At 38.5% G+C, this 51483-nt stretch overlaps 2 protein-coding genes across 3 annotated transcripts; one reads left to right on the forward strand and one right to left on the reverse strand.

Annotated features, from left to right (window-relative positions):
• Positions 1-24667: 24667 nt before the first annotated feature.
• mtfp1 (mitochondrial fission process 1) lies at positions 24668-36416 on the reverse strand. The gene is made up of 4 exons (XM_061926868.2): positions 36046-36416; positions 31350-31477; positions 30741-30973; positions 24668-25441 (listed from the first exon to the last, which is right to left on the reverse strand). Exons 1-4 carry the CDS (start codon positions 36137-36139, stop codon positions 25375-25377), a joined length of 522 nt encoding a protein of 173 aa, XP_061782852.1. The 5' UTR covers positions 36140-36416; the 3' UTR covers positions 24668-25374.
• Positions 36417-38176: 1760 nt separating this feature from the next.
• Positions 38177-46919, forward strand: lman2la (lectin, mannose-binding 2-like a). 2 transcript variants are annotated; one of them, XM_061926987.2, is made up of 9 exons: positions 38177-38425; positions 38569-38687; positions 41928-42045; positions 43209-43291; positions 43419-43451; positions 43577-43738; positions 43867-43981; positions 45669-45791; positions 45863-46919. In XM_061926987.2, the coding sequence occupies exons 1-9, from the start codon at positions 38218-38220 to the stop codon at positions 46003-46005; spliced, it is 1104 nt and encodes a 367-aa protein (XP_061782971.1). In that variant the 5' UTR covers positions 38177-38217; the 3' UTR covers positions 46006-46919. The 2 variants fall into 2 exon arrangements, with proteins under 2 accessions (XP_061782971.1, XP_061782972.1); XM_061926988.2 differs by lacking the exon at positions 43419-43451.
• The last annotated feature ends 4564 nt before the right edge of the window (positions 46920-51483 follow it).

A 51483-nucleotide genomic window follows, 5' to 3' on the forward strand; every position in this document is an offset into this window, starting at 1 on the left:
CCTGAGGGATCGAAGGTCACGGGCTTAGCTGCTTATGTGCAGTGATTTCTCCAGATTCTCTGAACCCTTTGATGATATTACGGACCGTAGATGGTGAAATCCCTAAATTCCTTGCAATAGCTGGTTGAGAAAGGTTTTTCTAAAATTGTTCAACAATTTTCTCACGCATTTGTTAACAAAGTGGTGACCCTCGCCCCATCCTTGTTTGTGAATGACTGAGCATTTCATGGAATCTACTTTTATACCCAATCATGGCACCCACCTGTTCCCAATTTGCCTGTTCACCTGTGGGATGTTCCAAATAAGTGTTTGATGAGCATTCCTCAACTTTATCAGTATTTATTGCCACCTTTCCCAACTTCTTTGCTGGCATAAAATTCTAAAGTGAATGATTATTTGCAAAAAAAAAAACGTTTATCAGTTTGAACATCAAATATGTTGTCTTTGTAGCATATTTAACTGAATATGGGTTGAAAATGATTTGCAAATCATTGTATTCCATTTATATTTACATCTAACACAATTTCCCAACTCATATGGAAACGGGGTTTGTATAAATATCATTATCATTAAAGATCTTTAATCAGTCTGTTGTGGCCAGTGCCCTGTACTTTGCAGTGGTTTGTTGGGGGAGCAGCACCAGCAAAAAGGGACTTAAACCGGATTGACAAACTGATCCGGAAAGCCGGCCAAACTATTGGCACGCAGTTGGAGGCGTCTGTGTAAGTGAGGGACAGGAGGACACTGGACAAACTGCTGGCCATCGTGGACAATCCTTCCCACCCACTCCACCAGACAATTGAGGGACAGCGGAGTTCTAAAATAAAATCCGCTTAGTGAGAAGAATTATCTTATCAGACAGAACATAAGCAAATATCACCCTTATTTGAGATATTTCATCTTAGATTTCAGTTTTTGCAGTGTGAAAGTTCAAATCAAGGCCTTTTAAAGTCCCACTCGAGCATATCAAGCCGCTTGTATGGCACATTTCCACCTGCCCGGCGCGAGCCAGCGACATTGTGCGGGGAGATTACCACAAGATAGTGTGCACTAAGTGACCGGCCTGCCTTTTCCACTCGGCTGCACCCACTGATGCCACCTGAAGAGAATCCACTCGGTAGCCTCGGAGCGGCTCATGCATTATGTATCGCTGAAGGTCTGCTCCGTTTTCATGTTTCTCTAATTCGCGGCACAAAAGAGAGAGCGCAGCGTAAAAGAGTCAAAAATGGTGATAAAGAACTGTCATGTTGCTGTTTCGCTGACATCGCTCAGCCCCGCTCTGTGATTGGCAAAATTAATTTAATAAGTGGTCTGTTGTCAGCGCTCTGATCCCTTTATTTGTAGCCTAAATATTGTATCTGGGCTCATTTAGAGGAACAGTCGGGCAATTTTACCCGTCTCAAGTGTCGAGAAGTCGATCAAATCAACATGAAAGCCCGAGCCAGCAGACGTCTCTTTGCTCTTTGTCTTCCTCAGACGCGTATTTATTAGCTGACGCCATCCTGACCTCCTTTCCTACGTCGCCTTGCTACGTTTCCTTTGTGCTGTGTAGCAGGATAGTCTTTTTTTTTTTTTTTTTCTCTCCCTCCTCCCTCTTCCTCCTCCTGAGCTTAAAGTCATTCATGGAAATCAATCCAAAGGTATAGCCTTGGACTCTCAAAACGTAGCCTTGTGCTGACCTCAATAAATCCACCCGGCGAGCGTTAAACATTTCAGTTAGTGCCCTTAACGTGGCCTTTCCACAAACACTCAAAGTCGGGGGGTGAGGGGGGGCTTATTGTGTGCGCTTGTCTACTTGTTTGTATCCGTCTGAAGAGAGCGGTGTGCTCACCACCATTGCTGCGTAATACCATTACTATTTATTGGCCATAACTAATGATCGTATCTGTTCTTTTGAAGGGGGGGGGATGCCCTTTCACTTCACGTTAAAGATAATTTTCCAATGAGAGATGGAGATTTATTTACTCTTTTTTTTTAGATTATTGTAGGTTATAAAAGTTTTTTTTTTTTTTTAATAATACATTTTTTTTAACACAATTTTATTGAACTGACATGCTGTGTCAGGGGCGCCTGTGACCTCAGGGAACATGTTTTTTTTTGCCATTCCAGAATATGATAGGATAGACCAGGGGTCCCCAAACTACGGCCTGCGTGCCAGATATGGCCGGCCAGCGTCCAAAATCCGGCACGCGGGTAGTCCCAAGTAAAAAAAAAAAATGTTTTGTGTTTATTTGTGGGGTTTTTTATTATCATTTTTTTTATCTGTCATTTCTAGCCCATTCATCAGTCCATTTTCTACTGCTTGTTACTCTCGGGGTCTACTAGCCCCTCAGGCAAATCATAATGTCTAAAAATGCATTTTAAGACATTATTATTTGCCTGAGGGAGTAGGAGACCTCTTTTCCCAACGATAACATATATATATATATATATATATATATATATATATATATATATATATATATATATATATATATATGTGTGTGTGTGTGTGTGTATACATTTGTATGTATATATATATGTGTGTGTGTGTGTGTGTGTGTATATATACATATGTATATACAGTATTTATATATATATGTGTGTGTGTGTGTGTGTGTGTGTGTGTATACATTTGTATGTATATATATATGTGTGTGTGTGTATATATACATATGTATATACAGTATTTATATATATACACGTATACACACATATATATATATAATATATATATATATATGTGTGTACACACATATATAATATATATATATATATATATATATATATATGTGTGTGTGTATGTGTATATATATACAAATGTATACACACACACACATGTATACACATATATACACACACACACATACATACACACACATACCATCCATCCATCCATTTTCTACCGCTTATTCCCTTCGGGGTCGCGGGGGGCGCTGGAGCCTATCATATATATATATATATATATATATATATATATATATCCCGGCCCCGGGATAAATAAAAGTCCCAGGGGTCCCCAAACTTTTTGACTAGGGTTAAAAGATTTAGGCCATATATACATACATACATACATACATACATACATACATATACATATATGTGTGTGTGTGTATATATGTATGTATATATATATATATATATATATATATATATATATATATATACACACATGTCATGGCTGTCTTGAGTTTATATATATATATATATATATATATATATATATATATATATATATATATATACTGTATATATACAGTCATGGTCAAAAGTTTACATACGCTTGTGAAAGACATAATGTCATGGCTGTCTTGAGTTTCCAATAATTTCTACAATTCTTATTTTTTTGTGATAGAGTGATTGGAGCACATACCGGTACTTGTTGGTCACAAAAAACATTCATGAAGTTTGGTTCTTTTATAAATGATAAATGGGTTGTACTTGTATAGCGCTTTTCTACCTTCAAGGTACTCAAAGCGCTTTGACACTACTTCCACATTTACCCATTCACACACACATTCACACACTGATGGAGGGAGCTGCCATGCAAGGCGCTAACCAGCACCCATCAGGAGCAAGGGTGAAGTGTCTTGCTCAGGACACAACGGACATGACTAGGTTGGTACTAGGTGGGGATTGAACCAGGGACCCTCGGGTCGCGCACGGCCATTCTCCCACTGTGCCACGCCGTCCCGTTATGAATTTATTAGGGGTCTACAGAAAATGTGACCAAATCTGTTGGGTCAAAAGTATACATACAGCAATGTTAATATTTGCTTACGTGTCCCTTGATAGGTTTCACTGCAATAAGACGCTTTTGGTAGCCATCCACAAGCTTCTGGCAAGCTTCTGGTTGAATTTTTGACCACTCCTCTTGACAAAATTGTTGCAGTTCAGCTAAATTTGTTGGTTTTCTGACATGGACTTGTTTCTTCAGCATTGTCCACACGTTTAAGTCCGGACTTTGGGAAGGCCATTCTAAAACCTTGATTCTAGCTTGATTTAGCCATTCCTTTCCCACTTTTGACGTGTGTTTGGGGTCATTGTCCTGTTGGAACACCCAACTGCGCCCAAGACCCAACCTCCGGGCTGATGATTTTAGTGTTGCCAATCAACCTATCCCCATATGTATATATAAATTTATATTTATATTTAGCAACGTGGCCCCCAGGTCAAAAAGTTTAGGGACCCCTGGGATAGACTTGAATTTATCCCACAGAAGTGTATGTCACACTTGGCTTCACTGTAACCACGGTGGGACACGAGGAAAGACCTGTGTGTTGTTCCCTTTAATGTTAAGCTTACATTGTTACGCAATTAATAAAAAATATTATTTAATGTCACAGTGGAAAGTGGGGGAGGGGCGCAAAAAATGTTCTTCTTCCTGGGGGGGGGGGGGGGGGGGGGTAACAGAAAATATTTGAGAAGCACTGCTGAAATGTAATCTGATATTTTGTTATAATTTTTGTAACTAAATTTTTTAGTTCTTGTCTTGCGCTCCTATTTTGGTGGCTTTTTCTTTTTTTGGGGTATTTTCCCGCAGCAGTTTCATGTCTTCCTTTGAGCGATATTTCCCGCATCTACTTTGTCTTAGCCATCAAGAATATTTCAGTTGTTTTTATCCTTCCAGTGGGGACATTGTCGATTGTCATGTCATGTTCGGAGGTACATTGTGGGCGCCGTCTTTGCTCCACAGTAAGTCTTTGCTGTCCTCCAGCATTCTGTTTTTGTTTACTTTGTAGCCAGTTCAGTTTTAGTCTCGTTCTGCATAGCCTTCTCTAAGCTTCAATGCCTTTTCTTAGGGGCACTCACCTTTCGTTTATTTTTGGTTCAAGCATTGGACACCTTTTTACCTGCACACTGCCTCCCGCTGTTTCCGACATCTACAAAGCAATTAGCTACCGGCTGCCACCTACTGATATGGAAGAGTATTACACGGTTACTCTGCCGAGCTCTAGACACTCAACAACAACACATCATTTGCAGACTATAATTATTGGTTTGCAAAAAATATTTTTAACCCAAATAGGTGAAATTAGATAATCTCCCACGTCACACCAGACTGTATCTCACGGTACACTAGTGTGAAAAACACTGAGCTAAGCTACGGGAATCGCTACTCGTTCAAAAAATAGCGACGCTTCCGCCAAGCTACTGGGAAATGTAGTTAAGCGAAAATCTAACTTTTCAGTTGAAACTTCCAACGAGGATGTCGCAAATTCCGATTTAACAGGTCAAACTAAACGCAGCAATACACACAGAACAGTATAATCTCGTAACGTAAACGTTATGTAACTCGATAGAAATAATACTGATCGGCCACAAAATATAATGACCTGTTCCTTATCCCGTTTCGGACATTTCCCTGAAAGTTCGATGAAAAGCTGTCCGTAACTTGTTGAGCTCTTTATAGCTATATGTAAGTCATCCACTTGTCTCTGTGAGTGGAGGCGGAGCCACAGGCATCCACACACAGAAGATGAAACTCGTAACATTATACGTAAGGTAACTTTACTCTAAGTATCTGCATTAGCTCCAAAAATAAAGTTAAAGTACCAATGATTGTCACACACACACACTAGGTCTGGCGAAATTATTCTCTGCATTTGACCCATCACCCTTGATCACCCCCTGGGAGGTGAGGGGAGCAGCGGGCAGCAGCAGTGGCCGCGCCCGGGAATCATTTTTGGTGATTTAACCCCCTAATGCTGAGTGCCAAGCAGGGAGGTAATGGGTCCCATTTTTATAGTCTTTGGTATGACTCGGCCGGGGTTTGAACTCACAATCTACTGATCTCAGGGCGGACACTCTAACCACTAATCCACTGAGTAAACCATTAGGCCACTGAGTATTAATTAATTTTAAAATATTATTGTTCCTTATTCCATTTCGGACATTTCCAAAAGGTTTATTGAAAATCCACCCATAACTTTTGGAGTTATGTCGCTAACACAAGTGTCAGGTTCAAACACTGATGACATTTATTAAACAAGACAGGAAGCAAAGAATCAAACAGAGACAGAATTCAATTTGGCTCAATTGAGGAGAAACGTGTCGACCTGTAACCTCTTACAGTGTCACCCACGCTCTGGCGAAAGATTGTATGCCTCCTTTCTTTATTTGGACTTTCTCTGACCACATGTCAACAGCTGCTTCTAAGGGACGAGGTCGTAAACAGCCATCGCCTTTGGTTACAACAGTTCAAAAGAAAAGGTCGTAAACAGTTCACAGAAAAGGTCGTAAACGAGTTCAAAAAGAGGTTCGTAAAACAGTTGAAAAAGGAAGTCACCTGGAGGGGATTCTGGTCCTGCTTCCTCTTCGCTTTTATAGTCCTTGGGTCAGACAATATCTTTCTGTTTGATTATAATACATGAAATAAACAGGAACACCTTCATCTTGCTTCCCCCCTACACAGTGGAGTTTTACGAGCCTTACTCTTGGTAGGTTCCAAAGACAGCTTTTGCTTCTCACCGGGCACTCGAATGTAACACAAAGTTTTTGTGATAACTTAGAAACAATTATTCTAACAAGCAAATGGCGTAATCTCCTGGCAGAGGTAATTAAATAGATTCTGTTTCACAGATTTTAGAGTATTTTTAAACAAATATTTTTTTAAGTACTTCATATTGTGTCAACAAGCTTTCTGTCTAAACTGTTTTTTTTTTTTTTTAATTATAATTATTTTAAACACATTGTCCTCCACTAGGGCAGGGGTCGGCAACCTTTACCAGTCAAAGAGCCATTTTGACCAGTTTCGCAAATTATAGAAAACAACGGGAGCCGCAAAATTTTTCTGAAATTCCAAATGAAATAACACTGCATACAAACTTTTCTTTTTGCTTTGTGCTATGTGTAGACGAGGGGTCTCAGACACGCTGCCCACTCCTTTATATGGGATTTGAAAGCTGGTGCGCCACGCAGGTTTTAAATGGATGGCGCTTGTCAGCGACATGCGCGCCGCGATGGTACAGCTTTTAGCACCCACTACAACCAGCGTGCCTGATCAGCCACACGTTGTATGGTGTTTCCGCTTGCTCACGTAGGTTACAGCAAGGCATACTTTGTCAACAACCACACAGGTTACACTGACGGTGGCGGTATAAAAAAAACTATAACACTCTTACTGATAATGCGCCACACTGTGAACCCACACCAAACAATGACAAACACATTTCAGGAGAACATCTGCACAGTAACACAACATAAACACAACAGGACAAATACCCAGAATCCCATGCAGCCCTAACTCTTCCGGGATACATTATACACCCCCGCTACCAAACCCTGCCCACCTCAACCGACGCACAGAGGGGGGGGGGGGGGGGGGGGGGGGATTTGGTGGTAGCAGGGGTGTATAATGTAGCCCGGAAGAGTGAGGGCTGTATGGGATTCTGGGTGTTTGTTCTGTTGTGTTTATGTTGTGTTACTGTGCAGATGTTCTCCCGAAATGTGTTTGTCATTCTTGTTTGGTTTTGGTTCAAAGTGTGGCGCATTATTAGTAAGAGTGTTAAAGTTGTTTTATATGGTCACCGTCAGTGTAACCTGTGTGGCTGTTGACCAAGTATGCCTTGCTGTCACGTACGTGTGCAAGCAGAAGATGTATATTGTATAACAAGTGTTAGGCTGGCACGCTGTTAATACAGATTGTAGAGAGCCCCAAATGTTGTACCATCATGGCACGCCCTTTTTATAGCTGTAAGGGTGAAAATCGGTGAATATTAATCCCGGGAGTTTTCTGCGAGAGGCACTGAAATCCGGAAGTCTCGCGGGAAAATTGGGGGGTTCAGCAAGTAAGCTGCTGAGCCGCATCAGAGTGATCAAAGAGCCGCATGCGGCTCCGGAGCCGCGGGTTGCCGACCCCTGCACTAGGGCCTACACATGCAACACTTTGACCTCATTCAGTCAGCGTAGCCTCAAGAAAACACATTTTTTTTGCAAACATTTTGTAACCCTGCAGGCATAAGACGTATTTATGAACGATGAACTGCTCTGGAGAGGTTCAGGTTGACATGTACTGTACGGTGTATATGAAATAAAGCAAAAGTGACATTTATTTATTCCTGTTTGTCCTGGGTGAAGGCTTCTTGCTTTTGAATCTGTCTTCAAGGATAACAAACGGTGTTGTGCTGGGATAAAAAATAATAATACAAAAAAAACATGGGAAAGACAAGAAGAATAAGGAGGAAGAGTGTAGGTCTTTGGTCTACTTTTGGCCTTCGCAAGGCGAGCACCAATCATAGAGGGACGTGGCCATCGGAGTGACACATGAACAATAGGTCCATTTTGCAGCCCCCCCCTGTGAACAGACCCATCTATCTCAGGATTAATTCAATTCATCAGCTCTTTTGTCTCCCTGGGCCCCCCAATGCCACCTGATATTGCTTAAAGGGGGACTTGGAAAGTTTTAGTCATTGTAGTGGTTAGTTTATGCTTGTGCACTTCATGTCTGAAAAGGACTAAGAAAAGGTAGACCTTACTAGTAATAGTATAGGAACAGATTTTAAAACATAACTTGGCTCTTGTGGTGTAGATCAGGGTTCCCCAACCTTTTTTCCACCAGGGAAAGACCGGTTTAATGTATGCATTACTTTCATGGACCAGCTTTCTACATGTGGCAGATAAAAACAGCAAAAAAAAATTAGCCTTTGGCTACAATCTGAAAGTTAAGTCGGAGAAAATGCGGTAGTTTATATATGAACTAGATGAGGCAATTCCTCACGGAATTGCATGTGAATGCTCCAATGCTGACAGAATGAAGTATGAATGTAAGAATAGTTTGAATGTTGGAATGTTTTGAATGTTGAAGCATTTTGAATTTCCAGGAAAACCGGAATTTGGTTTGGAACTTGGGAAAGACTTAGTTTGAATGTCCAGGATGAGTGGAATATGTTGAAGGTGGAATATTTTGAATAGGTTGAAAAATGTTGGAATTGTGAAAGAGTGAAAAATGGATAATCCATTTGGAATTGGGACAATGTCCCTAAAAACGCAGAATTCTTGGAAATCCGGGAATTTTTTTTTACAGATTTTGAAAGGGAGCACACAATTCTTGAACAGGCTGAATATTTTGAAGTTGGAACAGTTTGAGTGGGAGTTGTGGAAATGTGAAAAATGTCCCACTCTTTTCAATGGGAATTTCATGGAAATTTGGGCATTTCGGGAAAAGAGGGAATTTTTTGGAAAATGCAAAAAAAAAAATTGAATCTTCGGAATGAGTTGAAATGGTTGGTGTTGGAATTTTTCAAATCGGTCGAGAAATGTTGAAGTAGTAACATCTTTAATAGAGAATTTAAGAAATTCCTGGAATTTCAAATGGGTTGAAAAATGTGGAAGGAGTAGTCGCCAGAAAAAAGGGTCAAAAAAGGGTTTGAAAAAAACTGGAATTCTTGGAAAAAAGATTTACTCGAAAAAATTATAGTTTGAATGTCCAGGATGAGTGGAATATGTTGAAGGTGTAATTGTTTGGATCAGTTGAAAAAAGGTTGGAATTATGAAAGAGTGAAAAATGGATAATTCATTTGGAATTGGGACAATGTCCCTAAAAATGGGGAATTCTTGTAAATCCGGGAATTTTTTTAATTTTTTTTACAGTTTTTGAAAGGGAGCACACAATTCTTGAACAGGCTGAATATTTTGAAGTTGGAACAGTTTGAGTGGGAGCTGTGGAACTTTGAAAAATGTACCATTATTTTAAATGGGAACTTCATGGAAATTTGGGGATTTCAGGAAAAGAGAGAATTTTTGGGAAAATGCAAAAAAAAAAAATGTAATCTTTGGAATCAGTTGAAATGGTTGGTGTTGGAATTTTTCAAATCGGTCGAGAAATGTTGAAGTAGTAACATCTTTAATTGAGAAATTAAGGAATTCCTGGAATTTGAAATGGGTTGAAAAATGTGGAAGGAGTAGTCGCCAGAAAAAAGGGTCAAAAAAGGGTTATAAAAAAACTGGAATTCTTGGGGGGAAAAAAATGTATTGAAAAAAATATAGTTTCGATGTCCAGGATGAGTGTAATATTTTGAAGGTGGAATATTTTGAAAAGGTTGACAAATGTTGGAATTGTGAAAGAGTGAAAAATGGATAATTCATTTGGAATGGGTACAATGTCCCTAAAAACTGAGAATTCTTGGAAATCCGTGAATTTTTTTTTTACAGTTTTTGAAAGGGCGCACGCAATTCTTGAACAGGCTGAATATCTTGAAGTTGGAACAGTTTGAGTGGGAGTTGTGGAAATGTGAAAAATGTCCCATTCTTTTCAATGGGAATTTCATGGAAATTTGGGGATTTCGGGAAAAGAGGGAATTTTTTGGAAAATGCAAAAAAAATGTAATCTTCGGAATGAGTTGAAATGGTTGGTGTTGGAATTTTTCAAATCGGTCGAGAAATGTTGAAGTAGTAACATCTTTAATTGAGAAATTAAGGAATTCCTGGAATTTAAAATGGGTTGAAAAATGTGGAAGGGGTAGTCGCCAGAAAAAAGGGTTTGAAAAAAATTGGAATTCATGGAGAAAAAAAAAATGTACTTGAAAAAAATATAGTTTCAATGTCCAGGGTGAGTGGAATATGTTGAAGGTGTAATGGTTTGAATCGGTTGAAAAATGTGTAAATGGTGGAAGTTTGAAAAATGGCCTATTCATTTGGAATGGAGACAATGTCCCTAAAAACGGAGAATTCTTGGAAATCCGTGAATTATTTTTTTTTACAGTTTTTGAAAGGGAGCAGACAATTCTTGAACAGGCTGAATATTTTGAAGTTGGAACAGTTTGAGTGGGAGTTGTGGAACTTTGAAAAATGTCCCATTCTTTTCAATGGGAATTTCATGGAAATTTGGGGATTTCGGGAAAAGAGGGAATTTTTTGGAAAATGCAAAAAAAAAAAATTTGAATCTTCGAAATGAGTTGAAATGGTTGGTGTTGGAACTTTTCAAATCGGTCGAGAAATGTTTAAGTAGTAACATCTTTAATTGAGAAATTAAAGAATTCCTGGAATTTGAAATGGGTTGAAAAATGTGGAAGGAGTAGTCGCCAGAGAAAAGGGTCAAAAAAGGGTTTGAAAAAAACTGGAATTCTTGGAAAAAAATATTTACTTGAAAAAATTAGTTTGAATGTCCAGGATGAGTGGAATATGTTGAAGGTGTAATTGTTTGGATCGGTTGAAAAATGTTGGAATTATGAAAGAGTGAAAAATGGATAATTCATTTGGAATGGGGACAATGTCCCTAAAAACGGAGAATTCTTGGAAATCCGGGAATTTTTTTATTTTTTTTTACAGTTTTTGAAAGGGAGCACACAATTCTTGAACAGGCTGAATATTTTGAAGTTGGAACAGTTTGAGTGAGAGTTATGGAACTTTGAAAAATGTACCATTCTTTTCAATGAGAACTTCATGGAAATTTGGGGATTTCAGGAAGAGGGAATTTTTGGAAAAATGCAACAACAAAAAAATTTAATCTTCGGAATCAGTTGAAATGGTTGGTGTTGGAATTTTTCAAATCGGTCGAGAAATGTTGAAGTAGTAACATCTTTAATTGAGAAATTAAGGAATTCCTGGAATTTGAAATGGGTTGAAAAATGTGGAAGGAGTAGTCGCCAGAAAAAAGGGTCAAAAAAGGGTTTGAAAAATTCTTGGAAAAAAGATTTATTGAAAAAAATATAGTTTCGATGTCCAGGATGAGTGTAATATGTTGAAGGTGTAATGGTTTGAATAGGTTGAAAAATGTTGGAATTGTGAAAGAGTGAAAAATGGATAATTAATTTGGAATGGGGACAATGTCCCTAAAAACAGAGAATTCTTGGAAATCCGTGAATTTTTTTTTTTTTTTACAGTTTTTGAAAGGGAGCACACAATTCTTGAACAGGCTGAATATTTTGAAGTTGGAACAGTTTGAGTGGGAGTTGTGGAACTTTGCAAAATGTCCCATTCTTTTCAATGGGAATTTCATGGAAATTTGGGGATTTCAGGAAAAGAGGGAATTTTTTTGGAAAATGCAAAAAAAATAAATTTATTCTTCGGAATGAGTTGAAATGGTGTGTCCCACTAGACACACCAATAAGCTGGTTTTTATATGTACAATAAAACTCCTCATAGGAAGTTATATTTGTTATAACTAGGGATGTCCGATAATGGCTTTTTGCCGATATTCAATATTCCGATATTGTCCTACTCTTTAATTACCGATACTGATGTCAACAGATACCGATATCAACCGATATATACAGTCGTGGAATTAACACATTATTATGCCTAATTTGGACAACCAGGTATGGTGAAGATAAGGTACTTTAAAAAAAATTTTATAAAATAAAATAAGTTAAATAAATTAAAAACATTTTCTTGAATAAAAAAAGTAAAACAATATAAAAACAGTTACATTGAAACTAGTAATTAATGAAAATTAGTAAAATTAACTGTTAAAGTTTAGTACTATTAGTGGACCAGCAGCACGCACAATCATGTGTGCTTACGGACTGTATCCCTTGCAGACTGTATTGATATATAATGTAGGAACCAGAATATTAATAACAGAAAGAAACAACCCTTGTGTGAATGAGTGTAAATGGGGGAGGGAGGTTTTTTGGGTTGGTGCACTAATTGTATATGTATCTTGTGTTTTTTATGTTGATTTAATTAAAAAAACGATACCGATAATTTCCAATATTACATTTTAACGCATTTATCGGCCGATATTATCGGACATCTCTAGTTATAACTGTGTGACATGATACAATGCACTTTCATGAACATATCAAATATAAAATGTGACAGATTGCAGCCAAAGGCTGATTTTCATCTGCATCTCATTGCAAAGAAACAAACACTAATTCAGCGTGATAGGGACTTGTATTTTTCATGCACTTATTTTTGCTGTATTTATCTGACACAAGTGGAAAGCCGGTCCCTGAAAATTATGCCTACATTAAACCGGTCTGTGGTGCTAAAAAGGTTGGGGACCACTGCTCTAGGGTCTCCAATACTCCTATAGCGGGTGTCGGCAACCCGCGGCTCTAGAGCTGCATGCGGCTCTTTAGCGCCGCCCTAGTGGCTCTCTGGAGCTTTTTCAAAAATGTATGAAAAATGGAAAAAGATGAGGGGAAAACCTTTTTTTTGTTTTAGTTTGGTTTCTGTTGGAGGACAAACATGACACAAACATGACACAAACCTCCCTAATTGTTATAAAGCACACTGTTTATATTAAACATGCTTCACTGATTCGAGTATTTGGCCAGCGCCGTTTTGTCCTACTAATTTTGGCGGTCCTTGAACTCACCGTAGTTTGTTCACCAACCTTTTTGAAACCAACTTCTTGGGTACTGATTAATGCGAAGGGCTACCAGTTTGATACACACTTAAATTGCCAGAAATAGCCAATTTGCTCAATTTACCTTTAACTCTATGTTATTAATAATTAATGATATGTATCTTTGTGGAAACACTGATCATCTTAATGATTTCTCACAATAAATATATATAGAAACAGATAAATATCAATATGCAACACTTTATTTTTATATTTTCTCTAAGTGCACATTTTTCAAATTTTGTAGAGAATAAATTATGAAAAAAACACTTAATTGAACGGTTTAAAAGAGGAGAAAACACGAAAAAAAAGAAAATTACATTTTGAAACAGTTTATCTTCAATTTCGACTCTTTAAAATTCAACCGAAAAAAGAAGAGAAAAACTAGCTAATTTGAATCTTTTTGAAAAAATTCAAAAAATAATTTATGGAACATCATTAGTAATTTTTCCTGATTAAGATTAATTTTAGAATTTTGATGACATGTTTTAAATAGGTTAAAATCCAATCTGCACTTTGTTAGAATATACAACAAATTGGACCAAGCTATATTTCTAACAAAGACAAATCATATCTTCTAGATTTTCCAGAACAAAAATTTTAAAATAAATTCAAAAGACTTTGAAATAAGATTTAAATTTGATTCTACAGATTTTCTAGATTTGGCAGAATAATTTTTTGAATTTTAATCATAATAAGTTAGAAAAAATATTTCACAAATATTCTTCGTCGAAAAAACAGAAGCTAAAATAAATAATTAAATTAAAATATATTTATTATTCTTTACAATAAAAAAAATACATTTACTTGAACTGATTTAAATTGTCAGGAAAGAAGAGGAAGGAATTTAGAAGGTAAAAAGGTATATGTGTTTAAAAATCCTAAAATAATTTTTAAGGTTGTATTTTTTCTCTAAAATTATCTTTCTGAAAGTTATAAGAAGCAAAGTAAAAAAATAAATGAATTTATTTAAACAAGTGAAGACCAAGTCTTTAAAATATTTTCTTGGATTTTCAAATTCTATTTGAGTTTTGTCTCTCTTAGAATTAAAAATGTCGAGCAAAGCAAGACCAGCTTGCTAGTAAATAAATAAAATTTAAAAAAATAGAGGCAGCTCACTGGTAAGTGCTGCTATTTGAGCTATTTTTTAGAACAGGCCAGCGGGCAACTCATCTGGTCGTTACGGGCGACCTGGTGCCCGCGGGCCCCGCGTTGGTGACCCCTGGTTTACATATATAACTTTCTCCGACTTGTTTTATGCCACTTCTTTTTCTGTCTCATTTTGTCCACCAAACTTTTAACGTTGTGCGTGAATGCACAAAAGGTGAGTTTTGTTGTTATTGACTTGTGTGGAGTGCTAATCAGACATTTGGTCACTGCATGACTGCAAGCTAATCGATGCTAACATGCTATTTAGGCTAGCGATATGTACATATTGCATCATTATGCCTCATTTGTAGCTATATTTGAGGTCATTTAGTTTCCTTTAAGTCCTCTTAATTCAATTTATATCTCATGACACACTATCTGTATGTAATATGGCTTTTAATTTTTTGCGGCTCCAGACAAAATTTGTTTTTTGGGTCCAATATGGCTCTTTCAACATTTTGGGTTGCCGACCCCTGTCCTATAGTATTGATCTTTTTAGTATAGACATGGCTATGCTTGATGTAGGACCCCAAAAGAGTGTAACATGCTTTAAAAGCAATCTACAATGCCACAATATTTGTGGCGAGGGACAACTGTACAGTGAGACATGCTATCTTGGTTGTCAGGTTCCATTTTTTCCTTAGTTTGCATGTTTGTGTCACGAGCCAGTAAGGTCCCTAGTCTAAACTTATTTCTACATCATAGTATGAAGACAATATAACACTTCCATAAACGTGGATGCATATGCAAAAGTGCAATATATCCGTACAGTAATCTATTTATATTTGCACCTTATTGCTCTTTTATCCTGCACTGCAACGAGCTAATGCAACAAAATTTTGTTCTTATCTGTACTGTAAAGTTCACATTTGAATGACAATAAAAAGGAAGTTTTAAGTAATTCATATTTAGCTCAGTAATGACCTTTCCGCATAAATCAGGAGGTGCATGCATTGTGCCAACAAAAAGGTGATTTTTTTTTAATTGCATCAGGCATAGACTTTATGTAGTTGGTAATGAATGCGACAGCCTCTCCAGAAACACAGATAGTAGACAGCGCTCACACATCCCACCATGGACACCAGCAGGACGGCCACCACCACGGCTACTTTCCACACGGACATCCCGCTGTCTCTCACATCTGAATCCCAACACACATAAAAACAAAACTTAAAAAAAAAAAAATGTCTGTAATGAAGAGATTAGACCAGAGGTGTCATAACGTAAGGCCCGCGGGCCGGATCAGGCCCACAAATTAGTTTTATCCGGCCCGCGGGATGAGTTTGCCAAGTATAAAAATGAGTCGAAATTTTTGAATGAAAGAAACTGCTATTCTAAATGTGTCCACTAGATGTCGCAATAGCAATTCTTTGTATCTTTGTTAGAGATGTCCGATAATATCGGACTGCCGATATCGGCCGATAAATGCTTTAAAATGTAATATCGGAAATTATCGGTATCTGTTTCAAAAAGTAAAATGTATGACTTTTTAAAACGCCGCTGTGTACACGGACGTAGGGAGAAGTACAGAGCGCCAATAAACCTTAAAGGTACTGCCTTTGCGCGCCGGCCCAGTCACGTAATATCTACGGCTTTTCACACACACAAGTGAATGCAAAGCATACTTGGTCAATAGCCATACAGGTCACACTGAGGGTAGCCGTATAAACAACTTTAACACTGATACAAATATGCGCCACACTGTGAACCCACACCAAACAAGAATTACATATTTCGGGAGAACATCCGCACCGTAACGCAACAGAACAAATACCCAGAACCCCTTGCAGCACTAACTCTTCCGGGACGCTACAATATACACCCCCCGCTACCCCCTCCCCCCACCCCCAACCCCGCCCACCTCAACCTCCTCATGCTCTCTCCGTGAGAGCATGTCCCAAGTTCCAAGCTGCTGTTTTGAGGCATGTTAAAAAAAAAATAATGCACTTTGTGACTTCAATAATAAATATGGCAGTGCCATGTTGGCATTTTTTTCCCCATAACTTGAGTTGATTTATTTTGGAAAACCTTGTTACATTGTTTAATGCATCCAACAAAATTAGGCATAATAATGTGTTAATTCCATCCATCCATCCATTTTCTACCGCTTATTCACAACTGTATATATCGGTATAAGTCGATATCAGTATCGGTAATTAAGAGTTGGAGAATATCGGATATCGGTGAAAAAGCCATTATCGGACATCTTTGTAGATGATCCTACATATGTTAAAAAAAAGAGAAAAAAAAAAGAACTTGTTAGTGCACTAGTCGAGGAAAATGATCAAACTACATAAGTTACATCCTGTAATTTGATATAATTTTTTTTATCTTGATTGAAAATGAACACCAAGGAGTTGACTGATTAACATTATCACACAATTTATTCAGAACGTATAAATAACGACAAATAGTAGAATGCTATTTACCTACTCAGTGGCCTAGTGGTTAGAGTGTCCGCCCTGAGATCGGTAGGTTGTGAGTTCAAACCCCGGCCGAGTCATACCAAAGGCTATAAAAATGGGACCCATTACCTCCCTGCTTGGCACTCAGCATCAAGGGTTGGAATTGGGGGTTAAATCACCAAAAATGATTCCCGGGCGCGGCCACCGCTGCTGCCCACTGCTCCCCTCACCTCCCAGGGGGTTATCAAGGGTGATGGGTCAAATCCAGAGAATAATTTCGCCACACCTAGTGTGTGTGTGTGTGTGTGTGTGACAATCATTGGTACTTTAACTTTAAACAAAGAAAACAATCAGCAGTTGTCTTTATTTTTAAGTTATCGTGCCGTGATTTTACCATTCTGGCCCACTTGGGAGTAGATTTTTCTCCCCGATATAAAATGAGTTTGACACCCCTGGATTAGAGAACGTCGTCACAAACCTTGCTCCTTGAGAAGCAAGGGTTCTCGTGTAGCCGGCAGGTCCCGGTACATCGAAAGGGTGACCAGGTCAGCCCCAGGTGTGCTCATCGCGGTGTCAGGCATCATCATGTAGTCCTCAAAGGACTTCCTGTAAAGCTCATCAAGCTCTTCATCCTGTTGTGGAGGCTCCTCGTCGAAGCCCCACTGGCCCAGGACGTATGGAGGAATGCCTTCAAAATAGATGCATTAGAAATTCAATACAAAAATCTTACAGTGAGGGTTTCTAAGATCTCATGGAGCTGATAAAAGTTGACCTAAATATTGGAGACAATGATACTCTGACTTTAAAAATAAATGCATTCAAACCGATGACAAAGCATGTATCGCCACTTTGTTGTCAAGAGTAAACAGCCCCTTACATCAGTTACGTGTGTGGCTTTTAAAAAAGACAATGACCAAAAACAAAACATTTTTATGGCTTACCATATTTTTGTAGTCTTATATTATTAACATATGCATTCTTCTTGACAAGCCAAATTTTTTTTGTTCTATTGGCAGATAATTTTGCTTAGTTCAAATAATACCCCTAATTTTTGTATATTTTTTTCTTGTTTTTGAACACTGACTTTTTGCAGTGTAGTCTTATATTAAAATATGCATTTAAAAAAACAAATAGATATGGCAATAGTTTGTTCACCTATAGACAGATTTTTAGATTTTTTCTAAAACATGCTTGAATGGTTTTCCATTTTGACTCATGTCACGTCTATGTCGGTATAGCTCGGTTGGTAGAGTGGGCGAACAAGCAACTTGAGGGTTCCAGGTTCGATCCCCGCTTCTGCCAACCTAGTCCCTGCCGTTGTGTCCTTGGGCAAGACACTTTACCCACCTGCTCCCAGTGCCACCCACACTGGTTTAAAAATGTAACTTAGATATTGGGCTTCACAATGCAAAGCGCTTTGAGTCACTAGAGCACAGGTGTCAAACTCAAGGCCCGGGGGCCACATGTGGCCCGCCTCATCATTTTATTTGGCCCTCAAAAGCCTGGAAATAATATGTAGACTGCAAAAACTGAAATCTAAGTAAGATTAAATATCTCAAATTAGGGTGATATTTGCTTATTTTCTGTCTGATATGATAATTCTTCTCACTAAGCAGATTTTATGTTAGTGTTTTACTTGTTTTAAGGGTTTTGGTCCTAAATGATCTCAGTAAGATATTACAGCTTGTTAGTGAGATTTGATGACCTATATTGAGTAAAACATGCTTGAAACTAGAATATCAAGTGTTGCAAAGCTGTGTCATCAACACTCACAAGTATAAAACTACTTTTTTTAAAGTAATAATTTCTTATTTCAAGCATGTAAAAAAAAAAAAATCATGACTTTGACACAACTGTCTCATATTAAAACAGATGACAGCCAAATGGACTTTGCTGCTTTATTTTCAATGAAACAATAGAAAATACATACTCATATGGTAGTACACTTGTTATTAGTGAGAATATACTTATTTTAAGGTGTTTTTGGGTTCATTGAGGTTAGCTAATTTTACTTGTTTTGGAAAGTCTTGACAAGCCAAATTTTTTTTGTTCTATTGGCAGATAATTTTGCTTAGTTCAAATAATACCCCTAATTTTTGTATATTTTTTTCTTGTTTTTGAACACTGACTTTTTGCAGTGTAGTCATATTAAAATATGCATTTAAAAAAACAAATAGATATGGCAATAGTTTGTTCACCTATAGACAGATTTTTATATTTTTTCTAAAACATGCATGCATGGCTTGAATGGTTTTTCATTTTGACTCATGTCATGTCGATGTCGGTGGGGCGGTATAGCTCGGTTCCAGGTTCGATCCCCGCTTCTGCCAACCTACACTGCAAAAAGTCAGTGTTCAAAAACAATAAAAAAAAATAAAAAAATGAGGGGTATTTTATTTGAACTAAGCAACATTATCTGCCAATAGAACAAGAAAATTTGGCTTGTCAATTTTCCAAAACAAGTAAAATTAGCTAACCTCAATGAACCCAAAAATACCTTAAAATAAGTATATTCTCAATAATAAGTGCACTTTTCTTGGTAGAAAAAAAAAGACATTTTTGCTCAATATGTTGAAAAATATTCTTAAATTAAGTAAATGCTAGTGCCATTATCTTGACATAATGATATGCGCTCGGCATCATGATTTTTTTTTCATGCTTGAAGTAAGAAATTATTACTTTAAAAAAGTAGTTTTATACTAGTGAGTGTTAATGACACAGCTTTGCATCAGTTGATATTCTAGTTTCAAGCATGTTTTACTCAATATAGATCATAGAATCTTAGCAACAAGCTGTAATATCTTACTGACATTTAGGACCAAAACCCTTAAAACAAGTACAACTCTAACATAAAATCTGCTTAGTGAGAAGAATTATCTTATCAGACAGAAAATAAGCAAATATCACCCTTATTTGAGATATTTAATCTTACTTAGATTTCAGTTTTTGCAGTGTAGTCACTGCCGTTGTGTCCTTGGGCAAGACACTTTACCCACCTGCTCCCAGTGCCACCCACACCCACAAAATCGTAACTTAGATATTGAGTTTCACAATGCAAAGCGCTTTGAGTCACTAGAGCACAAGTGTCAAACTCAAGGCCCGGGGGCCAGATGTGGCCCGCCACGTCATTTTATTTGGCCCTCGAAAGCCTGCTGATAATATGTATCAATAAAGTACTGTAATTTTTCTTACTAAATGTATTCTTTCTATTTTGGGAGGAAAAAATATATTTACTCCATGTAATCGCAAATTGTATTAACTTAAATATTGTCTAATTATGCAAAAATATATTATCAAACATTCAAACCATTTTTAAATAGAAATAAATACTAATAATAATGATTTCAAAGCAAGTTATCCATCAAAGTGTGCAATGTAAAAGTAGCAATATATTTCATGGTAAAATTGTGAAATTTGTTGTGGTTTTTACAGCATTTTCCTCTAAGTGAAAAAAACAGTACTTTTTTTTTTTAAACTGTAATAACCTGTGGGGCCATTTTGGCATTTACAGTAATACGCCGAAAATCTACAGTTGTTGATTTACGGTAAAAAAAAAAATTTAAATTAAAAAAAAAAAAAAAAAGAACTGGCAGCTTGGTGCCAAAATGTTACTGTAAAATTGCAGTTTTATTTATTTACAGTAAAAAAAAAAAATTACATTTTACAGTAAAATTCTGGCAACTGAGCTGCTTTTTTTTTTTTTTTTACCATAAAAACAGCAGTACTGTTTTTCCATTTACCGTAAAATACACTACATTTTGAGGTGAAATTAGCGCAACTTACCATATTTTTTTGACATTTTAGTTTAAAAAAAATATACTAATAAAATGCATAAAACAATTGTGTAATATTAGTATTCACTGTTAGACGTGGCCCTCTAGGGCCAAACATAACTTCAATGTGGCCCTCAGTGAAAATGACTGACACCTCTGCACTAGAGAAAAGCGCTATATAAATATACTTCACTTCACTATTATTAACAGATGCAAGTCAATTTAAAGAAAAATATGATTTGTCAAAAAAAAAAAATTCTCTGGACAGAATGTTTTTTTTTCCCCATTTTGACTATATTTTTGTTTTTAAAAGTTAAGATGGAACAAGTGGTTTCCCCTGAGAAAGACAACTTTTTATGCATACTCAATATCTTAAGTCATACTTTTTTTTTTTATTAATCTAAACATTTTAAAAATTGGAGATAAGTGTAATTGTTTCTCTTTAACACAAAAGTGAGCACAATTTTGTTTTAACAATTTTTGGTCTGTAAAAAAAAAAAAAAGGAAAATGTATTGAAACGTCAGTTTTAGTCTTACTTTGTTTGTCAGGCACTAGTTAAAACTTTGCTTTATAGCTTACACACATCTACCCTGTTTTAAATAAATTAATGGAATTTCTGTCAACTCCCAGTGGATAAAAAAAGAAAATAGGCAAAGTAATTTGAAGAATCATCATGTTACACATTTAAACCACTACACTGCAAAAAATGAAATCTAAGTAAGATTAAATATCTCAAATAAGGGTGATATTTGCTTATTTTCTTTCTGATAAGATAATATTTCTCACTAAGCAGATTTTATGTTAGAGTGTTTTACTTGTTTTAAGGGTTTTGGTCCTAAATGATCTCAGTAAGATATTACAGCTTGTTGCTGAGATTTGATGACCTATATTGAGTAAAACATGTTTGAAACTAGAATATCAACTGTTGCAAAGCTGTGTCATCAACACTCACAAGTATAAAACTACTTTTTTAAAGTAATTTCTTACTTCGAGCATGAAAAGAAAAAATCACTTAATTTAAGAATATTTTTCAACATATTGAGCAAAAAGGTCTCATTTTTTTCTACCAAGAAAAGTGCACTTGTTATTAGTGAAAATATACTTATTTTAAAAAGGTATTTTTGGGTTCATTGAGGTTAGCTAATTTTACTTGTTTTGGAAAGTCTTGACAAGCCGAATTTTCTTGTTCTATTGGCAGATCATTTTGCTTAGTTCAAATAAAATACCCCTCATTTTTGTATTTTTTTCCCCTTGTTTTTGAACACTGACTTTTTGCAGTGTGCAACCAAATAAATGGATCAAAACTGAAATCGTACCGTCAGTGTCAAAGCACAATCCCAATATGTACCCAATGTTGTTGTTCTTACCAAACTGGCTCCTCGTAAGTGTCCAAAGTGACAAAAAGACGAACTGAAGAAAAAACATAACTGAGATTTAACCTAGAGCTGTTGTGTGTCCTTCTTGTATATATACTCCCTTTGTTTGACCGTAATCAGTGTCAGCTGTGGTTCATTTAGGAACACCAACACTCCCTTTTCAGTTTGAAACATCCATCCATCCATTTCCTACCGCTTGTCCCTCTCGGAGTCGCGGGGGTGAGGCACACGTACTAACCCCTAGTTTGAAATAATTACAACTAAAATGCAAACTAAAACTAAACATTATCTTATAAAACATGAGCTTCTGCTTTTTTTTTTTAAATATAATAGTTTGTTGTGATTTACTATGACATATTTAGTGATTAGAGCACATACTGCACTTGTTGGTCACAAAAAAACATTCATGAAGTTTGGTTCTTTTATGAATTTATTATGGGTCTACTGAAAATGTGTCCAAATGTGCTGGGTCAAAAGTATACATACAGCAATGTTAATATTTGCTTACATGTCCCTTGGCAAGTTTCAATGCAATAAGGCGCTTTTGGTAGCCATCCACAAGCTTCTGCTTGAATTTTTGACCACTCCTCTTGACAAAATTGGTGCAGTTCAGCTGAATTTGTTGGTTTTCTGACATGGACTTGTTTCTTCAGCATTGTCCACACGTTTAAGTCAGGACTCTGGGAAGGCCATTCTAAAACCTTAATTCTAGCCTGATTTGGGGTCATTGTCCTGTTGGAACACCCAACTGGGCCCAAGACCCAACCTCCTTTTTCATTGTCATCTCCTCCAAACATATTGCTGGGTATTGTGGCCAAACAGCTCAATTTTTGTTTCATCACATGGACAAAGATAAGACTTTCTGGAGGAAAGTTCTGTGGTCAGATGAAACAAAAATTGAGCTGTTTGGCCACAATACCCAGCAATATGTTTGGAGGAGAAAAGGTGAGGCCTTTAATCCCAGGAACACCACACCTAACGTCAAGCATGGTGGTGGTAGTATTATGCTCTGAGCCTGTGTTGCTCCCAATGGAATTGGTACTTTAAATGGGACAATGAAAAAGGATAAATGGGACAATGAAAAAGGAGGATTACCTCCAAATTCTTCAGGACAACCTAAAATCATCAGCCCGGAGGTTGGGTCTTGGGCGCAGTTGGGTGTTCCAACAGGACAATGACCCCAAACACACGTCAAAAGTGGTAAAAGAATGGCTAAATCAGGCTAGAATTAAGGTTTTAGAATTGCCTTCCCAAAGTCCTGACTTAAACGTGTGGACAATGCTGAAGAAACAAGTCCATGTTAGAAAACCAACACATTTAGCTGAACTGCAACAATTTTGTCAAATATTAACATTGATGTATGTATACTTTTGACCCAGCAGATTCGGTCACATTTTCAGTAGACCCACAATAAATTCATAAAAGAACCAAACTTCATGAATGTTTTTTGTGACCAACAAGTATGTGCTCCAATCACTCTATCACAAAAAAATAAGAGTTTTCGAAATTATTGGAAACTCAAGACAGCCATGACATTATGTTCTTCACAAGTGTATGTACACTTTTGACCATGACTGTATGTGTTTATATATGTATATATATATATATATATATATATATATATATATGTGTGTGTGTGTGTGTGTGTGTGTATGTATATACTGTATATATACATATACATACATATGTATGTGTATATATGAAACATATATATATATATATATATATTTTATGTATGTTATTTAAAAACATTTTTTAAAGGAATCAATCAAAATGTGTACTTAAATATTAATGGGTGGAAATTATTCTGAAATATTGGCTATAATTGTATTTATGTTTTGTTGTCATTGTAAACATTCCTTCAGGTAATGCTTTATCCCCATGCTTACACTATCACTACGACATCACCAGCTCATTTTAATAATACAGAAAAAATATACAAATAATAACAAAGTGTTTGTGTTTCTAAAAAGTATAAATAAAATAAGGATAAAAATTAAGAAGTATTAAAAATGTGAATTCAAAATTGAACAATACTACACTACCTGGGGTGTGCACACATATACTTTACATATAACAATGAGCCAAAAAAGTGAATAAAAAATAAAATATGTTCAAAAAGGTATAATTCAGAAAAAGTGAATCCAAATGCTGCTACATTTTCTTTCATTTTTTTATTATTATTATTGAGCATGGACAATTCAATACAATACAATTCATACAGAAAAAAACAGAAAACCTCACATTTTTCTTATTTTAGTGGAACGCGACCCCTCCCATTTACTCATCGGTATTAGCCAAAGAGTATGAAAATAAAACAAAAAAAAGGAAAAATTCAAATATAATAATTATGATGATAATAATAATAGTAGTAGTAATAGATAGAAAATTAGAAGAAAAGGGGGAAAAAAACCTATAAATAAATATATATTTTTTGCAAAAAAAAACGCTCCCAAACGTGAATTGGTTCTCATGGTTCACTTAAAAGAACCATTTAGGAGGCTCCATTTATTCCCAAATGTCACATCTCTTAATTTCTAATTATTTGCTTATCTTATGGAGCTATATGAAAACCTAAAAAAACACCTCCTATGGTGTGATGCAGCACCACTGGAAACTACATTACTACCAAAACCTGCATTATTATGGATGCCGATTAACTGTACCTGAAGGAAAAAAACACAACAAAAGCACATCATTGGACAATTTATTTCACAACATCAAACTTTTTTTTGTCTCCCCAGCATTGTATTAACAATTTATCCCATTCTTAGTCAAAGTTTAATGTTTAGAGAAGATAAAATGTAACCCTTTCCCACACAATATACAAAAAAAATACCGGTATTCCTATCACGTGTAAAATATGAAATGTTGAACTGAATATGAATATGGAGACTCATACAGTATAGACAATGTTAAAACACTCGGTGTGGTGTGCGTACTTTAAAAAGACAGTTGTTTCCCTTGCATAGCTCCTAGTAGTTATTCCCTTTCAAGTGTGCAAACACGGAACTTGTATTTAGACAGTAAATTGTAACGGTGATAAATGGTTCAAAATGGCTAATACCCTTAATGTCGCTACAGCAGAGATGAGACATTTACGATGGCTTATTGCAAAAATATGGTGTTCCAGTGCAAACCGCAGTGGCTCCCATGAGTGAGTGTGTAACAGCTGGGTAGAATCAAAGTGCTTCAGAGAGCGTAATAGTACCCGAAAGTGAACCGCTGTGCTAAACTGGCTCAAAGTGCAGAGCAGCACGATAACAGCGACGTGCATCCCTGCCGTTAAACGTCAAAATAAGTGTTTGTACAGCAATACTCCTCCTGCGTAGTGTTCTCATCATATACAGTACCATACAATCCCTTTTCTTTGAAGGTGGACCTCCATGAGAGCAGCCTAATCCTGCTTGTCGCCGGGACCGTACATCTTGCGGAGGCTGGCGTCCAGCAGGTAGTCCACCGACCTGCCAGGTGCACAGAAGGTAAATACAGTACATAGTACGGTATCTTGCAAAAATGAGTACCGTATTTTTCAGATTATAAGTAGCTCCGGAGTATAAATCGCACCGGCCGAAAATGCATAATAAAGAAGGAAAAAAACATATATAAGTCGCACTACACTGCAAAAAGTGAAATCTAAGTAAGATGAAATATCTCAAATAAGGGTGATATTTGCTTATTTTCTGTCTGATAAGATAATTCTTCTCACTAAGCAGATTTTATGTTAGTGTTTTACTTGTTTTAAGGGTTTTGGTCCTAAATGATCTCAGTAAGATATTACAGCTTGTTGCTGAGATTTGATTACCTATATTGAGTAAAACATGCTTGAAACTAGAATATCAAGTGTTGCAAAGCTGTGTCATCAACACTCACAAGTATAAAACTACTTTTTTAAACTAATAATTTCTTATTTCAAACATGAAAAAAAAATCATGACTTTGACACAATTGTGTCTCATAATCAAAACAGATGACAGCCAAATGGACTTTGCTGTTTTATTTTCAATGAAACAATAGAAAATACGTACTCATATAGTAGTACAGTTAGTTGGCACAGTACAGTAAACTGACAGTTAATTTTTAAACATTTCACATGTGACATTTCTAACAATTTTTAACAGAAAAGGTTCATGCACATTCAGATAAATTCTTCAAAATTACAATTAAAAAAATTTGGGCCGGGGGCCGGGCTGTATATATGCGCACTAATTGACTGAAAGAGCACACACTTGGCGCGATGATGTCATGTTATCGATGGAAAAATGCATTTTTAGACGGCTAGGAGACCCCGAGAGTAATAAGATGTTGCCTTGTTGCCTTTCCATTAAAGGGGAACATTATCACCAGACCTATGTAAGCGTCAATATATACCTTGATGTTGCAGAAAAAAGACCATATAATTTTTTAACCGATGTCCAAACTCTAAATGGGTGAATTTTGGCGAATTAAACGCCTTTCTAATATTCGCTCTCGGAGCGATGACGTCACAACGTGACGTCGCATCGGGAAGCAATCCGCCATTTTCTCAAACACAGAGTCAAATCAGCTCTGTTATTTTCCGTTTTTTCGACTGTTTTCCGTACCTTGGAGACATCATGCCTCGTCGGTGTGTTGTCGGAGGGTGTAACAACACGAACAGGGACGGATTCAAGTTGCACCAGTGGCCCAAAGATGCGAAAGTGGCAAGAAATTGGACGTCTGTTCCGCACACTTTACCGACGAAAGATATGCTACGACAGAGATGGCAAGAATGTGTGGATATCCTGCGACACTCAAAGCAGATGCATTTCCAATGATAAAGTCAAAGAAATCTGCCGCCAGACCCCCATTGAATCCGCCGGAGTGTGTGAGCAATTCAGGGACAAAGGTCCTCGGTAGCACGGCAAGCAATGGCGGCAGTTTGTTCCCGCAGACGAGCGAGCTAAACCCCCTGGATGTCTTGGCTCACACCGTCCCTTATGCCACCGAAGATGATCAAGAGAAGAATATCGACCCTAGCTTCCCTGGCCTGCTGACATGAGGGTATGTCTCCAGAATATATTAATTGATGAAAATTGGGTTGTCTGCACTCTCAAAGTGCATGTTGTTGCCAAATGTATTTCATATGCTGTAAACCTAGTTCATAGTTGTTAGTTTCCTTTAATGCCAAACAAACACATACCAATCGTTGGTTAGAAGGCGATCGCCGAATTCGTCCTCGCTTTCTCCCGTGTCGCTGGCTGTCGTGTCGTTTTCGTCGGTTTCGCTTGCATACGGTTCAAACCGATATGGCTCAATAGTTTCAGTTTCTTCTTCAATTTCGTTTTCGCTACCTGCCTCCACACTACAACCATCCGTTTCAATACATGCGTAATCTGTTGAATCGCTTAAGCCGCTGAAATCCGAGTCTGAATCCGAGCTAATGTCGCTATAGCTTGCTGTTCTTTCCGCCATGTTTGTTTGTGTTGGCATCACTATGTGACGTCACAGGAAAATGGACGGGTGTATATAACGATGGTTAAAATCAGGCACTTTGAAGCTTTTTTTTTAGGGATATTGCGTGATGGGTAAAATTTTGAAAAAAACTTCGAAAAATAAAATAAGCCACTGGGAACTGATTTTTAATGGTTTTAACAATTCTGAAATTGTGATAATGTTCCCCATTATGAACAATAAGTTAGTTTTTAGTATAAGTTTGCTGGTTTCAAGAAATGTAATGCCGAGGGCATATCGTTATGTCAAGATAATGGCACTAGCATTTACTTAATTTAAGAATTATTTTCAACATATTGAGCAAAAACGTCTCTGTTTTTTCTACCAAGAAAAGTGCACTTGTTATTAGTGAGAATATACTTATTTTAAGGTATTTTTGAGTTCATTGAATTTAGCTAATTTTACTTGTTTTGGAAAGTCTTGACAAGCCAAATTTTCTTGTTCTATTGGCAGATAATTTTGCTTAGTTCAAATAAAATACCCCTCATTTTTGTATTTTTTTCCCTTGGTTTTAAACACTGAGTTTTTGCAGTGTAGTCTCCTACGTGAATGAGATATATAATATTATTTGATATTTTACGGTAATGTGTTAATAATTTCACACATAAATCGCTCCAGAGTATAAATCGCACCCCCGGCCAAACTACGAAAAAAACTGTGATTTATAATCCGAAAAATACGGTACACCCCTCAACAGACCATTGAAATGGAATGTAGACATCATTTAGAATAGTCAGTGTGCAGTGTACACTGATTTAACAGCTGGCAGGTCGTGACGGTGCAAGAAGTGAACCACACTAACGTACTTTATCCTCATGCATCCTAAGCTTCTTTCCTTTTTATTGATTACCGTATTTTCCGGACCATAGGGAGCACCGGATTATAAAGCGCACTGCCGATGAATGGTCTATTTTCGATCTTTTTTCATAAATAAGGCGCACCGAATAATAGGGCGCATTAAAGAGTCTTTTTTTCTTCTTCTAAATTTAAAACACTTCCTTGTGCACTGCAAAAAGTCAGTGTTCAAAATCAAGAATAAAAAAAATAAAAAAATTTGAGGTATTTTATTTGAACTGAGCTAAATTATCTGCTATAAGAAAATTCGGCTTGTCAAGACTTTCCAAAACAAGTAAAATAAGCTAACCTCAATGAACCCAAAAATACTTTAAAATAAGTATTTTCTCACTAATAACAAGTGCACTTTTCTTGGGAGAAAAAAAAGAGACCTTTTTGCTTAATATGTTGAAAAATATTCTTAAATTAAGTAAATGCTAGTGGCATTATCTTGACATAATGATATGCGCTCGGCATCATGATTTTTTTTTTCATGCTTGAAGTAAGAAATTATTACTTTAAAAAAGTGGTTTTATACTTGTGAGTGTTGATGACACAGCTTTGCAACAGTTGATATTCTAGTTTCAAGCATGTTTTACTCAATATAGGTCATCAAATCTCAGCAACAAGTTGTAATATCTTACTGAGATCATTTAGGACCAAAACCCTTAAAACAAGTAAAACACTAACATAAAATCTGCTTAGTGAGAAGAATTATCTTATCAGACAGAAATTAAGCAAATATCACCCTTATTTGAGATATTTAATCTTACTTAGATTTCATTTTTTGCAGTGTGGTCTTCATAACATGTAATGGTGGTTCTTTGGTCAAAATGTTGCATAGATGATGTTTTACAGATCATCTTCAAGCCGCTTTCTGACAGTCGCTTCCGGATGCGCCGTTTTGTGGGCGGTCTTATTTACGTGGCTCACCTCCGGCAGCGTCTTCTCCCCCGTCATCTTTGTTGTAGCGGTGTAGCATGCAAGGACGGGAGTGGAAGAAGTGTCAAAAGATGGAGCTAACTGTTTTAATGACATTCAGACTTTACTTCAATCAATAACGGAGCAGCATCTCCTCATCCGGAAACAACAACAACGGTGGAAATGTGTCCCATGAGAAACAGTCTGACCGGAATTCTCTAATAACTGAAGTTCCTTGGGTGAATAATGTAAACTCACTACACCGGTATGTTTTAGCGCTTTGATGGCGAGTTTACTGACAGATATAAGTAAGAACTTTACACTACTTTATATTAGAAATGGCAACAGTGGAGGATGAATGTCCCATAACAAGAAGATAGAGAAAAAGAAGAAGTTTATCGACTACTGTGGGCTACAATGGCGGAGGGGCGCAAATTTTCAGGACTTATGCAGATCCCAAATACACATCAGCAGGTACCAGAAGGTAAGAAAGGTTGGTTTTTCACAATATAGCGAAACAAAACACCAGATAATGTCTGCTACTAGGTGCCAATTTGTGTTCCTTATACACACACCATTATAATACCGTTTGTTGAAGCACAGTACGTCTGACTATGGTAGCCGTAATGGTACAACAATCCATCAAGCGGTGCAGGTTCATAGCTTACCAAAGTCGTACTAAAACATTTTGACAGATTTTTGAGCGCCGTGTGTAATGTTCTATATTTTCAATGGAACATTTAAGGTTTTTGGTGTTGTTTACTGGCGTCATATTGCAGTCTACATGTATCTCTTATGTGTGACTGGCTACTAATGGTCACATTTATCATTACACCATGTACCAAATAAAATAGCTTTGAGGTCGGTAAGCGTAACCAGAATTATTATAATAATCTCAAATCTCTTCACTAGCTTCCTGTTCCACTCAGGATTGAATACAAAGTCTCCCTACTAACCCACCAGTGCCTTCATTGAAATGCCCCCCTCTACCTCAAAGAACTACTCACCCCCAAATCCTCCACACGACACCTCCGCTCCGGACAGGCTAACCTCCTCCAACCTCCGAGGACAAAGCTACAAACAATGGGAGACCGGGCTTTCTGCTCCGCCGCTCTCAGTCTGTGGAACGCTCTCCCTGACCACCTGAGGGCACCACAGACTGTGGATGCTTTTAAAAAAGGCTTAAAAACCCTTCTTTTAAAAAAAAACAACTTTTTTTTAGATGTATGCATAGTAGTTCTAGCTATTTGGCTGTTCTAGTTTTCTTTATTTATTTTTTATTTTTATTTTATTTTTTTAATACACTGTAGCACTTTGAGGTTGATTACTCAATGTAAAGTGTTTTTTTACAAATACAATCTATTATTATAATTATTATTATTCCGTACATTAGGCGCACCAGGTTATAAGGCGCACTGTCGATTTTTGAGAACATTAAAGGATTTAAGCGCGCCTTATAGTCCGAAAAATACGGTAATTAAAATGGTCGTTGAGGGTTGTACTCAATTTTGTGAGGATAATGCAAACAAGGCGCTACCTGTCAATAGGAGTGATGATGAAGGGGACGGTGGAGAGCCCGATGGCCGTGGTGGTCCACTTGCGCACAGGCAGGGGCCACCTGGTGGTGCGGCCCAGCAGGTGCAGCGAGGCGGCGCACACGCGGTTGATGGTGATGCCGGGGATGATCACAGAGGCCAGGGCCTGCCACAGGAACGTGTCCGCCACTGCCGCCACCACGCGGGTCTTCTGGCCCGGGTTGTCCCCGTGCGCCTGGACAAGTGCAGGAGAAATTGATCACAAGTCATACCAAAGACTATAAAAATGGGACCCAATACCTCCCCGCTAGGCACTCAGCATTAAGGGTTGGAATTGGGGGTTAAATCACTAAAATGATTGGCTTTTAATGCCTCACAATCAAACACTTTTATGTTAAAATACTGAACAGATGTTTATTGGGATATGGTAAACATCTGTTCAGTATTTTAACATAAAAGTGTTTGATTGTGAGGCATTAAAAGCCACAAAATGCAACGGGTCCATCAGACCCACAAACGCTGGCTGAGTAACAACAATATGAACATTACACAAGGGTTAAAATGAATACTCTTGTAAATATTACCAGTGCCTAACTTCTTTTTACGCTTACCGCAGCTGCTTTTTTCCCTTTGTCCAGAGCATCAGCAGCCACATAGACCGTGGCCACCGCGTAGCTGCCCCATACCACGCTGGATGGCACCAGCGCACGGAAGGCCTCCCCCACTTCGTTGGCGTAACCTGAGGAGAAGAGGTGGGTGGAGGATGTCACACAATGTCCCCCAATTTACAGCGATGTCACACAGCCTATTAAACCGCACTTGGAGACTATTTATCATCCTCTTAAAGAGGTAATTGCCCAGGCACACATTGGCTGCCGAGCGGCAAGTTGGCCGTTTTAAGGGTCAGTACAAATAAAACTCAATTTGTTCAGTTTACTGAACATGTTTGCTTTAGAGACGTCAATCCGGGGCCGATATTTGTCTTTCTTTTTTTTTTAATGATTTTCAATATTTACCGCAGCTGCGCCCTGTTGTTTACATGACTTAAGACTGTACAAACATAAAAGGCTCCTTCCAAAAAGAAGCACGCTCAGGGAGACAGTTACATTTCCTGGTTACACACTTGCAAGAGTTACATGAATTCCAGGAGGGTGCGTGTCTTGCCAGAACACCGGCTCGAATTTGAGAACAAACCGCAATTTATTTATTTTTGTACTTTTATTAAATCAACATAAAAAATACAACATACAGGGCACCAACCCAAAAAACCTCCCTCCCCCATTTACACTCATTCACACTCATTCGTCTGTCCACAGCTGCTTCAAAGACACTAATCCTCACTAGCATGGCAGAAAATAAAGTTTCTTCCATGTACTGTTATCACTGGAGGACTAGAGGAAAAGGAATGGCGAAGCATGCTCGACAACAGGGTTGCGATATAGACGATATACTGTAAATTAGAGATGTCCGATAATATCGGCCTGCCAATATTATCGGCCGATAAATGCTTTAAAATGGAATATCGGAAATGATCAGTATCGGTTATAACCTCCCGATTTTCCCGGGAGACTCACGAATTTCAGTGCCCCTCCTGAAAATCTCGCGGGGCAACCATTCTCCCAATTTCCACCCGGACAACATTATTGGGGGCGTGCCTTAAAGACACTGCCTTTAGCGTCCATACAAACAGTGTGCCGGCCCAGTCACATAATATATGCGGCTTTTACACACACATAAGTGGATACACTGCATACTTGGTCAACAGCCATACAGGTCATACTGAGGGTGGCCGTATAAACAACCTTAACACTGTTACAAATATGCTCCACATTGTGAACCCACACCAAACAAGAATGACAAACACATTTCGGGAGAACATCCGCACCGTAACACAACATAAACACAACAGAACAAATACCCAGAATCCCTTACAGCACTAACTCTTCCGGCACGCTACAATATACACCCCCGCTACCACCAAACCTCGCCCCCCCCATCTCCCGAATTCGGAGGTGTAAAGGTTGGCAAGTATGCTCTAGCACAGTGGTCCCCAACCACCGGGCCGTGCCCCGGCACCGGTCCGTGGATCAATTGGTACCGGGCCGCACAAGAAATAAAAAAATAAAAATAAACTTTTTTTTTATTTCTATTAAATCAACATAAAAAATACAACATACACTTACAATTAGTGCACCAACCCAAAAAAACTCCCTCCCCCATTTACACACATTCACACAAAAGGGTTGTTTCTTTCTGTTATTAATATTTGTGGTTCCTACATTATATATCAATATATATCAATACAGTCTGCAGGGATACAGTCCGTAAGCACACATGATTGTATTATTTTAAGACAAAAATAATAATAAAATAAAATAAAATAAAAATACCATATCGTATCAATGATCGTGTATCAAGATGTGTATCGAATCGGCTTCTGAGATTTAGATTGTCACTGAGGGCATCAAACCTATGAATGAACACATGTGGAGTTATGTACTTAACAGAAAAAGGTGAAATAACTGAAAACATGTATTATATTCTAGTTTCTTCAAAATAGCCACCCTTTGCTCTGATTACGGTTTTGCACATTCTTGGCATTCTCTCAATGAGCTTCAAGAGATAGTCACCTGAAATGGTTTTCACTTCACAGGTGTCATAGTTTTGATGCCTTCAGTGACAATTTACAATGTAAATAGTCATGAAAATAAAGAAAACGCATTGAAATGAGAAGGTGTGTCCAAACTTGTAGCCTGTACTGTACATCGTTATTGCAGGGGGTTGCAATGTATATCGCAATACAGCTTTTAGGCCATATCACCCTACTACACACACACACACACACACACACACACACACACACACAACGAGCAGGATGACACAAGAAGCTAGCCGCTAAAGCTTCAATTTAAAGAAGGGCGGATCAATCCAGATGCCGATGCTATCGATACCTAATATGGAATTGCTAAATAAACGATACTAAAGTGATTAGATCGATATTTTTCTTCATCTTGTTTGTATTAACACAAAATATGTTTTGGGTGATTTTTGTTATTGTTTACAAACTCAGGGATAAGTCTCCGGATAAAGGAAGGCTTTGAGGGCAAAACCCAAATGATTTAAAAGGGAGCCCTTGTAGTTTTTGGTTTTGTTTAGTTATTGTTCATATTTTGCTGTGTTTGTTGCATTTTTTGTTGCGTTTCGCTTGATTGTACAATATATCGATCAACAGGGGGTGTGACGTTCATATGTTGTCGATATTCAGTGTTTTATCGTTCATAGTCAATATTGTAAATCCCACATTCTTTATTTTCATGTACATTCTGGGTGTCTCATTCAGTAAAAAAAACTTAAAATTCCATTCCGTTTTTTCAGGCGGTCTGTCATAACGTTTTTAGCATTCAATCAGACATTATTATGAGTTTTTGTATTAGTGTTCCTAAAAATAGAGATACCGGCCACCAGACACTTTTTGTTCTCTCAATTTGGCCCCCCGCGAGTCAAAATAATTGCCCAGGCCTGCTTTAGGTACTTGTCGTAAATCATTTTCAGTTCTATAATCTATTGTGAAATTATCGGATTGGTACTCAAAATCGGATTGGATCAAAGGCCAAAAAATTGTTTTCACATAGAAAAAATCAATTCCTGGGTCAAACTGTCGCCGTTATAAAACTTTTAATAAGCTTTTGTTGACGTTTGGTGATTTAAACATTGGCCTGTTTTTATTTTTAACCCTGCTCCTTGTTGTAAAATTACAATGTTACCTTTAACCATCCTAAAAAACAATCTGTTATATATTTTTTTACCACATTTACAGTCATTTGGTCCTATTGTTCAGTCTCACAAGGCTATTGGATCGTACATTTGTTTATAAGTCACGTCTTCTGGCCATGAACTCACACAACCTCTCAAGGTTTCATTGGACCGGATTCATCAGACTCAAGTAATTAAAATGTCTTTTATATATTTTTTGGTTGTTATTACAATGTCCAGAGCATGTATATATGTAGTTATTGTGGAACAGATGCATCAAATTTCATTTAGAGCTTGTTATATAATTGTTGCAATTATACAACACTGGGTGAATGTGGTAGTCAAATAGCTGGCTTGTTGCAGTGGGCTCAAACAGGTTGTATTCCCTCCACTACATCACTGCCTGAAGTATTTTCTCTATACATGGATAGTATACATTCTACAGATGTTTTACAGACGATAGGGACTGTTTTTAGGACTTTCACCACCAATGAAAGTCTTCATGACCAATGTCATGAAAAGAAAAAAAGAGGGGGGAAAAGCGTTTTTTAAGAGTTTTATCTTGTTTCATATTTTTTATATTTGTAATAAATGACTTCGTAAAAAAATAACTAATGTGTGATTATTATTAATAGTGTATACCGTTATGGGGCTAAGTAAGCAATCAACCCTGCAAATGAACCCTTAGTTGTTCAGACAACGTGAGTACAAATACAGAAATTATGCTCCCAGTGTTGCAATATTACAACATTTCTCTAAAAACATACATAAACATTTTTTTTTTAGGTTTATCTATATTTGGGTCTTACAGGGTTAAGAAGATGCTTTCTCAGGATCGGAGCTTTATTTTCAGATCTAATCCGAGTTACATAAACATCAATTTTAATGGTAGGAAGAATTAGGCTTTTGTATGTGGAGAATTCTGGGTAGAACTGGAAATTAAAAAAAAAATGCACCAATCTGCTTAATGAAATATATATTATCATTTGAATGGACCATGTAATTTTCAGGTAACCCTTTGTTATTTTAACCTGTACACACACTACTGATTATGCACTCCAATGCTGTACTGTATGTTGACAGAAAGGAATGTGCTGCCCATGCAAAGTAAACAAATATATATTAAGCACAACAGCTGCACAAATACCCATGAGGATATTAGCTGTGCATGCACTTTGCAGTCTCATCATTATATGACAATGAAAATTGGTAGCACTGAAAAAGATATGGGAGTGATAGTGTAGTGACTTGCTTGTGAGTCACTGCCTCAACTTGCTCAACTACTTCGGTCTGAGTGATCTACTACTACCTGCGCCATTTGGCGTTAAAATACACACAAGGAGGATAAACCGAGAAAATGTAGTGTTTTCCCCATTATGTTGTCAATGCCCTCCACAACACAATGTGACCTTCATGTACACTAAGAATAGCCGTTCAACAGAGTGGTTAGCCGCCGCAAGCTAGCCGTACAGTTAGCAACCTAGGACACGGCTCCAGGGTCACACTGTTATTCTTCACTCATTCGCTAGGTAGGATAACACACACGGTACAAACCTAGGAAGCGGACCCACGTGTCGCGATAGATGTCAACTTCTTGGCTTGCTTTTTCTTCCGTGGGATCCATGCTTGGCTTTCCTGTTGGCGCCATTCACTCCATCGCCGCCGAGTAGTGAGAGTTTAAGAATGCCGACAGCAAGGACGGATCCTGAAGGGGGCGTGGGCTTTCTTACCTGCGTCCAACCCGGCTGAGTGAGTAACACGTCCTGGACGCTAGATGGCAGTACAGTTTTTTTCAGTGACGTAGTTTGTAAGATATATCGATATCTTTTTTAAACAATATATGAATGAAGACAATATCGTGATATCGATATATTTTATTTCACGTTCAAATTACCAAACGCTGCTTATTTGTTGTGTTCCTTGTTCTCCCCCTCGCTCCCCCTCCACGGGCTACTAAACCCCTCCCCTTCCTCCTTCCAAGACGTGCATGCATGGAAAAGAACATCCATGATTGGTTGGTTGCTTACTATGACGAGTCACAATTGGTTAGGGATAGGCCAATCAGAGACAAGATAGGGCGGGTCATCGAACCAGGAAAGAAAATGTTTTGTTTTTTTAAAATCTGAGTTTGATACATTTTGTATTATTTGCACAGCTGCGTTATTTATTTTACGTAGAAATAATATTTTTCTATTTTATTCATGTTATGTAATTCTGTACTACTTAAACAGTTTATTTTCTGTGCTGTTGATATAATACCCATCTTGACTAACTGGGTTAATAAAAGTGCCACTGACTATTTACAGAACAGTTGTCACTCAGAGAGATTATTTTAGATTGTACCTAATGTCATGACTGGTTTTATTGATTATTGACTATTTTATTGATTATGGGACAAGCAGTAGAAAATGGATGGATGGTACTTTTTCGTCACTTATTGTCTTTGGTACACTAATGTGTATATTATAGGCCATTGGTTCTTTGTTTTATTTTTGCAAAAATAGATATCTATTTTTATATTGCTCTTTTTATCTTTGGTATGAACATTATTTTGGATAGGTTGATTGGCAACACTAAATTGGCGGCTAGTGTGAATGTGAGTGTGAATGTTGGCCCTGTGATGAGGTGGCGACTTGTCCAGGGTGTACGCCGCCTTCCGCCCGAATGCAGCTGAGATAGGCTCCAGCACCCCCCGCGACCCTGAAAATGGATGGATGGATTATTATGTAAACTCAAAGTTATTGGTTTTTTTTGTTTTTTGTTGTTGCTATTTTTGTATTACAACATTTTATTATTGATCATGTTGTACTGCATTGTAATCTTTTGTTTTGTGATTGTGTGATGTTTTTGGCCTGGACCCCAGGAAGAATAGTCTCCACTGCGGTGTAGACTAATGGGGATCCTTAATAAACTAAACTAAACTAACAATTCACTTAACTTTTACTGAATATCGCTCAAAAATGAATATCATTATATGTATACTTTCACCAAAAAATATAACGACATATATATCGAGTTTAAGTAAAAATATATTGAGATATACTTTTTCGTCCATATCGCCCAGCCCTACTATTGGCTAAGTTTTTTATTCATAAATGTAAGTTTCTCAATACCCGACCTGTTTTTTGTGCCTTTAAAAAATAATTAGAACTCTACTTTTAAAACACTCTCTACCTCTAACAACCAAAAAACTGTGAAAACTATGATGCTGTGTTCCAAATTTGGATTATTTACAGAACTTGTGTGAGCCTGTGGCTTTACATTTTGTTACATATATATAGTTTGCATTCTATTTTAGTTACTTTATTGGGTTTACAACCCCCTGGCGCTGTTTTGTACTGTTTCTGTACTTGTTTTGTTTATTTTTATTTCTTGATTGTATGTAAATGTTGCATATTAAAAATAAAGGTTTATAAAATAAAAACAATTTAAAATAAAAAAAACGTTTTCAAAACATATATGATGGTAACAACTGAGTTCAAAACTGTGCTTTTTTAAACATTAATCTTGTCTAAATAATTTCTAACATCAGCATAGTTTCATAATAGCGTTTCCCAAAAGCGACACTGTACCTTTAAGAAAAATCACGAGCGTAATTTAAAAAAATAGTACGGCTACGTAATATAATTGACAGCAAAATGGGCCAATAGCAATGCGCCATGCAATAGCGGGAACCAATAGGAAAGCCGTTTACTACGTAACGAGGCGGGTGATGTTTGACCTACTATGGCCGCCGTCAGCCGGAGCAGGCACCGGGGAGACTCTAAAACAATACACATTTTATTTTCTCCTCGAAAGATGACGCCTTTTAAACTCTTTTGGTGTTTTATTTTCTTTGTGTTTACTGTTAGCCACTGTTTTGCCGACGACGACGACGACCACGAAATGGAGGAATTCCTGAAACGGGAGTATTCCCTCACCAAGCCCTACCAAGGTACACCCATAGATCTTTCTCGAACAACCACCATTGTTGTATTTCCAAGCTATTTCATTACTTAAACATTCATTTCTTGTAAGTCCTAGCAAACAGTATGGTTTGAAAATCACTAAGTTGACAGTTAAATTGTACCTTTTCAGGTGTGGGGTCTTTAGGCTCCTCCCACTGGGAGCTCATGGGCGATGCTATGATAACTACTGAACAGGTGCGACTCACACCTGACATGCAGAGCCGGCAGGGGGCAGTATGGAGCCGACTTGTGAGTGTATAAAACATATGATGATGATGGTTAAACCAGTGTTTTTCAACCTTTTTTGAGCCAAGGTGCATTTTTTTCTTTGAAAACAATCCGAAGGCACACCACCAGCAGAAATCATTAAAAAATTAAACTCAGTAGACAATAAAAAGTCATTGTCGCAATTGTTGGATATGAATTTAAACCATAACTAACCATGCATCACTGTAGCTCTTGTCTCAAAGAAGGTGTACTGTCACGACCTGTCACATCACGCCGTTACTTATTTTGAGTTTTTTGGTGTTTTCCCGTGTGTAGTGTTTTAGTTCTTGTCTTGCGCTCCTTTTTTTGGTGGCTTTTCCTGTTTTGTTGGTATTTTCCTGTAGCAGTTTCATGTCTTCCTTTGAGCGCTATTCCCCGCACCTGCTTTGTTATAGCAATCAAGAACATTTAAGTTGTTGCTGCTTTTTTTTTTGTACGGATGTACTTTGTGGACGCCGTCTCTGCTCCACACGCTGTAAGTCTTTGCTGTCGTCCAGCATTCTGTTTTTGTTTACTTTGTAGCCAGTTCAGTTTTAGTTTCGTTCTGCATAACCATCCCTAAGCTTCAATGCCTTTTCTTAGGGACACTCACCTTTTTGTTTATTTTTGGTTTAAGCATTAGACCAGTCTTTTTCAACCTTTTTTGAGCCAAGGCACATTTTTTTGCGTTGAAAAAATGCGGAGGCACACCACCAGCAGACATCATTAAAAAACGAAACTCAGTTGACAGTAAAAAGTCGTTGTCACAATTATTGGGTATGACTTTAAAGCATAACCAAGCATGCATCAATATAGCTCTTGTCTCAAAGTAGGTGTACTGTCACCACCTGTCACGTCACACCCTGACTTACCAGGAGTTTTTGGCTGTTTTCCTGTGTATAGTGTTTTAGTTCTTGTTTTGCGCTCCTATTTTAATGGCTTTTTCTCTTTTTTGGTATTTTCCTATAGCAGTTTCATGTCTTCCTTTGAGCGAAGTTTCCCGCATCTACTTTGTTTTAGCAATCAAGAAGATTTTAGTTGTTTCTATCCTTTGTGGGGACATTGTTGATTGTCATGTCATGTTCGGATGTACTTTGTGGACGCCGTCTTTGCTCCACAGTAAGTCTTTGCTGTCGTCCAGCATTATGTTTTTGTTTACTTTGTAGCCAGTTCAGTTTTAGTTTAGTTCTGCATAGCCTTCCCTAAGCTTCAATGCCTTTTCTTAGGGGCACTCACCTTTTGTTTATTTTTGGTTTAAGCATTAAACACCTTTTTACCTGCATGCTGCCTCCCGCTGTTTCCGACATCTACAAAGCAATTAGCTACCTGCTACCACCTACTGATATGGAAGAGTATTACACAGTTACTCTGCCGAGCTCTAGACAGCACTGACACTCAACAACACATCATTTGCAGACTATAATTACTGGTTTGCAAAAAATATTTTTAACCCAAATAGGTGAAATTAGATAATCTCCCACGGCATACCAGACTGTATCTCACGGCACACTAGTGTGCCGCGGCACAGTGGTTGAAAAACACTGCATCAGACACCTTTTTACCTGCATGTTGTGATCACAACAAACCATCGGCGTTTCACACGACCTGTTCCCGACATCTACAAAGCAATTAGCTATTTGCTGCCACCTACTGATATGGAAGAGAATAACATGATTACTCTGCTGAGCTCTGGACAGCACAGACACTCAACAACGGCACATTATTTGCGGATTATAATTAGTGGTTTGCAAAAAATATTTTTAACCCAAATAGGTGAAACTACATAATCTCCCACGGCACACCAGACTGTATCTCACGGCACACTGGTTGAAAAATACTGGATTAAACTGTAAATAACCATTTGCATTATTGCAATTTAAAGGGGAACATTATCACCAGACCTATGTAAGCGTCAATATATACCTTGATGTTGCAGAAAAAAGACCATATCTTTTTTTAACCGATTTCCGAACTCTAAATGGGTGAATTTTGGCGAATTAAACACCTTTCTAATATTCGCTCTCGGAGCGATGACGTCACAACGTAACGTCGCATCGGGAAGCAATCCGCCATTTTTTCAAACACCGGGTCAAAACAGCTCTGTTATTTTCCGTTTTTTCGACTGTTTTCCGTACCTTGGAGACATCATGCCTCGTCGGTGTGTTGTCGGAGGGTTTAACAACACGAACAGGGACGGATTCAAGTTGCACCAGTGGCCCAAAGATGCGAAAGTGGCAAGAAATTGGACGTTTGTTCCGCACACTTTACCGACGAATGCTATGCTACGACAGAGATGGCAAGAATGTGTGGATATCCTGCGACACTCAAAGCAGATGCATTTCCAACGATAAAGTCCAAGAAATCTGCCGCCAGACCCCCATTGAATCTGCCGGAGTGTGTGAGCAATTCAGGGACAAAGGACCTCGGTAGCACGGCAAGCAATGGCGGCAGTTTGTTCCCCCAGACGAGCGAGCTGAACCCCCCTTAATGTCTTGGCTCACACCGTCCCAAGATGATCAAGAGAAGAATATCGACCCTAGCTTCCCTGGCCTGCTGACATGAGGGTATGTCTACAGAATATATTAATTGATGAAAATTGGGCTGTCTGCACTCTCAAAGTGCATGTTGTTGCCAAATGTATTTCATATGCTGTAAACCTAGTTCATAGTTGTTAGTTTCCTTTAATGCCAAACAAACACATACCAATCGTTGGTTAGAAGGCGATCGCCAAATTCGTCCTCGCTTTCTCCCGTGTCGCTGGCTGTCGTGTCGTTTTCGTCGGTTTCGCTTGCATACGGTTCAAACCGATATGGCTCAATAGCTTCAGTTTCTTCTTCAATTTCGTTTTCGCTACCTGCCTCCACACTACAACCATCCGTTTCAATACATGCGTAATCTGTTGAATCGCTTAAGCCGCTGAAATCCGAGTCTGAATCCGAGCTAATGTTGCTATAGCTTTCTGTTCTTTCCGCCATGTTTGTTTGTGTTGGCTTCACTATGTGACGTCACAGGAAAATGGACGGGTGGTTAAAATCAGGCACTTTGAAGCTTTTTTTAGGGATATTGCGTGATGGGTAGAATTTTGAAAAAAACTTCGAAAAATATAATAAGCCACTGGGAACTGATTTTTAATGGTTTTAACAATTCTGAAATTGTGATAATGTTCTCCTTTAATCATTGTGTGTCAAAACTGAGCGTTATTATGGCAGTTTGAACCCAATATTTTTCTGTTTTGTCTTCAAGCCGTGCCATTTGAGCGACTGGGAGATGCAGGTGCATTTTAAGATTCACGGAAAAGGAAAGAAGAACCTTAATGGAGACGGGCTGGCCATTTGGTACACAAAGGAGCGCATGCAGAAAGGTAAACAGATTAGGGATCCTCAACTGTTTGTACCAGGCCAAGGGCGGGGCTAAACTGGGCCACGAAAAACTTTGATCACCTGCTACTTAAAACATGGTTTTAGCGGTTCCAAGCTCGTGTCTGTTATGTGCGGGCAGAAGTTTGTTGTGCTGTGTTTTAATTTGGTATTCGTCTATTCTTTGTTTTATACACGGGGCCTAGGCTTTTTGTGGCCCCTAAAAGGTTTAGTTTGAGGCCTCATTTCAGTATTTAATATTACTCATGTAACACACTAAGGCAGTGGTTCTTAACCTTGTTGGAGGTACCGAACCCCACCAGTTTCATATGCGCATTCACCGAACCCTTCTTTAGTGAAAAATAAAGTGTTTTTTTTTTTTCAAATTCAAGACAAAGTTACATGTTTTTGGTAACACTTTAGTATGGGGAACATATTCTAAGTAACAAAGACTTAATTTAGAGTTATTGGGTTAGGGTTAGAGGGTTAGGGCCAGGGTTAGAGGGTTTGGGTTTTAATGAGGCCATGCCGAATTAGGCATTAATAAGTACTTAATAATGACTAATTAAGAGCCAATATGTTACTAATTTGCATGTTAATAAACAACTAATTATAGGTGAATATGGTCCCCCTACTAAAGTGTTACCATGTTTTTATACTGGTGCACAAAATGAACCGTGCATGAACATCACCTTGTTCAAACAACAAAACCAACACAGTGCATAAACTCACAACAAATTACACACCTGCAAATCAGTCAGACTTCTGCTGATGCCGTATCCTTAATACGCCGATAGGGAGAAATGTTTATTTACACGATGAGTCGGGTGTGTCTTGACCTCCGCCGAACCCCTGAGCCCGACTCACCGAACCCCTAGGGTTCGATCGAACCCAGATTAAGAACCACTGCGCTAGAGTGTTTACGCCAAGGTCTGTAAATGAAAGTAGATAAGATTACTACAAGGTCTTTCCAACAGAGGTTTGACAAATGGTCTCAAAATTGGCGGGTGGGGTTCACTGTTTTATAGGACATGACTATTGCTTGGACCGGGACTTGGATCATATTAATTACCTTTTAATTGTTCCAGAAACAAACTCCACAGAAATCCCACGACTATTTATTACTACTTTTTTCTTTCATAACGTTGTATCGTCATATCACACACAGGTCCTGTGTTTGGAAATAAGGACAACTTTACAGGATTGGGTGTTTTTGTGGACACGTATCCCAATGAGGAGAAACATCTAGAGGTGAGCCGCAGGAACACTTACATGTTTTTTGGGGAAAAAGGTCATTGTGGGTCTCGTGTTGGTACTTGGGCAGTGTTGTGTAAAGGGGATGTCTTTGTGTTCTTTTGTGCACTCACCTTGGGGACAGGCACAAAAGAAGAGATACACTCCTCGCACACAGGTAAACATCGTCGGAAACATGCGAGTTTAAACTCCTTTATAGGCAGTGTGTTTGGGTCCAGCAAGCCAATCACAATGATTGTATTAGTCATCTAATATATGCGTTTGTCTTTCACCGACCACAAGAGGATCTTTCCTTTTGTTCTCGCCATGGTGGGCAACGGCACCATCAGCTACGACCACGAGCGAGACGGCCGGCCCACAGAGCTGGGGGGCTGCAACGCCATGGTGCGCAACCTGAAGCATGACGCCTTCCTATTCATCCGCTATGTCCGCCGCAGACTGACTGTGAGAAACGTTTCTTTGAAAAGTTGGTTCTAGAAAACAGCATATCACTCCACATAAATGATCTTAGACCATGGGTTTTGTACTAGGTCGGTATAATAATTTGTATTTAAAATCTCTGAATTTATCAGGTGATGATCGACATAGATGGACAACACGAGTGGAGGGACTGCTTGGACATACCTGGCGTGCGGCTACCAAAAGGCTTTTATTTTGGCGCTTCCGCAATCACAGGAGACCTCTCAGGTAGGAACATCTGCCAGACACACATGTCAATCAATTTAAGTAACAAGAAAATAGAAAGCATTGTAGCTTTTAGCAACACAAAAATTCAAATGTTAGATTTTAAATATACCAAAATGAGGTTTGCTGTAGGATGAAACAATTACAGTTATAGTCTGAGTAATAATCACAGTTTCAAGATTATCACAATTATTATGCACTAATTTATTTCACAACAAAACTGGATATAATCACCGTAGGGATTTTGCGTTATTTATTACTGAAATAATTAGATAACCTAACAGTACAAAATAATTGAAAAAAATAACAAAGAGTCTTTCTTTCAATTAAATAAAAGTGCCATCTGCTCTGTAAGCATCCTTCAGTTATGTTCCTGTTTTAGACTTGCTAGATTAATTTACACTGCCTATAGTTTATTCAACACAGACAGGAAGAAGTCATCTCTAATGTTAAATGGTCACTAGGGATGTAACAATATCAACATTTTATATCACGGTTATCGTGACCAATATTATCATGGTTATCATTCTTAGCGCGGTATTTTTGAGTGTGCTCAAAAAGTACAAGAAATGGCTCATTTCGATCCCAACATCTTTTGAAATAATAGTTTGGTGCCAAACAAAACTACTGAAAAACATTCTAATGTCCACAGCTTAGTAAAGCCCACAGAGTCAGTTTTTGCAAGGACAAAAGTCTTGTCGCCTTAACATATGATGCACCCAATCCTAAATTACAGCCTTACCTGTGATCACTAATTGATCAATCAATTAGTGGGTGTGTATAAAAAGAACCCCAGCATGCCAAGCCTTCACGTTAACTGCAACTTGACCTCTGACAACATGCCTAAGATTCACCCTGAGACCAAAGCGTTGATTATTAAGAAGTTGAAGACCAGATCAACTGGTGAGGTGGCTGACACCTTTTAATGTGTCTCAGTGTCAAGTACAAAGAATAAGAAAAAGATTTGAAGAGACTGCAGTTGTTTTTGACAAGCCAAGGTCAGGCAGACCCTGCAAGACAACTGCTCGGGAGGATTGCTTGTTGACTCCTTTTCCACTGCAGCAGAGCTCTACCAGGCCTGCTCACCTCAAGTCCTTGTGTCAACTAGAACAGTTAGTAAAATTTGGTCTTGAAATAGCCTCTATGGTCGAACCAGTGCCCAGAAACCATCATCACCTACTCAGTGGCCTAGTGGTTAGATCAAACCCCGGCCGAGTCATACCTAAGACTATAAAAATGGGACCCATTACCTCCCTGCTTGGTGCTCAGTGCGTTCTGTGCAGGTTGTGCCGAAAATAACGTACCAGCATAATGTTTGTTTATAGTGGTGGACAGAAACACACGGTGTAGTAGAGTCTTTGCAATAAATAGTTGTGACATTTTTAATCATCGTTATTAGTAAAACCGGTTAATCGTTACCTCCCTACTTTGCTGTTGCCAATTTAGAGATAAATATAGAAATGGCAGACAAGTAAATGCAGCATTTTTGAATAGAGCTTTTTGTATTGAATCTCATTAGACTAATTGATTGTAACGGTCCCGGTGGAATTTTGTTATGGAGGTTCAATGGATGAAGTCTATAAAGGCGCAAAGTTAGTGTAATTCACACTTCACACCAGCAGATAGCAGCATTGTACCACACATTTTGTTCAAGTCATTCAATTACTGCAATAATTAACTGATTTCCCAGACAACCATGACATCGTCTCGCTGAAACTCTACCAACTGACGGTGTTGCGAAGTAAACAGGAAGAGGAAGAGACTGAAGACGAGATAACCATACCCAGCGTGGATAACATGGATCTCCTCAGATGTAACACACACACACACACACACACGAGTGTCCTTTATTCACCTCCTTATGGTCTGTCTTCTCTCCTCCAGTGGGTCAGACTGAAGAAGGTATGAGCGGATTGGCCATTTTCTTCACCGTCCTCTTCTCCATACTGGGTTGCATTTTCCTCGTCGTCATCGGCATCTTAGTCTACAGTCACTGGAACGAGAGCCGGCGCAAACGATTCTACTGAGGAGGCGAGTGGGTAAAGGAAAATATGCGAGGGTTGGGAACGCTGCGGTCTATAGACCTTCGCTGCACTGAGACCAATCGAATAACGTGGCTGACAGGGGTGACCTGCACCTTGCCCTGGGTAGACACAGACCATGACTTCTGAGCAGCTACAATCCTAAATATGACTTTTGACTCTTTGTTTCCTGTTTTTTCACAATCTGCTGTATTAGGTAGACTATTTATTATAGCATTTCTAAACAGCCGCAACATTAGGTCCACCTGCACAATCTGACGTTGTAAACATACATAAGAGGCTTTGAGAGGCAACGTGAAACAAGTTCTTATACCGTGTTAAAAATACCAACGTTACTAATGCCTTTATTGTTTTCCAGTAACGGGTAATTTAATTACCTTTTCATCAGTGCAATTTAGCACGTTATTAGTGACACAGGCTAAAGCTCTTTTCTACCTTCATTCTGACTTTAACAGGACAACAGCAGTGCTGAGTTGCAACACCCTATACAGTCGTCCCTCGTTTATCGCAGTTAATTGGTACCAGAATAAACAAATTTTTGCAAAGTAGGATTATTATTATGGATCGAATATTTTCAAAGAGAATTTAAAAAAACTGTTTAAAACCTTTTAAATATGTTTTTTTTTCCTTGTTAGAACCCTCTCAACATGAAATACCATCCACACAGTCACCTTTACACTCGTTTCACCCAATATAGTAGCCTTGAGTGTGTTCTACTGTAGATTACAATACTCACCGGTAGCACGCAGGACATTGCTTTTGTCGTCACCCGGCCACTACAACACGGCCACGACATGGAAATACTTTGTCACATCCTGGGTAATTCCTCGAAGTTAGAACTGGGCTTCCATGTGCTAAACAATTTCCCTTGTGGATCAATAAAGTTTGTCTAAGTCTAAGTCTTAGAGTGTAAGTTGTTTTACAAAAACTTGGTCAACAGCCACAGCTACACTTTGTTGTTACTTGTTAGTAGGGATGTAACGGTTTAAAATATCTCGGTACGATATTATCACAGTAATAACGCCACAGTACGATATTATTGCGGTATATATCCAAAAAAAAAGTTTTATAGTGTGTAAAATAAAGTGGCAGGAATGTTTCGGATAAACACACTTACTGTAATTGAAGACAAAACATAATGCTAAAATGTTCTAATCATATGTTTTTACTACAAACAAGTATTTCTAAGTGCAAATAACTGCAGGAATATTACAAATAATAACTTACAGTTGATTTTAAAGTAACAAAGTCAACATCCAGTGTAAAAAAATAATGTTCAGTTTAGTGCCTTTCAATTTTTACATTATGGGAAGCAGTGTCCTCTACATTGGTAATTTTTTATATCAGTATGGAAAATGTTGTTTCTCAGAAAAGTAAACTAATAATATAAAAACTTTTGATAATGTAAATACTTCCCAAACTGATGTTTGGCTTTGCTGGCTTCAAATATATTTTCTGGGTGACAGTTTGAGGTGGCAACTTGTCCAGGCCTGCCTTCCACCCGAGTTAAAGTACCAATGATTGTCACACACACACTAGGTGTGGCGAAATTATTCTCTGCATTTGACCCGACCCATCACCCTTGATCACCCCCTGGGAGGTGAGGGGAGCAGTGGGCAGCAGCTCGGTGGGAATCATTTTTGGATTTAACCCCCAATTCCAACCCTTGATGCTGAGTGCCAAGCAGGGAGGTAATGGGTCCCATTTTTATAGTCTTTGGTATGACTCGGCCGGGGTTTGAACTCACAACCTACCGATCTCAGGGCGGACACTGTGGAGCTGAATAGGCTTCAGCCCCCCTGCGACATCCGCAGACCAGCAGTTGAAAAAAATTGATTAAATGCGGATGAATTAAGTAGCTTTCTAGTTTACTCTCATTTCCCTCGGGGAACGTTTTTTTTTTTTTTTTTTGTGAGTGTGGAGTTTGCATGTTCTCCCCGTGACTGCGTGGGTTCCCTCTGGGTACTCCGGCTTCCTCCCACCTCCAAAGACATGCACCTGGGGATAAGTTGATTGACAACACTAAATTGGCCCTAGTGTGTGAATGTGAGTGTGAATGTTGTCTGTCTGTCTGTGTTGGCACTGCGATGAGGTGGCGACTTGTCCAGGGTGTACCCCGCCTTCCGCCCGATTGTAGCTGAGATAGGCTCCAGCACCCCCCAGCGCCCCCCGCGACCCCGAAGGGAATAAGCGGTAGAAAATGGATGGATTTAACGCCAGTGCCACGACCAGCTGGCTCTGTGTTGCCTTGGAAACGCTCGAAACGCAGACTATCTTACCTCCGCCAAAGAGGTTATGTTTTGGCTTGGGCTTGTTTGTTAGCAACGTAATTCAACCTGTTATAAACCGCTTTTAATGTCCAAAAAAACATTCTTTTTATCTACGACGAGTACGAGCACACTTCACTTCCTGCTTAGATGCAGTTTGTTTACAGACCTCGCCAACGCTAAAACACCAGAAGAAAACTACACTCACCAACTTTTCAACTGATACCGTCACACATTACCCTATTATTGAGAAGACTTTGAAACCCAAATACCGTTACATCCCTACTTGTTAGCATTCTGTCTTGTTTGCAATGCGTGTCCTGCGTTGTCATCCCACAGCTGTGTCATTGATGTTGAAGATGAAGTGCATCTTGAATTAAGAGTTGATGTCAGTTTTGCCCGGACAGTTGTTTATAGCTGATGGTGAGACTTTGACGAGACTGCTAATGTGGAAATGTGTTAATGTTGAGACATGCGTTAAAGATGGAGTGCATCAAAAAGTTGTTCTGCCAAAGGTTGGTCAATTTGAGAATATTGCAGTAAAAATAGCGCCAAGGTTAGCCACCCTTTGTTAGCATGGTTCACCTTTACCGCAGAAACAGAAGTCCAGCTTGGTGAATATCTATAACGGTGGCCACAATATAATGGGGCGGCATGGCGTAGTGGGTAGAGCAACCGTGCCAGAAACCTGAGGGTTGCAGGTTCGCTCCCCGCCTCTTACCATCCAAAAATTGCTGCCGTTGTGTCCTTGGGCGGGACACTTCACCCTTTGCCCCCGGTGCCACTCACACCGGTGAATTGAATGATAAATGATAGGTGGTGGTCGGAGGGGCCGTTGGCGCAAATTGCAGCCACGCTTCCGTCAGTCTACCCCAGGGCAGCTGTGGCTATGAAAGTAGCTTACCACCACCAGGTGTGAATGAATGATGGGTTCTACATGTAAAGCGACTTTAGGTACTTAGAAAAGCACTATATAAATCCCAGGTATTATTATTATTATTATTATAATACATGAAAATTAGACAAATACTGCACTGTAATACATACATAAAACATAATTTAACACTCGATAAGGCTAAAAAAAAAGGAGAATATGCTTTGAAAGAATTGCTTTTCTTAAAAAGTCAGCGATGTAATGAAGCTGCGATATTTATAGTGCGATGTTGCGAGGGCCGACTGTGTCTCCAGCCTGCATACCGTCTCTCCGTCTTCCACACACTTCCTCATTCTCTACCAGTCACACTCATGCGAGGGCCAAGCAAAGCTAAAAAGTTTGGAGCTCCAAACATTAACACAAATCTGGCGTTTTCTGGAAGGAAGTACAGTTACGATACATACGCATACAACCTCATTAAACACTTTGTTACCGTATTTTCCGCACTATAAGGCGCACCTAAAAACCTCCAATTTCCTCAAAAGCTGACAGTGCGCCTTATAATCCGGTGCGCCTTATATATGGACCAATATTGAGCCACAACAGGTCTCGCAACTACGGTAACTACGCCAACTTCATTATCCCCCGCGCTTCTTCTTCTACGGGGGAAAATGAAGTCGGCGGCTGCTTACCGTAGAAGAAGAAGCGCTTCTTCTTCTACGGGGGAAAATGAAGTTGGCGGCTGCTAACAGTAGTTGCGAGACCTAAACTTTATGTAAAGACCCAAAATTGGTTCCTATTAAGAGACACGCTTACGACGCAGAGTATATACAATCAGCATTAAAGGAAACTAACAACTATGAACTAGGTTTACAGCATATGAAATACATTTGGCAACAACATGCACTTTGAGAGTGCAGACAGCCCAATTTTCATCAATTAATATATTCTGTAGACATACCCTCATGTCAGCAGGCCAGGGAAGCTAGGGTCGATATTCTTCTCTTGATCATCTTCGGTGGCATAAGGGACGGTGTGAGCCAAGACATCCAGGGGGTTTAGCTCGCTCGTCTGCGGGAACAAACTGCCGCCATTGCTTGCCGTGCTACCGAGGTCCTTTGTCCCTGAATTGCTCACACACTCCGGCAGATTCAATGGGGGTCTGGCAGCAGATTTCTTTGACTTTATCGTTGGAAATGCATCTGCTTTGAGTGTCGCAGGATATCCACACATTCTTGCCATCTCTGTCGTAGCATCGCTTTTGTCGGTAAAGTGTGCGGAACAAACGTCCAATTTCTTGCCACTTTCGCATCTTTGGCCCACTGGTGCAACTTGAATCCGTCCCTGTTCGTGTTGTTACACCCTCCGACAACACACCGACGAGGCATGATGTCTCCAAGGTACGGAAAACAGTCGAAAAAACGGAAAATAACAGAGCTGATTTGACTCGGTGTTGGAGAAAATGGCGGATTGCTTCCTGATGTGACGTCACGTTGTGACGTCATCGCTCCGAGAGCGAATAATAGAAAGGCGTTTAATTCGCCAAAATTCACCCATTTAGAGTTCGGAAATCGGTTAAAAAAATATATGGTCTTTTTTCTGCAACATCAAGGTATATATTGACGCTTACATAGGTCTGGTGATAATGTTCCCCTTTAACAGAACACATTTGTTTGACAATTGTCTATATTTTTCACAAGTACAAAGTTTATGTAATAAAACATTTTACCGGCCCGAAGAAAATGATTGCTGTTTACGGCGGTCAATCACCAGGTCTCTTCAACACGTACGCACAGAGAGCGTGTGCACACACACAAAAGCAGTCCAAGAGTCATGTTATTATAATAGAATACGCATTCACTATTTAAATTGCTTTATTAGCTAACAACCCCTAACACTAATGCACGTGCATGGGTTACGTAGGAGAAGCCATGAGAGTATATTGGCAAGTTGCTGCCCTCCAGGCATCTGTAAATGTTGCAAACAGCCCATATAAAGGTTTTAAACGTACTATCACTAGAGGGCAGTAAAGGACTGTATATTTACATAAAGGCAACATTTTATTTGGATTTGCACCAAAACTTTTTAGATTCCTGCAGTTTGCAGTGGTGTACTTTATCATACTGAGAGGTGTTTCTCCTCATTTGTTTACCTTGCTTAGCTGCGTTATTGGGGAGGAACTACAGGAAACACTCAGTTAGTTGAATATATCAATCAATCAATCAATGTTTATTTATATAGCCCTAAATCACAAGTGTCTCAAAGGGCTGCACAAGCCACGACGACATCCTCGGTACAAAGCCCACATAAGGGCAAGGAAAA

The sequence above is a fragment of the Nerophis lumbriciformis genome, linkage group LG32, assembly GCF_033978685.3.
Source record: "Nerophis lumbriciformis linkage group LG32, RoL_Nlum_v2.1, whole genome shotgun sequence".
NCBI lineage: Eukaryota > Metazoa > Chordata > Actinopteri > Syngnathiformes > Syngnathidae > Nerophis > Nerophis lumbriciformis.

Coding starts and splice junctions, on each gene's coding strand:
- mtfp1 (XM_061926868.2), bottom strand. CDS start 36,139: ATGGCGCCAACAGGAAAGCCAAGCATGGATCCCACGGAAGAAAAAGCA. Junction 30,974..31,349: donor AAGGGAAAAAAGCAGCTGCG/GTAAGCGTAAAA, acceptor GCACTTGTCCAG/GCGCACGGGGACAACCCGGG. Junction 25,442..30,740: donor ATCATCACTCCTATTGACAG/GTAGCGCCTTGT, acceptor TGCACCTGGCAG/GTCGGTGGACTACCTGCTGG.
- lman2la (XM_061926987.2), top strand. CDS start 38,218: ATGGCCGCCGTCAGCCGGAGCAGGCACCGGGGAGACTCTAAAACAATA. Junction 42,046..43,208: donor AAAGGAGCGCATGCAGAAAG/GTAAACAGATTA, acceptor TATCACACACAG/GTCCTGTGTTTGGAAATAAG. Junction 43,292..43,418: donor ATGAGGAGAAACATCTAGAG/GTGAGCCGCAGG, acceptor CCTTGGGGACAG/GCACAAAAGAAGAGATACAC.